The sequence below is a fragment of the Myotis yumanensis genome, unplaced genomic scaffold (genome assembly GCF_028538775.1).
Source record: "Myotis yumanensis isolate MYYU_CA2020_CCGP unplaced genomic scaffold, mMyoYum1.0.hap1 SCAF_6, whole genome shotgun sequence".
In the NCBI taxonomy this organism is placed as follows: Eukaryota; Metazoa; Chordata; class Mammalia; order Chiroptera; family Vespertilionidae; genus Myotis; species Myotis yumanensis.
In genome coordinates this window covers 94524279-94576104 of record NW_027223757.1, presented here as the reverse complement: position 1 = coordinate 94576104, position 51826 = coordinate 94524279, and the positions used below count along the sequence as shown (strand labels likewise).

General features: G+C 44.6%; 1 protein-coding gene across 1 annotated transcript; it reads right to left on the bottom strand.

The window, feature by feature from the left end:
* Positions 1-1593: 1593 nt before the first annotated feature.
* On the bottom strand, positions 1594-10870 carry LOC139012645 (boLa class II histocompatibility antigen, DQB*0101 beta chain-like). Its single transcript, XM_070418811.1, has 5 exons — positions 10689-10870; positions 9167-9436; positions 3583-3864; positions 3047-3157; positions 1594-1941 (listed from the first exon to the last, which is right to left on the bottom strand). Exons 1-5 carry the CDS (start codon positions 10795-10797, stop codon positions 1928-1930), a joined length of 786 nt encoding a protein of 261 aa, XP_070274912.1. The 5' UTR covers positions 10798-10870; the 3' UTR covers positions 1594-1927.
* Between the last annotated feature and the right edge of the window lie 40956 nt (positions 10871-51826).

Below are 51826 nucleotides of genomic sequence, written 5' to 3'. Positions count from 1 at the left end.
AAATCAGCTTAACCCCAGGCTTCCTTGTAACATGAACAAACTAAACTTCAGTTGGATTTCAATCATTTGGAATATTACTTTTATTGCTGGTTATAATTTTCCCAAAATAAAAATGTACAAAGTGGTCCCAGTGATATTTCAGGTACCCACTTGGCACTATACATAGTTAATACAATAATATTGACTATGCTATACTTTACAACCCTGTGACTATTTTGTGACTACCAATCTGTATTTCTTTTTTATTATTATTAAATATATGTTTTTGTTGATTTCAGAGAGAAAGGGAGAGGGAGAGAGAGAAACATCAATGATGAGAGAGAATCATTGATCAGCTGCCTTCTGCTCACCCACTACTGGGGATCGAGCCCACAACCCGGGTATGTGCCATTGGCCGGAATCAAACCCTGGACCTTTCAGTCCACAGGCCAATGCTCTATCAACTGAGCCAAACCAGCCAGGGCCCAATCTGTACTACTTAATCCCTTCACCTTTTTCACCCAGTCCCCCCAACCCCAACTCTCTGGCAATCACCAGCTGGGTCTCTGTATCTATGAGTCTATTTCTATTTTATTTATCCATTTACTTTGTTCTTCAGATCCCACATATAAGTGAAATGATATAGTATTTGTCTTTGTCTGACTTATTTGACTTAGCACAATACCCTCTAGGTCCATCCATGCTGTCACAGATGGTAACATTTCTTTATTTTTTTATGGCCAAGTAATAATCCATTGTTTATATGTACCACAACTTTTTTATCCATTTGTTTATTGATGGGCACTTGGGTGGCTTCCATACCTTGACTATTGTAAATAATGCTGCAATGAACGTGGGGGTGCATATATTCTTTATAATTAGTGCTTTGGATAAGAAAGTGCTATTTTAAATGATTCTTTAAACTACCACTGAAGATAACTACAAGAAATGTACAGGCCTGAAAATATGTTCATTCATTCATCACCAATTTCTAATTGGTTGACTCTGTTTATATATATAAAAGCATAAGCAACTGAAGGACTGCTCGCTATGACACACACTGACCACTCAATTCAGGAGCTGCCCCCTGGTGGTCATGGCTCTACCACAGCCAGCCAACCTGCCACTGTCCCTTCCCTTGCCAGCCTGCCCTGATCACCCAGATAAGGACTGGGGGAGATGGCCCCAATCGGCCCTGATTGCTGGCCAGACCAAGGGACCCCACCCGTGCACGAATTCATGCACCGGGTGTCTAGTCTGCTAATAAAAGAATTTTGTCATCATCAAAAAAAAAAAATTGACGTTGATCAATGTGACTTGCCAAGACATCAGTCTGGTTCTTTGAGACCCAAGGGGCCACTGTACCTGGGCCCAGGTAAGTCCTCCATGCTGACGTACACTCTACCCACCAGGCTGGAAGAGAGGCCTGCATATCCTAAGGCCACTGCACTGAGCATCAATATTAAAGAGCCAGGAAGGGGGATGATTGAATTGTTCCCTCTGCCCACGTTTATCACAGCACCCCAAGATGCTCTAGTCTCCCTCAAGGAGCAAAACATGTTCCTTTCATTCTGCAGTGGCTTCCTGCCTCCACCCAGTTAAGAAGGCTCAGGATACAGGTAACATGTTTAATTATGACAAAAGCTCTGGAGTCAGGTAAAGACAGTGAGGTGGGGTGGGGGGGAGGGGGTGCGCGGAACAAAAGAAAAATGCCTTGGGGGCCTTGAGTTGACTCAGCTGGAGCCCATAGGACAGACTCCAAGGGCACAGCCATAGCCTGAGGCGGGGAGGAGGGGTCTCAGGAGATGCCTGTTTGACTGCATCAGAGTCACTAGGACTCTGACCTCAGAGGGAGCAGGCTCACAGGCAGCTGGGAATTCTGCGCGAGGACAACAAGCAGGCATTTCAGAAGAAACACAGCCGATCCCAGTCAAAGTACAATCAGGAGTCAGCGCAGGAGCCCTGTAGAAGAGAGAGTGATCAGCACCCGGCACCTGGGACGTACCCTGTCCCCTCCTCTCGGGGCCCTGCAGCATCAGGTAAAGCTGAGGTCGCCACATATGGTCATCACATCCGCCAGTATCAGTGTTGGTGTGAAATCAGCTGAAGAGGACACGCACTTCAGCCTCACGCAGACATGCAGGAGGTGGGGGGGAGGACAGCTGACAACTGTTATCCTTGGGGGATATGGGCATTTCAGTCTTTTTAGCAAACTTAATTAAACCAACCCTCTGTCTACCACTAGGAGTCACTTATAAATGCCCACAGGCAGGAGCCACCAGCATGTGGCACAAAATGAGCATCATCCCTGTGCCTACCACCCAAGACGTGACTCTGGCTCCACTTTTCACAGAAAGATCCACCAAAGTTAAATGCTGGTTCTGTATAACAAGCCCAGAGCTTCCTCCCCGAATTCTTGATCCCCTGTCAGGGAATAGGCCAGGAACCGTGACTTTTGTGACCAGGAACACTCATCTTGCCCCTCCCTCTTTTTCCTGTCCTAGCACCACCTCCATCCTCCCCTCCCCAGTAAATCAGAGCAGAGACAGTACCTGGGCGGTGGTCCATGAGATCCTACAAAAGGACTTTACACAGAGAAAGGTCTCACCACGCAAACAGCCAGTCCCTCTCCCGCCCACAGGAAATGAGATAAGCAACTTATTTGGAAATCTATTTCCCCCCTACCCATCAGCCACAAGGCCTTACCCCTAAACTACAATCCCCCATATGAATGGACCTGTCACTAGAAGGAAGGGAAGCCAATGCGCTGACCTTCTTAAAGAAGCAGCTTTTGGAAAGGGGCCAGCGAGACAGTGATGAGCTCTCAGCCCCAGGACACTCGTCACAGTCACGCCTGTGGCAGGGCTGCCTTTCAACCAGTAAAATCCAGTCCGAAGCCTGGCCCAGCTGTCTGTCTCCTCCCACCACCAGCCCGGCTGCCTGCCTTCCAGGTCAGGAGGAGAGTTAGATCTAGAAGCAGAGGCTCCCTCAACAGAGGGCCCCGGGCACAGCCCATCAACAGAGGGTCCCGGGCACAGCCCATCCTCCCGTTTCCCCAGTTGCTTACCCTTCTGTTTCCTGTGACGGATGACAAGGCCCAGGCCCAGGAAGATCAGCCCCAGCACGAAGCCCCCGATGCCACTCAGCATCTTGCTCTGGGCGGATCCAGACTGTGCCCCTGGGGAGCAGAGCCTGGGTGTCAGCTTCTGTCCCAAACCCACAGGGATCCTTTGGAAGCCTCCACCCCAGGGGAGACCAGTCAGCAAACCCTTGGATATTGTGGGTGGTGACAGGGGGAGTGGGTCCTGCTCCTTCACACACATCCTAACCTTGGACCCCGAGCCCTGACACCAGCTGCCACAGTCAGCCCTCAGAGCCCTCAGGCTGGGTTCTGGCTGTGATGTAGAGTGACCTCCCTAGTGTCTGGAAACACCATGAGATCAGGAATCTTTTGATGCTCCTGCCACGGAACAAGAAGGCCTAGCATCTTGTGATGTCCACTCAGCAGTGACATCACGGATAGGGATGCCATGGGACGGCCAGGGGACGCTGTTTGCCCTCTGTCGGTGGGGACCAGGGTGCAGGAAAGAAACGGCCCCTTACGCCACTCCACTGTGATGGGGCTCTGGAGGCTGGGGTGCTCCACGCGGCAGGTGTAGACGTCTCCTCGCTGGGGGGTCATTTCCAGCATCACGAGGATCTGGTAGGTCCAGTCCCCGTTCCTAATCAGGGGGGTGGACACGACACCGGCTGTCTCCTCCTGGTCGTTCCGGAACCAGCGGACTTTGATGTGGGCTGGATAGAAATCCGTCACCGAGCAGACCAGCATGTTGTGGTGGTTCAGGGCCTCTGTCCTGGCCGGGGAGATGGTCACTGTGGGCTCCACTGGGAGGGGAGGGGAAACAGAGAGGAAAAGACGGAGTGAGATGTGGGGGCACAGGCAAGTCTCCCCAGTGGATGCCTAGGAGGTGGAACCAGCAGGAAAGATCCCTGGATTCCGAGCCCAGAATGAGGGCCCGAGCTGGGCCACTTGATTAGCTCAAGTAAACACATGAGTCAGTTAACTTTTCAGAGTCAAGACCTAACCACAATCATTTAATAGGAGTTATTCTATTGATACCAATTTATAAAAATGAAGCCCTTGAAATGTTTAAATTGCTAGGTTATAGAGGCCACTATTCACAATGTTTTTAAATGCAGATGATAAACACGGACTTCTTTCCCCTCCACCTGTTGATGGTGACCCTGGGGATCAGCTCTAGGGACTCACACCAGGGCAGTGACCCTGTTTCCTGTTGGTCCCGCAGCTCCTCACAGTGGAGAAAACACATCAGTTTGAGTCTCCTGGGGGACCATCAGCACTGGTCACGGCTCCATGAACAGTAACACGGACTGAGAATTAGGAACATTACAGACAGTTCTATGTCCAACAGAGCAGGACAGCAGTGACCATCACATCCTCCTCCGAAGCAATGCTCTCAAACTGGCTCTTCCCTACCATTCTCAGCGGGAAACACTGACAGGATTTAAGGATAGGAGCACTTCTCACATGTCATCCATCAACAAACCCCTCTCAGCTGTTAGCCTAACCCAGCCCAGATGCCATTCTGTGGCAAACTCCCATTAAATTGTATATTATTAAATAATAAACCTCATGTCCACATCATCTATGCCACCTATGTTTTTTCCATTTACTGATTCATTTATTCATTCATTCAACAAATATAAATTCCATAAGCACTAGGAATAGAAAGATAACAGAATACGGTCCCTCCTCTTATAGAAATTGCAATTTAGTAAAATAAATGTTATTTTGAAAGTTTATAAAATGTTTGCAGGAAAATAGAACCTTGAAAACAAGTAACACTGATAAGTATCATTCTTGCCCATGTCTCAATTCCTTTACCTTCTCAGATAGCCATCTGTGCTCAAATACTACAGACTCTCCCTCCCTATTTATGCATCTTATCCTTTATCTCTCCAGCCATTTTACTGCATCTCCCTTATAGCGTGAAACTATGTACTACATAGTACATGTGTGCATTTTAAATGTGTTTTCATTGATTTGTTTTAAAGAGAGAGAGAAAGGAATGGAGAAAGAGAGAGAAAGAGAGAAACATTGATCATTGCCTCCTGCATGCACCCTGATCAGGGATCGAACCCACAACCTGAGCCTGTGCTCTGACCAGGAATCAAACCCAAGACCTTCCCGTGCATGGAAAAACACTCAACCACTGAGCCACACCAGCCAGGTTCACTGAGACTCTTCTCCTTCCTGGGGACTAGAAGCATGGTCAGCTAGCTGGATTCATAAAATCTGTCAGTTTGACAGACTGGGAGTCAAAAACCAGGGCATGAGTTCAAAAGAAAAATGTCAGAATAATTTTTATTAAAATAGACCTGAGATAGCAAAAATATAAGCACTTGGTGGCATTAGGATGTGGGTCAGAAGGCGAGAGAGTGTAAAGTCAGCAAAAGTTATGTGAATGTGAACATGTGCAGATAACACTGGGGCCAGACTAGGGATTCACTAGTGAACTCTCCATCCCCACCAACATTGAAAATAGGCAAGAACAGACTCATTTTGCTGCTCCTGGTCATAACTGCTTTCATGAGGCTGTGCTCCCATGATACACATGTAGTACACACCTGCAATACAGAACACAGTGACTGCTGTGTAGTGATCAATGGGCTAATTAATTCAAGTGTTTATCATATACCAATATTAGTTTATTAAAGTGTCATGCTAGCTCCTAGCACACAAGTAGTTGTGAAATTAAATAGCATTAAACAGAGGGTGTTTGGTAAGGTGATTGTCAAGAAATAGATGCTCGTTAAATGGCTATAATTAACATTCACAATATCTGCTCCTGAACTGACGGTGATTCTTGGGGGAGGGAGGCAGGGTCTAAATCAAAAGAAAAACCTGAGCCATGGCTGGTTTGGCTCAGTGGATAGAGCATCGGCCTGTGGACTGAAAGGTCCCAGGTTTGATTCCGGTCAAGGGCATGTACCTGGGTTGCGGGCACATCCCCAGTAGGGAGTGTGCAGGAGGCAGCTGATCGATGTTTCTCTCTCATCAATGTTTCTAACTATCTCTCTCCCTTCCCTCTGTAAAAAATCAATAAAATATATTTTTAAAAAAGGAACCTGAAAAAAAATTTTGTTCAATCATTTAATAGCATCACTTTATTTACTTCAAAACTTCAGCTCTATTGTGCCATTTGCTGAGCTTCCTAAGAGATTAAATTCTGCCTTACCGCCCTAGCCGGTTTGGCTCAGTGGATAAAGCGTCAGCCTGCGGACTGAAGGGTCCCGGGTTCGATTCCGGCCAAGGGCATGTACCTTGGTTGCGGGCACATACCCAGTAGGGGCCGTGCAGGAGGCAGCTGATCAATGTTTCTCTCTCATGGATGTTTCTAACTCTCTATCCCTCTCTCTTGCTCTCTGTGAAAAATAAAATATATATATATTAAAAAAAAATTAAAAAATAAATTCTGCCTTACGAACCACTGAAGCGTTGTTTTTGCTTTTGCAAACACTTTTTTCCTCAGACTTTGTATTCACAAATTCTTAATTAAGATCCGAGTCAAGAAGAGTTTACTGCATTAAGCAAAATAGCACAAAATAATTAATAAAGTCAGTTTTAAAGCTCTACTTGCCCTTCTGTGTTTTTACTGAGCCTCAGTGGGTGGCAGCTGAGAATTTACTCATTAATCTCAGAAAGGCTGAGTGAGCTCACTGCGCCAGGGAATGTGTAGGTAGCAGCCCAGAAACATAACTGACAGTCGCTGCTAAAAGAGGTGCAGGATTAGCGACAGACATTTACAGAACAGAATTGAGATTAATAAAAATTTGACACCAAAGAGGCAAAACAATAAAAAGCTTCTGCACAGCAAAAGAAACCATCAACAAAACAATAAGAAAGCCCACTGCATGGGAGAACATATTTGCCAATGTTATCACCGATAAGGGTTTAATCACCAAAATTTATAGGGACCTCAAACAACTTAACAAAAGGAAGATAAAAAAAATCCAATTTAAAAAATGGGCAACAGACCTAAATAGACACTTTTTGAAAGAGGACAGTCAGAAAGCCAAGAGACATATGAAAACATGCTCAAAGTCACTAATCATCTGAGAGATGCAAATCAAAACAACAATGAGGTACCATCTCATACCTGTCAGAATGGCTATCATCAACAAATCAACAAATGACAAGTGCTGGTGAGGATGCAGAGAAAAAGGAACACTCGTGCAGTGTGGTGGGAATGCAGACTGGTGCAGCCACTACGGAAAACAGTATGGAGTTTCCTCAAAAAACTAAAAATGGAACTCCCATTTGACCCTGTGATCCCACTTCTAGGAATATATCCCAAGAAACCAGAAACACCAATTAGAAAGGATATGTGCACCCATATGTTCATAGCAGCACAATTCACCATAGCTAAGATCTAGAAACAGCCTAAGTGCACATCAGTAGATGAGTGGATTAGAAAACAGTGGTACATCTACACGATGGAATACTATGCTGCTGTAAAAAAGAAGGAACTCTTACCATTTGCAACGGCATGGATGGAACTGGAGAGCATTATGCTAAGTGAAATAAGCCAGTCAATGAAGGAAAAATACCACATGATCTCACTCATTTGTGATTCATAATGAACAACATAAACTGATGAACAAAAATAGCACCAGAGTCATAGAAGCATGGAACAGACTGTCCAACCTATGAGGGAAGGTGGGGGGTGAAGGGGTAAGAGATTAACCAAAGGACTTGTATGCATGCACATGAGCATAACCAATGGACACGTTGGGAGGGGTGTGTGGGGAGACAGTGCTGGGGGTAGGGGCAGCCGAGGAGAGGTCAATGGGGGGGAAAAGGAGACTTAAATAATATTTTAAGCAATAAAGAATTTTTAAAAAAGAGTCAAAATACTCCTTCACGGCTGTGATATATTGCACATGTGTGCAGAGCCTTGGAGCAGTGTGGAGCTCCAAATCCCACAGGTTAAGCTGGAGGTGGTCCAGCTACAAGCTCACAACAGCGTGGAGACAGGAGACGAGGGGCACAGAGACACGGAGCACAGGGACACAGGGCACAGGGACACGGGGACACGGGGCACAGGGACACAGGGCACAGGGACATGGAGCACAGAGACAAGGGGACATGGGGCACAGGGACATGGGACACAGGATGTGAGGACATGGGGCACAGGGGCACAGGGCACAGGGCACGGGGACAAGGGGACACAGAGACATGGGACACAGGATGTGGGGACAGAAAGCACAAGAAGGGGACATGGGGCACAGGGACATGGGGACATGGGGCACAGGGACATGGGGACATGGGACACTGGGTCACAGGGCACAGGGACAGGGAGCACAGGGACATGGGGACATGGTGCACAGGGACATGGGGGTAGTTTCTGCAAAGTGAGGGACAGGGAGGCAAGCACACCTGAGTGTGAGGCAAGAGGTGCAGAATGGGTGGAAGGAGGAGCAGACGCCTGAACCCACTCCACATCCCTACTGGGCTCCTGATGACCTGGGCAGACTGAGGGATCTGTGCTGGTGCCGTGCCCAGTCTGGCCAAGTCCTCCCTGCTCCCCCGCCCATACTCCTGTGTTCCCCCATCATTCCCAAGCTGGGTCCCCTCATTCTCACACTCAGTCCCTCTCTTGCCCCTCTCCCCCTCATTCCCGCACTCCATCCCCCTAACCCCCCTCATTTCCGCCCTCGGTCCCCATCTCCATCCCTCATTTCCGCCCTCCATCCCACTCCACCACTCATTTCCGCCCTCAGCCTCCTCCTTCCCCCTCATTTCTGCCCTTCCTGCCCCTCTCCCCTCTCATTCCTGCCCTTTCTCCCCCTCTCCCCCTCATTCCTGCCTTTTCTCCCCCTCTCCCCCCCCATTCCTGCCCTTTCTCCCCCCTCTCCCCCCCCATTCCTGCCCTTTCTCCCCCTCTCCCCCCTCATTCCTGCCCTTTCTCCCCCTCTCCCCTCATTCCTGCCCTTTCTCCTCCTCTCCCCTCATTCCTGTTCATGGTCTCCCCAGTCCAGACCCCCATCCGCCCTCCTCCGCTGGACCCCCTGTCCCTTCAGTGGCTGGAGCTCGGGCCCCAGAAGCCGCCACTCCCAGGGCAGGAAGACTGGGCCCGGCCGAGGGGGCCGGCGGGGCGCTCACCTCGCAGGTGCAAGGTCATGGCCTCATCCATCGGGTAGTTGTGTCTGCACACCGTGTCCACAGAGGCCCGTGTCTGCTCCAGGAGGTCCTTCTGGCTGTTCCAGTACTCGGCGTCCGGCCGCCCCAGCGGGGTCAGCGCGCGGTACTCCCCCACGTCGCTGTCGAAGCGCACGTCCTCCTCCCGGTTGTAGATGTAGCTCTGCACAGCCCGCACGCGCTGCGTCCCGTTGGTGAAATAGCAGAGGAACTTATACTGGTGCACGAAGTCCCCTGCGGGGAGCCGCCTGTCAGGCCTCGGCCCAGGACCAGGGCCTGACACCTTCCTCAGGGACAGACCTGCAGCCCCACTGGGCCTCGCTTCCTGCCGCCCCCCTCCCAGCCCGCCCCGGCATGGCCGTGGGAACTGCCCGCGTGTAGGGAGGGCACAGAGGAGACAGTCTCCGGGACGACCTGGGCCTGGATCCCGCCTGAGCCTGACACCAGCTGGGTGGGTGGTCGGGGATCTCACATCCAGGCCCCGCCTCAGAGCGGTCAGGACGCCCTCCCCTGAGGTCACATTTCCCAGGGAACCCGGAACCTCAGAGACCAGTGACCACAGGCCAGAGAGTCCAGGGAGCAATGACAGAAAGCCCGGAACCAGCGTCCTCGCCCCACGGGCTCGCTCTCGCCCCTCCTCCTGGCACAGACCTTCCCCCCAACAGTGCTGTCCCAGGGACCCACCTCCCAACCCCAGAAAGGGAGCTCATCATGGAAAGGGCACAGGCTTCCGAGTTAGATCAGCTCCATCCCAGGGGGACTGTGCCAACCGCCAGCTGGGCAGTTGCCCAGAGCACCCATAGCATAAAGGCAATTGTGTAGAAAGACCAGGACGCCTACACTAGGGGTGGTAGGAAGACTGACAGAGTTTACATGAAGACAGAATCCTGTCTGAAATAAATGTCTTCTCAGCATGTCATCCCCTCTTCACTTTCCCTTTCTCCTCAGTTCCCTCCACCATCAACTCAAGACCCATCCCACCCCCTCACTGCGTGACCCCAAGTCCCTGGAAGGAAGCTGAGCCCCTGCCTGTGGCACCAGGTCAGCTGCCCGGATGCCAGGGTTTGCTGCCAGCCCTCCGCTCAGACTCAGGGATGGGGAGCCCTTTCCCCCAAACCTGACACCACAGACCTGCCTCACACGGTTCCCCAACCAGAGCCCCTTAGTCTTTAATCAGACAAGGTTTGGGGTACAAGTCCTGCTGTCTCCTCTTTGGAAACATTCTATCTTCAAAAATAACCATTTTCCTGTCACTGGCAGTGGCCATCTCCGCCCTCCCACTGTGACATCCCCAGGCTGGAGCCCCTGAGATGGCCATGTCCTCGCCTTGTCACCAGAAGGCGGACATGAGAACATAGCAGCTCCCTTTCCCAAAGGGGAAATGCTGATCACAGACTATTCTCAGGTCATAGCCCCCCCACGCCCCAGCCAAGGGTCCCTCAGAGCCCATCCAGGGCTGGCGGTGGGGCAGCTGCCCTGCACTCACGTGGAGAGTCTCTGCCCTCAGCCACTGGGACACTCAGAGCCACCAGCCACACCATCACAGCTGCTGTCCAGGGGCCTCTGGGGGGCCACAGAGCCGGCTTCCCAGACATAATGGAGAACAAAGGAAGAAGTAAGGGAGTGAGCCCGGCTCCACCTGATGGCTGATGCAGACACTTCAGAGAATAGAAACCTGTGAGAGCAGCCACACAAGGTCAGACTGGAGAGTCCCCAGGAAAGGAGCCAATCAGCACTGGAGCTGACCCACCTCATCTGTCTCCGGGCAGATGCTTTCTATGGAGGTTCCTTAGCCAGTGCCTGGATGAACATATGAAGACTTTCTCTCAGTTATAGAAGGTGAATGCCTTAGGGGTTTAAAGAACCAAGAGAGAAAGGTGATTCAAGAGTGGACATCTTTGTGATATTCAGTTAAAACCTATGGTTCTTACACTTGAGATTTTTAGGAGGGGAAATAAGTGGGGATCATGTATCAGGGAGAGAAAATCATTGTCAGGAGATGCTCCCTTCTATTATCTTAAACACTCCAGGAGCCTGAAGCCTTGGTGGGAAGAGCAGAGCCCTGAGAGGAATGGTTTTGAGCTGCAGCTCTACCTCGAATGCACTTTATGAGACAAGTTACTTAACCTCTTGTAGCCTCAGGCTTCTCTTTGGAAAATGTGGATCATGTTTCATGCATTTTACATCTACACCTTCATACACACACACTCACAGCAATATGACTGCTCTAATACTGCAAAGTGTTCTGCTGCGTGTGTAGCTGTTGGGAAAATCACACACAAAATATAGGCACCCCTGCTGGCCAGTGGGTCTTCCTTATGCGAGAATCTACTGCATTTGTGCTCTTTGAATGCAAGTCTTTGAAAGTTGAGATGATTTTTCTTTTTCTTGTTTGTTTGTTTGTTTGATGCAGCCTATTGCAAGCTCTTAAAACTCTCCATGTGAGGATTTTCTCAGCCTGCCATTGGGGCCGGCCACAAGTGCTGGGGTTTAATGGCCGTGGGAGTATCTGAAAGCTAAGGAAAGATGAGAATAAATACCCCTGCTCCCTCACTTCTGCAGGGATATTCTGAGGGGGGTTCTACATTGAGGTTGATTTTTCTCTTCTAATCTCTTCGGCTGCTTCAGTCCTCCCTGGTCCATCTGATGTCTCAAAGGCACAACCACAAACATTCACATCAACAGGACACAGGCACCTGTAGCTCCAGCCAGAGAGCAAAGACGTGGAGAAGCACCCTGGGGCCTGCACCGTGTGACTGAGGGAGCAGGTGTTCACACTCACAGCTCATGCTGTGCAGCCCGTGAGCATCAAACCCCACAGGCAGAACTACTGATGTGGTTTTTAATAAATGTATTATTCCTCAGGCTCCTCTCGCCCAGGCCGAGGGGGAATACTGAATGGTTATAGAGCAATTAAGACGATGCCCGGCAAACATTAATAAACAAGACAATAAGGATCTCTCTCTCTCTCTCTCTCTCTCTCTCTCTCTCTCTCTCTTACATTTTAGGTTCTTTTAAATTTGAGAACAGGATCTGAAAGCAGAACATAAGGAGTTCACCAGGTAAAAGAAGCAGAGAGGAGGCAGTGACAAGAGGTGGCATTAGTGGCATGTGGAGGCTGTGAGCTGGTTCCGATTTCTCTGTTGGGTGCATCTCTCTGGAGCCCCTGAGCCAAGGGATCGGCCCTGGGCTCCAACCAGCAGTGGTGGGTCAGGGTCAGGGTCACTCCAGAGTCAGGGTGGAAGCATAAGGGAGAAACATCCAACTCAGACCTGGAATGGGGCTGGGGGACAAGGAAGAATAGAGACGGAACTTGAAGGTGCCTCAGTGCCCTAAGCCCCCACCTCAGGGTCCCTCAGAATTAACAGAGGCCTCTGACCCATCACCTCCCTCCTGTTGTAGGAGGGAAATTCCATCATTTCTGTTCTGGACCGTGCACTCAGTTCTGCTCTCCTCTAGGCTGTGCAGAGGAGGCTGAGTCAGGCCTGGGGATTCCCAGGTCTCACAGGCCTCTTCACACAGGCTTCTTTGCTAGCAACAGAGTTGTCAGAGTACACTCCTTTTTCTGATTGGCTAAAATCTCACCTGAAAGGTCTGCTTTGGGCCAGAACCGGTTTGGCTCAGTGGATAAAGCGTCCGCCTGCGAACTGAAAGGTCCCAGGTTCGATTCCGGTCAAGGGCATGTACCTGGGTTGCGGGCACATCCCCAGTAGGAGGTGTGCAGGAGGCAGCTGATCGATGTTTCTCTCTCATCGATGTTTCTAACTCTCTATCTCTCTCCCTTCCTCTCTGTAAAAAATCAATAAAAATATATTAAAAAAGAAAGAAAGAAAAAAAGAAAGGTCTGCTTTGGGCTACTGCCAGCTGCTTCCCTGGCCCAGTCAGCATTCTCTACATTTTCTAGATTTCTCTGCATTGTCCCCATCCTGGATACAGTACTCAGGGCAGTTGCTGCTGGCCTGGCCTGGCCTGGCCTGGCCTGGGAGGAAGGCAACATCCCCATTCCAGCACCTCACCTGAACCACCTGGCTGGGCCCCTGTGGAGGCAGGGCCCTTAGAGTGAGGGAGTGTGGGCCACGTGGGTAGATGTTGCAATGAAGGAGTGGCTGTTAATATGACTCCGGGTTATGGGAGGGAGGCTCCCCAAGGACGTCCTCTGTTCCCTCTGGTGGAAGCTTAAGCTTGGGGACTCCCTCCTGGTGGGAATTCAGGGAGAACCTGCCTTCCCTGGAATCCTTGGAATCTGCACTGGTCAGTGGGGTTCACTGTGAACATAGTAACCATCTGTCACCAGAAGCGCCATCCAGGACCCATTCTGCATTCACTGCAGGAACCAAGAAACTGTTGGTTTTAAAGGGTCTGTGGCCTCCTTAATGCAGCAGTCATATGGAAATACTGTCCCCAGAACATTATTTCCCTTTAATAACAATTTACCAAGCATTCATCCCTATATTTTTCTAAATCTTATGGAGCTACTCACATATGACCCCTTATGAACCTTTAGTTAACCAGTTATATGCATTTCCCATGACACATATAAAGTAGGTCCTTTCTCCACACAACCTATCTCTATAAAATCACATTTTACAGGATCTGAAGAGTCAAATTAGTAGCAGAGTGACCATGGATAAACATTTCACCACGAAAGACTCAGGTTTCCCTCATCTGTAGTTGGAACACACACCTCACAGGACAGTCATGAGAGCAGACATACCTGTAAGAGTCCCCACGATCCGTGCTGAGCCACATGCACGTTAGTTTGGACGTAACTTATGGGTTCATCTTTGTTGACATCACGAACAAATACAGAGAAGTCTTCTTGTTATTTCTCATCTCTGTTCACATGTTGGAATTTCTATGATTTTTAATCCCTACCACTTGCCCCATCATTACAGAGAGGAAAGGGGGAGGTGGTGGACCACATTAGCTGCATTTGACCATGAACCCCCTGCTTTTCCCTCTGAAGTGCCAGCACAGAACTGCCATTTAATCACAACTTCAGCTCTCAGAGTCTGGTCCTCCCCTCAGTGGGCTCACAAATGGGGAAACCTGAGTACAAAACACGGAGTCACACACAAATCGATGAGAGAAGAACAAAGTGAGTGCAGCTTTGTGAGCTACATGGCCTAGGAGGACAGACTTCACCCATCTTCACTGGATTTAGAGGAAGAGGGACTGGCCGCTCCTCACTGTAGCTGCTGCCACATGTCGAAGAGCCCTGTCCCGGGTGCAGGCTGAGTGCCCTTCACTTCCCACCCATGGTCAGGGTCCCGGGCAGCTCAGCTCTGACACCTCTATGCAGTCTAATTTCCTGTAGTTCTGTCACCCTTCCCGAAACCCAGCAGATCCCAGACGGTGGGTACTGTACAATATTTTTATACCCCTACAGAGTTAAGGTCCTGGGTTTTGAGGATGAAAATATAAGGATTCTCCCTTCTAGGAGTTCACATGCAGAAGGGGAGACACACGTGGGGAAAATGAAAAGACAAAAGTGTTCAGCAGCCACTAAGGGGAATGGCAGACACACTGACTAAAGACAGTGCTGAAGGTTCGGAACACAAAACTACAAACTGTAATGGTGGCTGTTGGTTCAGTTACTTTCTGTTTTCTCAGAATGGGCTGGCAACATGGGGCCAGAGGATGATGGTTATTTGTGGATTAATTCATGAATGATACTTTTTCAAGATGAGGAGGACAGGGAGTCAATGGTGTAGAGGTCATGACGGGACTAAGACAGGTTTCCAGGTGTGCTTCTCAGAGGAGGTGATGGCTCAGGATTAAGGGCCTTTCCAGGCAAGAACATCCTGCCCCACCCAACGCTGGCCTCTCCCCCCTGTGCTTGCTGCCCACCAGCCCAGATCAGCCCGGGCAGGAGGTTCAGGACGCCTGCCCCCAGCAGCTCGGCTCATGTGCACATGAGCGCTGTCCACAGGCCCGCCATCTTTGTGGGGTTAATTTGCATATAACTCTGATTGGCTGTTGGGTGTGGCTTGAGCTTAGCAGAGGCATGGCTAATTTGCATGTTTCTCTTTTATTGTAACACGAGAGGCCCAGTGCACAAAAATGTGTGCACTCACAGGGGGGCGTCCCTCAGCACAGCCTGTGCCCGCTTGCAGTCTGGGACCCCTCAGGGGATGACCACCTGCTGGCTTAGGCCTGCTCCTCGGGGGATTGGGCCTAAGCTGGCAATCAGACATCCCTCTTGCAGCCTGGGAGCCCTCGGGGGATGTCCACTTGCCAGCAGGGAGCAGACCTAAGCTGCAGTCGGACATCCTCAGCACTGCTGAGGAGGCGGGAGAGGCTCCCACCACCACTGCTGTGCTGGCAGCCATCAGCCTGGCTTGTGGCTGAGCAGAGCTCCCCCTGTGCGAGCGCACTGATCACCAGGGAGCAGTTCCTGCATTGAGCGTTTGCCCCCTGGTGGTCAGTGTGTGTCATAGTGACCAGTCATTCCCAGTCTTTCTGCTGTTAGGGTCAGTTTGCATATTACCCTTTTACTATATAGGATAGAGGCCTAGTGCACAGGTGGGGGCCAGCTGGTTTGCCCTGAAGCATGTCCCGGATCAGGGTTGGGGTCCCGCTTTGGTGCCTGGCCAGCCTCGGTGAGGGGCTGATGGCTGTTTGCAGCTGGTTACACCCCCTTCAGGGTGGGGGTCCCCACTGGGGTGCCTGGCCAGTCTGGGTGAGGGGCTGAGGGCCGTTTTCAGGCTGGCCTGCGACTGAAGCTCCCAGCCTCTCCTTTTTTTCTTTTTCTTTTTTTTATTCTGGGATTTATTTCCCGTCTATAATTGAAACTTTGTTGCCCTCACTGGTGTTCCCAGCTCTGAGGCCACGCCTGGCTGAAAGGAGGTATCTGGGGTTTTTTGGCTTCTATAATTGAAACTTTGTTGACGTCTTGCTCACTCCAGCTCTGAGGCCATGGCCTGCTGAAAGCCGGTATCTGGGATTTGTTTAGCTTCTATAATTGAAACTCTGATGCTTTTGGAGCTCAGAGCCAGACCACAGCAGGCGGGGAATCTTGTCTTCCTCCATCACTGGAGCAAGCAAGCCTCCTGCTTGCTTCAGCTGTCTGGCTGCCGGCCGCAATCTTTGTTGGCAGTTAATTTGCATATCTTGCTGATTAGCCAATGAGAAGCGTAGCAGAGGTATGGTTAATTGCCCTTTTTGTCTTTTATTAGATAGGACTAGAGGCCCGGTGCACAAAATTTGTGCACTCAGCAGTGGGGGGGCGGGGGGAGTCCTTCAGCCCGGCCTGTGCCCTCTCACAGTCTGGGACCCCTCAGGGGATGACCACCTGCTGGCTTAGGCCTGCTTCCCCAGGGATTGGGCCTAAGCTGGCAATCAGACATCCATCTGGCAGCCCGGAAGCCCTCGGGAGATGTCCACTTGCCAGCAGGGAGCAGATCTAAGCTGCAGTCGGACATCCTTAGCACTGCTGAGGAGGCGGGAGAGGCTCCCACCATCACCACTGTACTGGCAGCCATCAGCCTGGCTTGTGGCTGAGCAGAGCTCCCCCTGTGCAAGCGCACTGACCACCAGGGGGCAGTTCCTGCATTGAGCGTCTGCCCCCTGGTGGTCAGTGTGTGTCATAGTGACCAGTCATTCTCAGTCTTTCTGCTGTTAGAGTCAGTTTGCATATTACCCTTTTACTATATAGGATAGAGGCCTGGTGCACGGTTGGCGGCGGCTGGTTTGCCCTGAAGGGTGTCCCGGATCAGGGTGGGGGTCCCACTTGGGTGCCTGGCCAGCCTGGGTGAGGGGCTGATGGCTGTTTGCAGTTGGTCACACCCCCTTCAGAGTTGGGGTTCCCACTGGGGTGCCTAGCCAGTCTGGGTGAGGGGCTGAGGGCCATTTTCAGGCTGGCCTGCGACTGAAGCTCCCAGCCTCTCCTTTTTTTCTTTTTATTTTTAATTCTGGGATTTATTTACCTTCTATAATTGAAACTTTGTTGCCGTCACTGGAGCTGAGAGCTGGACTCTTGCTCACTTCAGCTCTGAGGCCAGGGCTTGCTGAAAGCAGGTATCTGGGGTTGTTTAGTTTCTATAATTGAAACTTTGTTGCCATCACTGGAGGTGAGATCCGGGCTCCTGCTCACTCCAGCTCTGAGGCCGCAGCCTGCTGAAAGCAGGTATCTGGGTGTTTTTTTAGCTTCTATAATTGAAACTTTGTTGCCATTACTGGAGCTAAGAGCCGGGCTCCTGCTCACTCCAGCTCTGTGGCCACAGCCTGCTGAAAGCAGGTATCCAGTGTTTGTTTAGCTTCTATAATTGAAACTTTTTTTGCTTTCGGGTCTCAGAGCCAGGCCACAGCAGGCGGGGAACCTTGGCTTCCTCCATCACTAGAGCAAGCAAGCCTCCTGCTCTCTTCAGCTGCGTGGCTGCTGGCAACCGTCTTGGTTGGGTTAATTTGTATATCTCGCTGATTATTAGCCAATGGGAGGTGTAGCGAAGGTATGGTCAATTACCATATTTGTCTATTATTAGATAGGATAATAGACAAAACGCCCAGGTTTCCTTCCAAAATAGGTTGTCATACCAAGAACCTAGGATATCTCAATTTAAATGCAACAAGATAATGGGAAAATGCTAACTGAGGTGACACAGGTACTGACATTTCTGAAAAAGACTTTAAATCAGCCATCATAAAATTGCTTCAACAAGCAATTCTGATCACCATTGAAAGAAATGAAAACAACAGAAAACCTATAAAATGACAAAGAAGAACCAAAAAGAAATTTTATAACTCAAAAATAAAATAACCAAAAAAAGTTTTTTGTTTTTTTTTTTAAATATATTTTATTGATTTTTTACAGAGAGGAAGGGAGAGAGGTAGAGAGTTAGAAACATCGATGAGAGAGACATCGATCAGCTGCCTCCTGCACATCTCCCACCGGGGATGTGCCCGCAACCCAGGTACATGCCCTTGACCGGAATCGAACCCGGGACTCTTCAGTCCGCAGGCCGACGCTCTATCCACTGAGCCAAACCGGTTTCGGCAACCAAAAAAAGTTTTAACGGATAGACTCACCCCCAGAATGGACAGGACAAAATAGAGAATCAACCAACAACTTCTTGGTTTCATTCCAGCATGTGAGAAGCTATAAATCGCCACCCCACCTAAAAACATGTAAAAATTGAACAAACTGAAAAATCAACACGCTTCTTAGATTCTTAAGAGAAGTGGGTCACATGAAAGACACTGCCCCCAAATTCGAGAGCCCATCCAGCAAATACAGAGACTTCCAGTGATCAAGGCACAAAATTCACAAGCACAGAGCACAAAACTCAGAGTAACCTGCCCAGGGAGAAGCCTGGCCTCTAATTGGCAAGTGGCAGAGGCTCAGCATGGACCATCTGAGAGTTAAACTCCAAGGGGAACCCAGTCACGGGGCCGCCACACCTTTGTGAGCTTTATTTACAGAAGCTCCACTGGATCTCACAGTGAATGTTGGAGAAAAATCCTCTATTGCTTCTGGGAGGGAAAGTTAAAGGGAATCATTTTGAAATGCTCTAGAACATTCTGTGTTTCTTAGCAAGGTCCATTCTCTGAACAAATTATTGACCAGAGCCTTATCTTCGGAGGTTTTATCAGAGCCTAACTGACAAGTGGACAAGACATATTCAACTCCAGCCTCCTCTAGCCTCCGTGTGGGAGAAGGGCAGTATCCAACTCCCGCCACTCTAAGGGGGAGACTGAGAAGCACAGCTGAAGTTCACAGCGCAGGGCACAGGCTCACGAAAAGGCTGAGACCTACTCACAGGCCCACCGACCACTCGCCACACCTCACACCGCATGACCAAAGGCCTCTTTCCCACACTTTCTCTTACCCAGTGCATCCTGTCCAGCTGTTACACAAAGTGCCCTGAGATCTGAGAGAATCTCAGGGGCTTGCTTGCTGATTCCAAAGAAATAACCCAGAGAACGAGCTGGGAAGGACATAGGTTTATTAGGACTTGCCTGCATCCTGGTGGAGGCTGGTGAAGTTTCCCCCAGAGGGCGTTCCCAGCACAGGGTGGTATGAGCACAAAAACAAAGCAAAACAGGGTGGGGGTGGAATGTACTTGCCCACAAGCTGTGCCAGAGCAAAATGCTGGCTGTTTCTGTGCAGTTGTTTACATTCTGGGCTCACATCTAGAAGCAGGTTCTCCTTGGTCTCTCTTAGGCCCAGGAGCTGGCCAAGCTCCCAAGGACTCACATTCCGCTTACTTTGGCTTTCATCCTATTTCACAGGGTGGGGGGGGGGGGGGGGGAGTTGGAGTGTGGAAGGGGACCATGTTCTCACAGACCACACACCAGCTATCAAGTAAAAATTATAAGGTATACTAAAAGCCCGAGCCAATTTGGCTCATTGGATAGAGCATTGGCCTACGTGCTCTCCTCTTTCAAAAAAACCAAAATAAAGAGAATAAATGAAAATAAAGAAAGAAAGAGAAAAAACCCACTTCAAATATGAGATTAAAAGTTTGAAAGTAAAAGGATGAAAAAGATATACCATCAAAATTTAAACAAAAAAAAATAGGAGTGGTTGTATAAATTACACATCAAAGTAAAGAAAATTACTAGGGACAGAAAAGGACATTACTTAATGAGAAAAGAATAAACTCACCAAGAAGACTTAGCAAACCTAGGTTCATATCATCCAAACGTCAGAGCTAAGAAATATATAAAATAAAAACTGATGGAGTTGAAAGGAGAAACAGGGAAATGTACAATTATAGCAGAAGACTTCAACACCCCTCTGTTGACAACTTATAGAACAACTACATGGAAATTAGCAAAATATGAAAGAACTATATGCCCCAACTGTAGGATATAATCAAAATTCATATTCTTCCACCCAAAAACGAAGAAGGAGATACATTATTTTCATTTGCTCATTGAACATATACCAAGATAGACAAGATGCTGGACTATAAAACAAACCTAAAATCATTTCAAAGACTTGGAGCCAAACAGAGTGTGTGTTTGATCACAATGAAATCAAATGAGAAATCAATAGCCTAAAAATGACAGGAAAATCTCTGTACACTTAGAAACTAAACAACACATCTCTATATAATCCATAAATCAAAAAGGAAATCTCAAGATGAATTGAAAATAAACTGAACTGATTGAAAAGGAAAACAATATATCAAAAGGTATTGATTCTGCTAAAGTAGAGGCTGCTATAGCACTAAAAGTGTGTTAGACAGAAGGAAAAGTATCCAATCTACAATCTAAATTCTCATTGAGAAATAGACAATCTTGTCTATATGAAGGAACAAAATAAATCCAAAACAAGCAGTTTGAAGTAAATAAGATAATAGCAGAAATCAATAAAGTTAGAAATGAAAAAGAACATAAATCAATAAAACAGAAACTAATTCTTTGAAATGATTGATAAAATTAACAAGCCTCTAGCAAGACTGACAAAGAGAAAAGAGCAAAATTATCTCTATTAGGACTAAAAGAGATGGTATCGCCATAGACCGTGCTGACATCAAAGGATAATGAGGGAATAACATAAATAATTCTAAATACATAAATTTGAGACCTCAGACAAAATGGGCCAATTCCACAACTTATCCAACGTAAAATAAACAATTTGGAGAGAACCAAGATGGTGGCATAGGTTAACGCCGGAGCTTGCTGCCGTGAACAACCACTTCAAAAATACAACTATAAGACGGAACGGACATCATCCAGAACCACAGGAAGGCTGGCTGAGTGGAAGTTCTACAACTAGGAGGAAAGAGGAAACCATACAGACTCAGAGGAGGCGCAGTGCTGAAGTGAAATACTAAGGTTCGGAGTGCATGTGGAGCAGGGCGGCAGCGGAGGGCACGGTTGTTGTCTTCAATCAGGAGGGAGTTTCAGACTCTGAGCTCCAGATCCGGGTGAGTCTCTAGGGACCCAGATTCAAACAGGAGAAGCGGGAAGGCAGCTTTCTCTCAGAGGTCTGCAGCGGTTGCAGAGCTGGAGACGGAACTGAGAGCAGCCATAACTGCTCGCTCCACCCGCCCTGTAGATCCCCTGGGGACCCGCCCCGCCCAAGCCCTGCACAGAGGCACTTGCCGGAGAGCCTCAGGCAAAGGCTAGATTAGCACCGCCCTAGAGATTCAGCACAGTAGCGCTCTCACTGCAAACACAGCTGACTCTCATAGCCAGTTAGCCTGGAGGTCAATTCACCGCCACCCCCTGTATTGCTAAAAACAATCAAGGCTTAACTACAACAAGACTGCACACAAAGACCACAAGGGGGTGCACCAAGAAAGCATAAAAAATGCGGAGACAAAAAAACATGACAGAAATGGAGGATATAGAGCTAAAAAACGCACTTTTAAGGGCTTTCAATAATTTGCTAGAAACTGCCAATAAACTTGATGAGAGCCTCAAGAAAACTAATGAGACCCTCGATGTTGTGATAAAGAACCGACTAGAAATTAAGCATACACTGACTGAAATAAAGAATATTATACAGACTCCCAACAGCAGACCAGAGGAGCGCAAGAATCAAGTCAAAGATTTGAAATGCGAAGAAGCAAAAAACACCCAACCGGAAAAGCAAAATGAAAAAAGAATCCGAAAACACGAAGATAGTGTAAGGAGCCTCTGGGACAGCTTCAAGCGCACCAATATCAGAATTATAGGGGTGCCAGAAGATGAGAGACAGCAAGATATTGAAAACCTATTTCAAGAAATAATGACAGAAAACTTCCCCCACCTGGTGAAAGAAATAGACTTACAAGTCCAGGAAGCACAGAGAACCCCAAACAAAAGGAATCCAAAGAGGACCACACCAAGACACATCATAATTAAAATGCCAAGAGCAAAAGACAAAGAGAGAATCTTAAAAGCAGCAAGAGAAAGAGACTCAATTACCTACAAGGGAATAGCCATACGACTGTCAGCTGATTTCTCAACAGAAACTTTGCAGGCCAGAAAGGAATGGCAAGAAATATTCAAAGTGCTGAATACCAAGAACCTACAACCAAGATTACTTTATCCAGCAAAGCTATCATTCAGAATTGAAGGTCAGATAAAGAGCTTCACAGATAAGGAAAAGCTAAAGGAGTTCATCACCACCAAACCAGTATTATACGAAATGCTGAAAGGTATCCTTTAAGAAGAGGAAGAAGAAGAAAAAGGTAAAGATACAAATTATGAACAACAAACATGCATTTATCAACAAGTGAATCTAAGAATCAAGTGAATAAATAATCTGATGTACAGAATGAACTGGTGATTATAATGAATCAGGGACATAGAAAGGGAAGGGACTGACTATTCTTGGGGTGGAAAGGGGAGTGGGAGATGAGGGAAGAGACTGGACAAAAATCGTGCACCTATGGATGAGGACAGTGGGTGGGGAGTGAGGGCGGAGGGTGGGGCGGGAACTGAGAGGAGGGGAGTTATGGGGGGAAAAAAAGAGGAACAAATGTAATCTGAACAATAAAGATTTAATTTTAAAAAAATAAAAATAAATTTGAATAGTCCTATAACTATTTAAAAAATTGAATTCATAATTAGAAAAGAAATCTCCAGTCCTGGCCTGTGTGGCTCCAATTGATTGGAGCTTCTCCATATATTGAAAGGTCAAAGGTCCGATTCCTGGTCAGGTCATATACCCAAGTTTTAGGTTCATTCATGGGTCGGGGAGTATGCAGGAAGCAACTGATGGATGTTTTACTCTCATATCAATGTTTCTCTCTCTCCTTTCCTTTCTCTCTAAAATCAATTAAAGCAAAAAACAAATAATAAAATCAATTAAAGCATGTCCTTGAGTGAGGATTAAAAACATAATAATAATAAAATTTAAAAATAAATAAGAAATCTCCATCCCAGGTGGTTTCTCTAAAAAATTCTACCCAAATTGGTGTTAAAGAAGTAACACCAATTTTACATAATTTCCTCTATGAAATACAACAGGAAGGAATACTTCCCAATTCATGTTATGTAGCCTGTTCTATCAAAATAAAACAATGTATAAAACAGAAAAAATGCAGGCGAATATCTCTCAGGAATATAAAATGCAAAAATCCTTAATAAAAATTAGCAAATAGAGTTTATCAATCTATAAAAGAAATATAAATAGAAGGAAAGTTCCTCAACATAATAAAGGCCATCTATGATAAACCCTCAGCTAATATCATACTTAATGGTGAAAAACTGAAAGCTTTTCCCCTAAGATCAGGAATAAGACATAAATGTTCACTCTCATTCTTTTTGCAAAATATATTTTTATTGATTTCAGAAAGGAAGGGAGAGGGAGAGAGAGATAGAAACATCCATGATGAGAGAATCACTGATCAGCTGCCTCCTACACACCCCACACTGGAGATCGAGCCCACAACCCAGACATGTGCCCTGACTGGGAATCAAACCATGACCTTCTGGTTCATAGGTCGATGCTCAAACACTGAGCCACACGGGCCCAGCTGGATAGATAAGTTTTGACAAAAGAGCCAGAAACACACATGGAGTAAGATAGTCTCTTCAATAAATGGTGCTGGGAAAACTGGAAATCCACATACAAAAGAATGAAACTAGATTATAGTTTGTCCCCATGTACAACAATTAATTCAAAATGGATCAAAGACCTAAATATAAGACTTAAAACAATAAGTTACATAGAAGAAAATATATATACCAAACTTATGGACCTTCATCAGAAAGAACATTTTATGAACTTGACCCCAAAGGCAAGAGAAATAAAGGCAAACATAAATGACTGGGACTATATCTAACTAAAGAGCTTCTACACAGCAAAAGAAACTGACAACAAAACAAAGAAGCAGCTAACCATATAGGAGATGATATTTGCAAACAGTAGCTCCAACAAAGGCTTAATTTCCAAAATATATATAAAGAACTCATAAAACTCAACACCGAAGAACCCAATAAAAAAAAATGGGCAGAGGACCTGAAAATACACCTCTCCCAAGAAGACATACAAAGAGCCAATAGGTATATGAAAAGATGTTCCACCTCACTAGCAATTAGGGAAATGCAGTTACCACCTCACACACGTTATATAAAACAAAAGCTACTGAGGTAGTTTTTTATGTTTGGAGATGAGCATGCCTTTCCTCTAGGGCAGGGGTGGGCAACCTTTTTGTGAGTGCGTGCCAAAGCCAGAAAAATCTCTGACTCAAAATTCTTCTGGGTGCCAACCCTAATTTTTTGAGAACATGTTGCATCTACTTGATATCTCTTAAGGTGTACGTATGTGAAGAACCTTGAAGAAATAATAAAATTCATTCGAGCGACAAAAACACAGTATATGATGATGAAAAATACATTTATTTTTTAATGTATACATGTACACTGATAGTCCGACAGAAAACTTTATGACTCTGTTTGATATTATCAGTGGGACTTTTGCTGCTGCATCGCTGATGACAGAGATTTTACATCAGGTTTATATTTCGTGACCTTCAGAGATATGCACGAGCTACTGCTTTCATCTGTCAGGCTACTCCTATTAGGAGACTTAACAAAATTCATCACTGAGATCAAAGATTCACAATTGTAAATGGAAGATTATAAGAAAGGGTTTCGTGTGCCAGCAAAAGTTACTGGCATGCCATGTTTGGCACGCGTGCCAGGGGTTGTCCACCCCTGCTCTAGGGCCTAGAGTCTAGGCCTTTATTGTGGGGATTTTCATTGATCTGGTCATTAACTGACCTGGGTGTGAATTTGCTGTTAGTGGCCAGCCTCTGTGCATTAGTGGCTTCAGATTCCTCCAGAGAACTTGTGTTTGTCTCCCTACCTAACCTCATGTCTTCCTTTTGTGCCTCTTCCCAGGGAAAGTCTGTCTTTTGAGCTCTCCCAGCTACATCCCACTTTTATTCATTGTTTTTAGTCAATTCCTGTTTGTTTGTTTGTTTGTTTGTTTGTTTTAAAAAAGGCTTATTAAATGGTGGTGGGTTGTAGGGTGGTGTCTTTCTCTGATGTCAAATCTCAGGCAGGCACTGTGCACTTGGGTTGTATCACAATGGCCTTCACAAGCCAGGCAGGGCCTCTCCCCATTCCAGCCCCCCCCAGATGCAGCTGGTTCCCACCAGCATCCACGGGCTCTGACTCAATGCCCTTCCCTTGCAGAGGGCATTTGTTACCTACAGGAGATAGGGGAGATGGATCCATCCAGAGAATTTTTATTTCAGAGACTGTTTTCATTTCTAGATGTGTCTTTTATTATTTTTGCTAGAGGCTCAGTGCATGAAATTCATGCACTCGGGGTTGAGGGGGGGCGGTTCCTCAGCCTGCCCTTCACACTCTGGCAGTCTGGGAGCCCCCAGGGGGGAGCGGGCCTAAGCCGTCAGTCAGACATCCTTAGAACTGCCACAGAGGCGGGAGAGGCTCCTACCACCACCATTGCACTGGCCAGCCATGAGCACGGCTTGTGGCTGAGTGGTGCTCCCCCTGTGGGAGTGCACTGACCACCAATGGGCAGCTCCTGCATTGAGCCCCCTGGTGGTCAGTGCACATCATAGTGAGGGGTTGAGCGGCCTTAGCATTCATTAGCATGTTATGCTTTGATTGGTTGAATGGATGACCGGTTGACTGGACACTTAGCATATTAGGCTTTCTTAAATAGGATATTTTCCATTTTATTTATTTGTTATGCCTTTTCCCCTGCCAATCCTTGAGCATATTTATCATGGGTGTTTTAACATCCTTGCCTGCTAAGGCCATATGTTTTCTTCACCATTTTTCCTTTTCCATTGACTTCTTTCTCCCCTCATTATAGTTCAATATTGTTCTCTTTCTGGGTATGTCTGGTAATTTTCACCAGAGGCTGAACATATTTTATTTTATTTTAATTTTTGAGTTTGTTGCACATCTTTAAAGAATGTTAATTTTATGAAAACAGGCAGTTAATTTACTTGCAGACCGTCTTAATCCTTTCAGGTTTCTCTTTAAGCTTTATCATGGGTTAGAGTACTACTAGTCAAGGTCTAGTCACTACTAAAGCGTGGTCTTTCTGGTATCCACTGAATGCCAGGTATTCATTCACAGGAACTCCGCACTCTGGATGTCGAACTCAGATTCCTCCAGTGTGTCCTCTGGGAATGCTTCGGACTAAGCTCCCTGATCCCTTTCCTCATAGAATTCTGATTAACTAACTAATAAAGGCAGAAGAGGGGGGGTGGAATTCAGTTTCCTAAAGGGTTGGATTACACAGTGGCATTATTTGGAAGTTGATGGCTGGTATAGCTTAGCGATGGTTCTCAATGACTTGGTTACCCCTTTGAATGTAGGAGGAGGTGGCCTGAGGTAAAATACTCCCTCCTGGGCAGTGGAGAATATTAGTAAGAGGCCAGTTAAAGCCATGGACACTGTAGCAAATCTCACCAACTCCATGCCTTAGTCGTCTACTCTAGGAGATCACAACTGGCCACTCTTCCTGACCTCTCTTCTTGAGGAATACTGAGGTGTGTTAATCTTCACAGGAAATAAATGAGAGGGACTATATATATTTTTAATATATTTTATTGATTTTTACAGAGAGGAAGGGAGAACGATAGAGATTAGAAACATCAATGAGAGAGAAACATCGATCAGCTGCCTCCTGCATACCCCCTACTGGGGATGTACCCGCAACCAAGGTACATTCCCTTGACCTGAATCAAACCTGGGACCCATCAGTCCACAGGCCAACGCTCTATCCACTGAGCCAAACTGGTTAGGGCGAGAGACACCATATTGAAGTCTGGGAGCCAGGGTCCCCGATTCACCCCGTGGAGGAGAGTCCCTCCCTAAGGCTCACCACCTGCCTGTTGTTATATTAGTGACATAAACTTCTGTGTCTGAGCCAACATACACTCTGGGCCGATTTATTACCACAGTCTGGCCTGATCTAATAATATCAAAAGAAAAAAGTGTGTGGACACAACATTTTCACTTATAAAACGGGAAGAACCCAAGAAGTATGATAATGCACTCTCACACATTGGTGGGAGTTTACATTGATAAGCTTTTATGGAGGGACATTTGGCACTGTCCATCAAATGACAACGCTCAGTCTTTGATCAGCAATTCCATCTCTAACCGTTTATTTTGCTACATCTTGGACATGTGGAAAGTAATGCAAGTATAAGGCTATTTGTTGGTTTATAGGAGCAAAGATGGAAAACTACCTCAATGTCTATCACTATCAGACTGCTATGGAACTATTTTCAAAATGAGCAGATATTTACATTCAGCTATGAAAACACCTCTAAGATACATGGTGGATTGGGAAAAGCAGTGTGTAGAGCAGACTGTGGCTCGCGTTAATAATGGAGAGCTGTTCGGGTGACAGGTGGAGACAGGTGTTGGCTGGTGTGTGTGGAGAGTGTTTATGGAAGGACAGCCAGAGGCTCTAACAGTGATGCCTCCTGAGAGCACACCTGATAGATGTCAGTTCAGCTTGGGGGACAGAGACACTTCCTGCTGTTATACTCCTCTGTGCGGAGGTTTTTGTCAGGAATGTGTGGTAGCTATTTAAAATAAGTTTAATGTAAAACAAACCAAAAAAGGGGGAGGAGGGAATAAATAAGAATGTAACTATTTTAATGGTTTCTCATGGACTAGACTCACACGAAATGACCCTCTTTTCTTTGGGATTGTCAGACAGGATCTCATGAAAACATTTGAGCTGATGATGATGGCAAATTAGCATCTGGGAATGTGTCTGGAATTCAGACCAGATCAAACCTCCCCGCCCACGCCTCACTGCCTCTTTCACAGCCAGGCATTTTCCCCCGGCCTCCCTTCCTCTCAGAGCTAAGTGGGGCATGGAGCTGGCCTTTCATTGACATACTTTCTCCCAAGTCCATATCCATCAAAGTGATTTTGATTTTTTTTTTGAAGCACCTCATAGGAAGACTGCCTTGTTGAAAGCTGTGTTTGAATCTGGCCACTCTGTCCTATACTCATACTGATGTTGCTTCAGAATTATACATGCCCACGTTCCTCACACTTGTATGAAATCATAATATTGTAGATCAGCTTAATGCACTTTGTGAATCAAAACTTAATGTGAGGAGAAATAAACTTCCTTTTATTTTGGTAAGAAAGGCTTTCATTGGAAGTGACCACACAAAGCTAGCAGCTCAAACTCCAGATGTGAGCAGTGAGTAATGACCACAAAGGACATTTGCTGTCATGTGCCCCGGCTCCTGGAGGAGGAGGGGCTGCCTTGGTTGAGGAAGTGGTTACTAGACCAGGAGGAACCAAATATGGAATGTTGCTGCAAAGGGGGATCCACAGACACAGTATTAACCTTAACCCAGGAAATGCTTCCCCTCCAGCCACTAGCAGACCTGAGGCAGCGTCACTTGTCTCCAGCAGACTGAGCCACTTAGTCTGGTCCAGAAAACAATTGGTTAGAAGAGGAACACATACACAGAATATCAGAACAATAACCTCCACCAGCCATGTGTCTAATCCACAGAGAAGAGCAGAGGTTGACTTAAAGACAGAAAGGATTTAAACATAAATAGATACTCCGTCCTTGAACAGGACGGCCTGTGTCAATTTCCTGAACCAGATACATAGATTCGGTGTTGCTTTCATCTAACTATTGATAAGATTGTTTTATAAGTACAATTTTTCTGCTTTATTCCAGAATAATAAATGTACAAAAATAGCTATTAATAAAGAGGGGTTGTTCTAACACATGTTTACAAATTATTATAAAGCTAAACAATTAAAACACATGTATACTGCTAACATAACAAGGGCAACTGTGGAATAAAGCTAACTTCACAGAACAGAACTAATTTATATAAAAATCAATGATATTGAGAAATTACTGTATTTCTAGGAAGCAGTTAATCCCTTGAGAAAATTTGGGGATGGGAGATAGAGATAAATCTAAGAAGCTCTCGTGCTGTAGGTTATATTCTTTGCTTCTCCGAGGCAGGAGGAAGGCAGAAGGGCCCACTTCACTCTTCTGGAGTCCATCAGACTTGGAGGTGACGGGCAGTAGCTCCTGGGGACTGGAGCTCAGTGGGTGTGAGGGTCAGGAGACAAGTGTTTGAGGCTGGGAGATGTGTTGACCATCAGGCCCCTACAGGGAGCGGAAGGAAAAGCGCTCCATGGGGAGGAAGCTGTGGGGAGTGTGAGATATTAGGGAAGAAGACAGTTTAAAAGACTTTTTAATCATATTTCTTGGTGTCAGAAACATAATTCAAATTTGAAATTTTTCAAGAGACTGCAATAAAAGTTTAATTGTTTTTCAATATATGCCAGGCAATTTACTCTTGCTTCTTTAAAAGAATGCCACACTGGCTACCATCAACAAATCAAGAAGTGACAAGTGCTGGCAAGGATGTGGAGAAAGGGAACCACAGTACGCTGCTGGTGGGAATGCAGACTAGTGCAGTCACTGTGGAGAACAGTATGGAGTTTCCTCAAAAAATTATATATGGAACTCCCATTTGACCCAGTGATCCCACTTCTGGGAATATATCCTAAAAAACCCGAAGCACCAATCAGAAAGAATGTATGCACCCCTATGTTCATAGCAGCACAATTTACAATAGCTAAGATCTGGAAACAGCCCAAGTTCCCATCAGTAGATGAGTTGGTAAAAAAAGCTGCGGTACATTTACACCATGGAATACTATGCAGCAGTAAAAAGAAGAATCTGTTACCCTATGAGACAGCATGGACGGACCTGGAGAGTATCACGCTAAGTGAAATAAGCCAGTCAGAGAAAGACAAGTATCACATGATCGCACTCATATGTGGAATCTAAGTAACAAAATAAACTGATGAACGGAGTAGATCTAGAGACATGGAAGCATGGAACAGAGTGGGGAATCTCAGAAGAAAGGTGGGGGAGGGTGGTTGGATAGTAATCAATCAAAGACCTTGTATGCATATATGCAAAATCCAAGGACACAGACAATAGGATGCTAAAGGCCTAAGATGGGTGGGCCTGGAGGGGGCCAAAGGGGGGGGGAGGAGACATATGAAATACTTTCATAGTAAAAAACTATTAAAAAGATAAAAAATAAAAGAATGCCACACTGGGACTATATTCAAGACGGAACAGTTATTGTGCCTTCACATTGAATAAATTAAGGTTGTAGTGCATAATAAAAGTGAAATTTTAATTCAGTGAGTGAGGGAAATTTACTATAAATAACATTGTGTAAATTGGTTAATTACTTGGAAAGTAAAAAAAAAAAAGTCCATATTTAAACACACACATGGATGATACTGAGATCAATGTAAAGTTCAAATACAGTCAGCCAGTGTGGCCAGTGGTCAATTGTCTACCTATGACCCTGGAAGTTATAGTTTGATTCCCAACCAGGCACATGCCCTGGTTGTGGGTTCAATCACTAGTAGGGGGTGTGCACGAGTCAGCTGATCAATGATTCTCTCTCATCATTGATGTTTCTATCTCTCTCTCCGTCTCGCTTCCTCTCTCTGAAATCAATAAAAAAAATTTTTTTAAGTTCAAATGTGAAAGAAGAAACAGCAAGCATAGAAAAAATGTGATATTTATTTCATTAAATTGATGGTGAAATGATTTTAAATAACAAAGTGAAAAGAAAACATAGAGAAAAACATTGTTATACTATATTTTTTTAAGTTTGTATTTAAAAATCATGACAAGTACAACCACAAGTTACATAAAAATCACAAATTAATATGTGAAATGATTCTTTTTTATACATATTTTTATTGATTTCAGGGAGGAAGGGAGAGGGAGAGAGAGAGAGAAACATCCATGATGAGAGAGAAGCATTGATCAACTGCCTCCTGCCCGCCTCATACTGGGGATGGAGCCCACAACCCAGGCATGTGCCCTTTCCTGGAATCAAATCCAGGACCCTTTAGTCCACAGGCTGACACTCTATCCAGTGAGCCAAACTGGCTAGGGCTGAAATGATTCTTAATCATTAAGCATTCCAGCTATAATAAAGGTTCTTAAGATGCAGTATATAAAACTTAAATGAGCTACTCTTCAATTTCTACTCCTGCCATACAAATGAGTATGAACTTGCAGATGACAACACCCTGTATTGTCTCTCTCTCTAGGTCAGAAGTCTAGGCAGGGCTCAGCTGGCTCCCTGCTGATGGTCTCACAAGCAAGTCACAGGCTGAGGCTGTAGTGCTCATCTGAGGCTTGGCGTCCCCTTCCAAGCTTGGCGGCTGGGAGCAGAATTGGTTTCCTTGCCTGTGTCAAGTCCCTGGTTCAGGCTGCTGTCAGCAGGGCGTCACTCCCAGCTCCTAGAGGTCCCTCTCAGATCCTTCCACTGGCCCTCCCATATCCCAGGTCAGTAACAGAGAGCCTGCCTCACAGGAACCTCTCTCAGGAAGAGTTCAGTCCCATTAGGGGCTCAGATAAAATCCAATATCTCATCTAAATCTTGTTAGCTTAAAGTCCAAATTCTCACCACTTCAAACCAAATTACAGGACCTGGAGGTGTGACAGTAGGGAACTTGACAACATCTGGTTTATAGGGCTGATGGAGTCATGAGGTGGTTTATTAACTGATATCTAGGGTGAAAAGGTTAAAAAGGGCTAATCCCAATGTAACCCTGATATTTGGGGGGCTAGCAATCTGAATCCATGCCAGCAAGCTCAGTGTACATTTTTGATAACCTATAATAAGGTCACTATCTCCTTCCCAGAAACTAGTCTTGCAGAACCTGTTACAGAGGCCATAAAACTGTGAACAGTGCAGTGCCCCAGAGGGAGGGTTATTGACACTGGTGCCAGACCAAACCATCAGATATGGCCTGGAGACCCCCAACTCCTGGGGGCCTTCTTGCAAGGCCAGCGAAAAGGACCGGAAACAAACAATCCATATTTGTGGGACAAAGACCACAGGGAGATATAAAAGAGAAGCTCCCTGCATGATTCTTCACTTAGATTTGGAAAGTTATTCCCTGAGTCCATTGGCTTAAATAAACAGTGTCACTCATTTTCTCTAAAGCATTGATTGGTTTCTCTGTGGTCTTCTGCAACAAACCAAGTATGCAATTGTCACTGGATTCCCAGAGGTAGAGATATGGAAGCACATGGATCTGGTGAGACATAGGGATTTAACTAGAAGACCTGGGGGCGATTTTTTTTCAACCAAAACCAACGTCACTGGCAGGAGGCTGAGGAGGTACCTAAGCAGGTACTAACCACGCCTATAGGAGGCCCTCTTCACCAACACGGAGATAACAATGAAAGTACTATTACTGGTGTCATCTGCACTCTACTTATTTATATTTTATATACTTTATATATTTTATACTGGAATACTTTATAAAGCTAATTTCATCTCCAATGAATTTACATTCTACATGTTGAGTTGCTGCCCATCTCTTCCTTTCTTCCTCCCTCTCCTCTGCACTCGCCTCTCCCCATCTAGCTGCCTCCTCCCAGCCTTTCAGCTCCCAAATCTAAACCCCAGTCCTTTGATGGCCATTCAGGTTTATTGCTTTGTGGCCACATCAGGACAACAACAGTCCTCTCAGGGCAGTGTGGTGGGCTTGTGATGGGGAAACTTTTCCCTATCCTCTCATCTCTCTTTATCTGTCAAACACAAGTGTCTGGAAACATTTCCCTCCACCTTCCCTAAAGTCAGGGAAGCTCAAACTCAGCCCCCAGCTAGAAGCAGAAAGTCCGCCTTGACTCTCCTTCCTGCATGGAACATTCTAGTTTCTTTCCCACCTATTTAAATTGGCACTTTTAAAATATAATTGTATTAAATATTTCTTCTGCATACTTTTAGTACCACTTCAAATAGTGTTATAGTTTTACTTCAGCCATCAAACTCATGATATTCCACTGTATTTACAACTATTTCTATCCATTCTGTTGTTCTCTGCTTTCTGAAATCCCAGACCTTCCTCTGTTATCATTGCCTTTCTGTTTGGGGAGCTTCCCTCATTCTTTAAGGGAAGATTTGCTTGGGACAACATTTTCCTCGTTTTTCTTTGTCTAACCTAAGAATGTCCTCACTTTCCTTCATTCCTGAAGAATATAGATACAGAATTCATGGTTGACAATTCTTTCAGCACTTAAAAGCATTGTGCCACTTCTGTCTGGCCACCGTGGTTTCAGGTGAGAAATCTACTGTCACGTAATTTGATGTCCTCTGTAGATGATGTATCACTTCTCTGGCTGCCTTCAAGGTTGTTTGTTTGATTTTGTCTTGGATTTCATAAGTTTAATAATCCATGTGTCTTGGCATAGATTTTATTTGAGTTGATCCAATTTGGCTCTTTCTCAGCTTCTTAAATCTGTAGGATTATGTCTTTTTTTTTTTTATTATGTCTTTATCCAAAATGGGGAAAGTCTTGGCCATTATTCTTTTAATCCTTTTTAGCCCCACACTCTTTTTCCTCTTCTTCTGGGACTCCAATGATGAAGATGTTAGATCTTTTCCAGTCTATTTTCTCACTGTTGTTCAAATTGACTAGATTCTATTTATCTGTCACCAGTTCACTGATTTTACCCTCTGTCATCTCCACTCCACTATCGAGTCCACCTGGCAATTAGTTTACTTATTTTCTATTTCAGTTCTATAATTTCCATTTGATTCTTGTTTATAATTTTTGTTTATTTAGATTTTTTAATTTTCATTTCTTTTGAGGTAATTGATAATTGCTTATCAAAGCATTTTGTGATGGATGCATTAAATTTATTGTCAGATACTTCCAACATCTAATTCATCTTGGTATCGACTGACTGTCTTTTCTCACTCAAGTTATTCTCATCTGATTCTTGGTAAGACAGGACAATAATTTATTGTTCTGGACATTTTGGCTATTGTGGTGGAGACTCTGGGTCCTATTCAAGTCTTTTCTTTTAGCAGGTAGTCACCCTGGGGGCTTAGCACATGTGTCCTGGCCTACTTTTGGGAGCTGCAGTTCTAAAGACAGTTTTGTTTTCAGAGCCCTTATGGTGCTGTCCTCATCTGTTTCATTTACATTGTTACCGCTGGGCTCCTGTTCAGTCCCAGCTTGTGCCATCCCTGGAGGTGGACGGTGGGGGATGGGGTTAGTCAGCCTGGGGAAAGGAAGGAATTTCCTTGATTTGACCCCAGGCTCCCTACAATTGAAAGGTGTCTTGCTTGCTCTTTGTGATGCCACAGAATGGGAAAGATATCCTTTCTGGACTGCATCCCGCTTCTGGCGGGGATAGTCAAGAAATGTTTGGCCTGCATCACCCTCTTTCTCCAGGTGACCATGAGACACTGAGCCTGCTAGTGCAGCTGGGTGAGAGTGGGGAATGGGGTTCCACATGGAGTCTTTGTTATTGCTAGCATAGGCCACCTGCAGCCCCTTTTTTGTTTCTTCCTCCTTTTCTATTTTATCTATGAGAGTTGTGTCTGTGAGTAGATGGATTTATCAAATATTGAAGCCTCAGGACCACTTTGACCAGAGTCTCTTCATTTGTCTCCTTGTGGTTATTCTGTGTTTCATGTTTTGGGGGTTGTACTTATTATTGCCTTCTTATTTTTGTTGGGGCTTTTGTTTTTCTCTTGCCCCTTGTTATAAAAATACCCCCAGCTAATGGTTCTGTTTCTGCTATTACGGTCACAGAAATGTCATGATCCTGGACCAGTTTTCAGGTTAATTTCTTACTTTGGTATTTCTGCAGAAGTAGAAAGTCAAGTCCTTATTGTCTCATTTTTGCCAATGGGTCAAGTAGTTTCGCCTACATTAATAAGTAAGGAAAGTGAAGCCACAAAGAGATGTCAGAACTTCACTCATTTGTCAATGACATTGCCGAATCAGACAATAGTTTTCAAATATTGGAAGGATATTTTCTCCTGTTTTTCTGCTATTCACAATGTATGGCTAAAAACATGATACACTTTGTTCCTAACAAAACTGTATTTAAATTTATTTTTATTGATTTCAGAGAGGAAGGCAGAGGGAGAGAGAGAGATAGAAACATCAATGATGAGAGAGAATTATTGATCAGCTGCCTCCTGCACACCTCACACTGGGGATTTAGCCTGCAACCTGAGTATGTGCCCTGACTGGGAATCAAACCATGACCTCCTGGTTCATAGGTCGACACTCAACCACTGAGCAACACTGGCCCAGCATGATACACTTTTAAGTTTTAGCTACATCACTTTTTAAAGTCTGAACCAGAGTCTGCAAACCACAGACAGTGGGCCTGCCGCCTGTTTTGTGAGTGAGACGTTACTGGGACACATTGCTGGCTTCCTTATATGTTGTCTGTGGCAGCTTTACCACCTCAACAGCAGAGCGGTGTAGCTGTGACAGAAAATATATGGCCTGCAAGCCACAAATATTTTCCATCTGTCTTTGAAAATAAAATTGCTTGCCTAGTAGGGAAAAAATGACAGGTTCAAATTGGTTAATTTGAGATGATTTTAATAGAATCTAAAATTTTTAATAAAAATTTTAAAAGCTCTCATCATCAGAGCATAGACAAATCATAGGGACAGAGGGATATCCTGATCCAGGGAGAGCAGGGGCACTGTTACACCCCTCAAGCTTGAAGGGGTGAGAGGAGAGGGTGATAAAAGGGCTCTAGAGACAGAGAGTACTGTGCAGAGAGGACCAGCAGGTAACACACCTGACCCTTTAGTGAGGAAAACTGCCAGGCTTCCATGACCTGCCCAGAGTGTGGTGGGAAAGGCCAGCCCACTTTCCTCCCTTCCCCTAACCCCCTGAGGACCTCTTCATTGCTCAGAGCAAGCCAGGAGCCAGGAGGTAATTCCATATGAATCAGCTGCTGGGGGCACTGAGCAAGTCAGGGAAGGGTGGGGGGTCAAATGGAGGGGTAAGAGAACAACACGGGGTGGGGACCACGGGAACTGGGAGGAAGAAGGTCACAGATGGGAGGGGGAGAAGGAGGTAAAGCAAATTCAAATCAGTCATTAGAGTGGTTTCTCCGATTTCTCAGAAACTCAGAAACCAGGGTGGTTTGGAAAGAAGCTGGTCAAGCACTGGCTGGATTTCAGGACTATTTCCAGTAAAACAGAAGGCCTGGCTGTTTGTAGAGTCACATGTGTCCCAACCCCCTTTCCTCTCTCCTGCATACACACATGAAGTGCAAAGATGTTGAATGATCTACTACTTGGTTTGTTACTCACTCTCATCTTGAGTCCAAGCATATTTTTGTGTTTGTTTGTTTGCAATAATGTAATAAGCACTGGTGAATCCATCACCAGCACATGTATGAGACCTTGACAGTAACTCCACCACATATCTAAGTCCAGTAGGTCAAGCTCACCGACTCTGTTGGTTAGTCTATATTTCTTCTTTTGCCTCATGACCTATGAAGAATTGAGAGGAGTGTAATAAAATACCCTACTACAATGGCAGCTCTATTATTTTGTACCTGTATTTTGTGCTAATTATGGTTTATATCTTTTATTGTTGTTGTATTAGATACACATATTTTGTACTAGAGGCTCGGTGGACAAGATTTGTGCACTGAACGGGGTTCCCTCAGTCTGGCCTGCGCCCTCTCACAGTCTGGGACCCCTCAGCGGACATACTTAGTGTTGCCACGGAGGCGGGAGAGGCTCCCACTACTGCTGCTGCACTCACCATCGTGAGCCTGGCTTCTGTCTGAGCAGTGCTCCCCTGGTGGGAGCACACTGACCACCAGGGGGCAGCTCCTGCATTGAGAGTCTGCCCCCTGGTGGTCAGTGCATGTAATAGTGACCAGTCATTCCACCATTTGGTTGATTTGCTTATTATCCTTTTATTATATAGGATATGCTATATTTTTCTTGATAAGGTAAATGTTTATCATTAGAAAATGAGTCTTCCTGTGCTACAATGCTCCCTCCTTAAAATTTATTTTTCTTTTTTATTTAAGCATAGTTGGTATGCAATATTACATTAGTTATAATAGTTTCAGGTGTACAATATAGTGATTGGACATTTTTTTAAAACTTTTTTTAAGTACATTTTATTGATTTTTTACAGAGAGGAAGGGAGAGGGATAGAGAGTTAGAAACATCGATGAGAGAGAAACATCGATCAGCTGCCTCCTGCACACCTCCTACTGGGGATGTGCCTGCAACCAAGGTACATGCCCTTGACCGGAATCGAACTCAGGACCCTTCAGTCCACAGGCCGACGCTCTATCCACTGAGCCAAAGCAGTCAGGGCGATTCAACATTTTTATACCTTACATGTGATCACCACACTAATTCTAGTCAATCCGTCACCCTCAAACTTATCACAGTATTATTGACCATATTCTCCTTCACCTTTTCCACCCATCCCCCCACCCCCTCCCTGCTGGGAAGTAATTATGCCTTTGGTCTCTGTTTCTCAGTCTTGTTTTGTTTGTTCATTTGTTTTAGATTTTTAGATCACATGTATAAGAAAGGCCATAAAGTATTTGTCTTTCTCAGCCTGACCTATTTCACTGAGCATAATACACTCCAGATCACCCATGTTGTCACAAATGGCTATTTTTTACCTTAATGTATCCATACCATTTTTATTTAGTTAGAATTTACATGATATACCCATTCTAGCTTTTACATCTCTGAGAATGAGAATACAAACAGTAGATTAGGTAAAAGTAACAAATTTAATGAGGTCCATAGCTCTCCTGTGGTTGTGTAAAAGAACATCCTTTTCTTAGTAAATACACACTGAATTATTTAAGGATAAAAGACTATTATGTTACAATTTCAGAAACAAATAGCCATGTATAGTTAGTATAAATATTCTAATCTTATTCCTACAACTTTCTAAGTTTTACATTTTTACAATTAAAACAGAAAAAAAAATCCAAATGAGGCTATAAAAATATTACCTCCAAAAAATAAAAACAAAATTCTATGAAGAGGGACAATCAGAGGCCTAATGATTCTAAAAGTCATTAAAAATGATGATTGGGCAAACTAACCAACTACATGCATTTCCTCTTGTTACTTTTTAATTCTCTCTCTTTGTTCTATACTGTTGCATTTTTCAAGGAACTTTGGGTTGTTGTTGTTTTCATAGCATTTCAAGTATCTCTGAGAATAACTATTATTTGTTTGTTTTAATTGTTTTGCTGCCCTCCTTACCTCTGAGGTTATATTATTTTCATTTTAGTCTCTTTATCACATTGTTGGTTTTCCAAAAAGTATCTATAGTTTGGTTTTTAGTTCATGTTTTAAAATGAAGCACTTAAGAGCAGTTTGACATAATGTAGCAGTAAAGGGCTTAAAAAAGACGGGTTTGGGGTTTGTTTGGCTAATGTACTGGAAATGTTATAATGTGAAGTCTCTTTCTATAGGTGGCTCATATATTCAAAATTAAAGCTTTCAGTCTTTAACTTGGGTGCAGAGCAAGGTTATGGTAAATAAATGGTGGCCCATGTTCTATAACAGGGGCTGGCGGGGAGTTGAGGACCAACCATTCAATAAAGATACTTTAAATTTCCCTAGCTGGTTTGGCTCAATGGATAGAGTGTCGGCCTGCAGACTAAAAGGTCCCAGGTTCGATTCTGGCCAAGGGCACATGCCTGGGTTGCTGGCTTGGTCCCCTTTGGGGGGTGTGCAGGAGGCAGCCAATCAATGATTCTCACTATTGATGTTTCTATCTCTTCTTCCCTCTCCTTTCCTCTCTAAAATCAATAATATATATATTTTTTTAAAAAGATGCTTTCAATTAACTCCCATAAGTAATCAACATTTTCAAGGACTAAGTGAATTATGGCAAAATTATATATAGTCTTCAAAATAATGTTTTAGAAGAACCTTTTTAAAAATATATATTTTATTGATTTCAGAGAAGAAGAAAGAGGGAGAGAAAAATCAAAACATCAATGATGAGAGAGAATCATTGATTGGGTGCCTCTTACACACCCCTTACTGGGGATCAGGCATGTGCCTTTGGCCGAAATAGAACCTGGGACCCTTCAGTCCGCAGGTCGATGCTCTATCCATTGAGCCAAACGAAACTTTAATGACAAAATAAAATTTTTTATCATATGTTAAATTAAAAAGTAGTTACAAGTAAGCCTATTTTTATGATCTTAAGCCTCTAAACAATTTTCTATGTTTATGTCTGCACTTCTATCTTTGAAGATAGAAGGAATAAAATGTCACTCAAGGACCTAAAATACAGGAAAGCTGATCTCGTTTTCTCCTCCTCCTCTCAGTAGGGACTGGCAGGTCTGCTGTGATTGGCTTTAAAACCCCAGCCATTAAGTGAAGTCTGTGCAGAGCTATCAGTCACCACAACATGTGGAACTGTGACTGAGTAACCACCTGGGCCTAGTCTACAGCTTTGTTCACGCCACCAGGCTTGTGGCGCCCCCTACCCTAAGGCAACTCATTTGCAGTTTTCAATTTCATTTGATTTGCTAAACCCACTTTTCAATCTTTTTACATAGCCTTTGTCATCACTCTCCTTTCCCTCGCATATAATGTAATAATTTAAAACAAAGGTTTATCTCAAATAATGAAAACAGTGACTTAATATTACACTTCACAAAAAAATGAGAAGGGAAGAGACCAAGCTCTCACATTTCCATGCTCTGAACCTTGACCCATAGGCGGGTTTGGGGTGTGAGATGGGACAGCTGAGCAGCACAGGGCATCTCCCATGGAGGAGGGACTTGTCAGGAGCATCCAGCACACCTGCTCAGTGCAGCTCCGCCTCTCTCTGCCTGCAGTGACTACAGTTAACTATCTCAGTGTGAGAAGACAAATCTTAAAAGCCATGAAAGATAGTGGTTCATAAAACATCTACCTAAGATAAAGATAGTTTCAGGTTTCTAATCTGTGCAGATTCTGTACAGGATACACTCATACTGTTATAGGACAATGAAAATTTAGGAAAATTTCAGGACAACTGGAATAGGGAAACTGAGGCAGGAAAATTAAACAAAACCAAAAGCTTTGCAGGCTGCTTGTAGCAGGACCTTATCTTGAGAACAAAGGGTTAAAATCTCTCCTCTCACAAAAGAATGCAAGACAGGAGGCTGGAGGGAGAGAAGAAGGAACCAGAGACCACTTAGTGCAAATCATCCTGAAGCTGTGAGGTTGGGGGGGGAGAGGGGGAGGGGGAGGGGAAGGGGAGGGAGGAGGGAGTGAAGAGGGCAGAAAGGAGGGGCAGGAGGGGAAGCAGGGAGGAGGGGGAAGAGGAAGGCAGTCTATCATATCCCCCTGTTTAAACAGTGAGGCCAGAAGTCTTGGGTTTCTCAAGGTCCAGTTGTCAGGTGCTTCTCATAAATTGTGGAAGGACCATAACAAAGAAGAGGGGGGCCTTCAGAGCTCATCTGCACCAGGATATCTAGCAGAGGGTTTTAAACCTATGACGGGAGGGTCTATAAGGCAGAAGACCCCACCCCAGTTGCTCTTCAGAGGAGCTGAGAGCCCATCTGCACTTCCTAAGCCAGATGCATAGGGTTAGTTGCCTTGCTTCTTTAATAAAGATGCACGCTTTAATTTTTCAAATAACTTCACATTCTTTACTTTTTCAATAAATTAGCTTAAGTAAATTCACAGCACAAATATCTTGAGTCTCTCATTTAAAGTCATTTATATAAGAAGACACCTATGGCTGTGTCCAATAACGAAGGCAGGGTTGAATCGTATTAGGCGTTTACTGAGGCCAGTGAACCAAGAAGACAGGGTGCTTAGAAGCATCAAATCCTGCCTCCCAGCACGGTGCAGGGGACAGGACTATAAAGGGGAAGAGGTTGAGGTGAAGCAGCCCTGGAGTCTGCAGGATCAGCTCTTGTCCTTTAGTCCTCAGGTGATGAGATGATGCTGATGAGATGATGTTTTGACTCCTGATGGGTCTGCCTGACCATGCTTATGGGTTCTGCTTGCTAGAATCACAGCTGAGTCACCTCCCTAATTGCTTTGCACAGGCCTTGAAAAGGAAACTTTAGAGAAACTTAACCCCCTATTCACATAAGTATACTGGTATGTGTTCTAAGATTTAAAATAATATGGTTATCTTTCAGATTAATTTAGGTGGTCTATCTATCAGATTATAAGTGTCCCCTATCAATACCAGGCATTATATTTAGTACTAAGAACACAGACATGGTCACCCAGAAATTGCCCCTTAGGGAACTGACAGAAAAAATCTTATCAACAACCTAACAAATGGCCCTAACCGGTTTGGCTCAGTGGATAGAGCATCAGCCTGCGGACTCAAGGGTCCCAGGTTTGATTCCGGTCAAGGGCATGTACCTTGGTTGTGGGCACATCCCCAGTGGGAGGTATGCAGGAGGCAGCTGATCGATGTTTCTCTCTCATCGATGTTTCTAACTCTCTATCCCTCTCCCTTCTTATCTGTAAAAAATCAATAAAATATATTTTAAAAACAAAAAACAAAAAACAACCTAACAAATGTCCATTTCCTGAGACAGGTCTGGTGCTGGATGTGGGGGAAGTGAGGAAGAGAGGCAACCCACCTCCCTTCATCTCATTAACTGAAGACGCCAGGGGCTGTGGGAGGCAGTGAGCCTGCCCCTCTGGAACCTCACTGCCTGCGCTTGACTTGTGGTTTCACCGTTTACTAACGTGACATCACACAAGGTACTTACCTCCTCTGGACCAGTTTCATCATTTGTAAATGTGAGTTGTGATTATTGTCATGTCTCCTCCTCAAAGGAATAGGAAGGGAGGGGGACTGGACCAGCAGCCGTTTTGTACTAGAGTTCTGCCTTTCCACTACACTCCCTGAGAGAGGAATTCGCTTCCAGGCAGCTGGGGAGACACTGGGGTACATGTTCCAAGTCCAGCCCCATTTCCCTCTTACCTACTACTACTCCCTGGGACCCTTGGTTGGCCTAAGAGCTGTGAGGATCAGCGACTCAGCAATGAGTCTACAGTCATCAAACATGTTCTTGATTAGAGCCAGGACCGGGCACAGCTGGCTTATGAATGATGTTCATTTGACCCCTTGATGTGAGACCTACCTCCTGATGTCCCAAAGGGGAAATGCTGTAGCTGCTGACACTTACATTCACTCACTTCATGTACGGCATTCCTTTCAGGTGATGACAGACCACATGTACCACGGGTCCCAAGGCAATAACAAAGCTGAAAATTTCTTATCATCTAGCAATGCTGAAGGGTTGACCATTGTAGCACAGGGCATTACTCACGTGTTACCAACCTACCACACTGCCAGTCATATAGAGGTGTATCACATTCAATTACCTACGGCACATAACACTTAATAATGATCGTAAGAGACTGCTATGTATTTAGTATACTACAATGTTATTGCTATTTTGGACTGTACTCTTTCTACTTATTAAAAAAAAATGGTGGCTGTGAAACCATATGCTGTGTCAGCTGGCAACAGCCTCATGCATCTTGTGTTTACCATGTTTCTTCATTGTATAATTTTCTCTTGTGCTTGATTATATCTTGTGTTGTTTTGTACAGTCACATGTTGTACAGGTTTGTAGCCTAAAGCAACAGACTAGACCTTACAGCCAGGTGTGTAACAGGCTATCCCACCTCGGTTTGCGTAAGTGCACTCTGTGATGTTCACACAATCACCTAACAACGCTTTTCTCAGAACGTGTGCTCTTTGTTGAGCAGGGCACAATTGTATTCTTGCAATTCCTGCTGGTTTAGGGCCACCCCTGGTTTCAGATCCAGGACCTGGTTGTGACTTGGAGATCTGATGTGGTGTCTGTCCCCTCATCCTGCTGACCTTTGCCTCCCTCTCAGATTAGGGCAGTCTTGTAGAGGCCAGGACAGGGTACCTGGGAAGATGCACACACACACAAAGAGGCTTCCTACAACTATTTCCCTTACGTAAAACTCTGTCATTTAAATCTATTCCAACACTCAAAGACATTGGTGACAAAGAGACATTAGAGAAGCTGTTCTTGAGGACATAATGGTTTCCTCTCCAGCCAATGAGGAGCAGATGTGAGGCAGCATCACTTGTCTCCAGCAGACTGGCTCACTAAGAAGGCCAACAAGAAGCCTAGAGCTGCAACTAGGGGGAAATGGTGCATAAAATACACGTATCAAGAAATGTGTAGAATCATTAAAACATTACAAACATCTGTGAGGTAATATAGAAAAATAGTTAATGGAAAGAAGTCCCATATTCTAACATTTAAAGTAATAATCAAGTCCACTGGACTTTACAGAGCTATGTGAATGCAAACCACTATCTGGAAGGATAGATGAGCAAGAATGGCCAAAAAGGGTATGTTTCTTTGTTACTACATTTATATTTTCATTTTATAATTAACTTTATAACGCACTGTACTTTTTATTTTTCTCTAATTATTCCTTTTATTATAGAACTAGAAGACTGTTGCACAAAGATTCAAGCAATAGGCCTTCCTTCCCCTGGCTGCCGGCACTGGTTTTCCTCTAGCACCCAGGATCCAGGCCTTTGGTCTGGCTGCAGTGAAGCTTGGCTTCTACACTGCGGCCCCAGCAAGGCTTGGCTTCTCCAATGCGGCCACAGTCTTCAGTCTTCAGTTTTCAGTCTTCACTCCACCCAGAGCCTTAGTCTTCACTCAGCGCCTGGTATGCAAATTAACCACCATCTTTGTTGGGTTAATTTGCATAGTTGCTCTGATTTGCTGGTGGGCATAGCGGAGTGACACAAATTTGCATGTTTCTCTTTTATTAGTGTAGATATTTTCTTGTTATGTGGAGGCAATGGTTACACAAACACTTCTGAAGTTTCTAAATACATTGTTTGGAAATATAATAGAGCTATTTTCTAACAACAGGATCCTGACAACAATGGAAAGAGGGTCATTCAAACCCAGTGGATGCCCCTGCCACACTCAACCTCTGGGACACACAGGATCTCCGCAGCCACAACACCGGTGGGAAGAGCTCACCTACAGCCAGGAGCCAGCAGCACATGCCCCTGGGAGGTTATACCACTGAGAAGGCAAGTAAGAAAACACGTATTTGGGGAAACAGGAGAGATGCTGTTTAGGGAACAAGAAATAAGTCCTGGAGACCCAATGCACAGTGCAGTGAATATAGACAACAATATTGGGTTATAGTCATCAAACATGAAAATGCATATATTTGCAGAAAACTTTTTATTCATGATACTAATAAGTAAAATACCAGGAAAGGAAATTAAATACATATGTAAAATCATGAAAAAATAGAAAATCCAATAATAGGTTTCTCATTATACTTTCTCCTTTTTATCGCTTTATTGATATGTAATTGACATACAATAACCTGCTCACATTTTAAGTACAATTTCATGAGTTGTGACATAGATACACACCCACAGGGCCATCACCACACTCAAGATAGTGAACATATCCACCATCCCTAAAACTTCTTTGTTACCCTTTGTAAACCACCCCACCCCCAGTCCCTAAGCAATCATTAAACTATTTTCTGTCAGTTTGTATTTTCTAAAATTTTATTCAAATCATATGAGAAATCTTTTTTCTGTCTTTTTTCATTCTTCATAATTATTTGAAGATTCAACCATGTTGAGTCATATCAATTATTTCTTCCTTTTGATTGTTGAGTGGTATTTCGTCATCTACATCCTAGCGTTGTTTCCAGTTTGAGGCTATTACAAATAAATCTTCTATGGATATTCTGTATAAGTTTTTGTGCATTTATTTTCTCTTCTTTGGGGCAAATACCTAAGAATGGAATGCTTTAAAAAATAGGGCATGTTTTAACTTTTTAAAAATATATTTGTATTTATTTCAGAGGAGAAAGGAGATGGAGAAAGAGATAGAAACATCAATGATGAGAGAGAAGCATTGATCGGCTGCCACCTGCATAATATCCTTGATTTTGCCTCTTAAATAACAAAGCCTAAAATGTTTATTATCGCACCCTTTACCAAAAGAGTGAGCTAATCCCCACATCATAATATCCATTGTTATCTATAATAAAGACAGTTTTATTTTGTTTTGTTTTCCCAATTAGCATGACCTTTATTTAGTCTTCTTGCTTTTTGTACTGGATCTACCTTCTATATTATACTGACTACAAGTGGTGAGAGCAGAAAAGTTTGCCTTGGTCTCAGTCTTAGAGGGAAAGCATTCATTCTTTCACTAAAAAGTTTGATGGTAGCTGGAGGCTTTTCTTAGATCCAATTCTCAGACTGGGTAAGTGTGTTCTATTCCTTGCTTCCTGATTATTTCTGTCATGAATAAGTGTTTCTCAAATATATTTTTTTCATTAATTGAGCCAACTATTTTTTGGTTTTATTTTCATCTGAAAATATGGTGAATTACATTGATTGGATTTTGGATGCTAAAGCAACTTTGCATTCCTTTTACATGCTCCACTTGGTCATGCTGTATCATTCTTTACAAAAACTTGGGTTTAATTTGCTAAAAATTGTGTTAAGAATGTTTGCATCTATGTTTATGGGGGATATTGGTCTATAGTTTTCTCTTCTGTGATTTCTAGTCGTTGATTTGGGTATAAATGATAACCAAAATGGTGAGCTGAGGGTTTTCCCCAGGATCATGCCTCGAGACGCCAGAGAATGAGCTCCACGTCCTAGAAGATTTAAGCAAAAACGTGGAAAGTTTATTACAAGCAGATTCAAAGTCCCCTCACATTGAGGGGGCCCAGTAATGGGCTGCCCATTAAAGCCTGTAGTCCAAGGGTACATGTTTGCCACAAGCCTGCTTCTATGTCTATCCCTGTCATCACCTGATTGATTCCCTCAATTGTTCTTGCCCAGCAATGGTCCTGAAATTTCCCTGTTTCTGTGTTCTTTCTGTTCCTATGCTGAACTTTCCCTGTTTCTATGCGTCATTTGGTCTTATTGTTGCAAGCCCACCCGGCCTTGTTTTCCCATGTTCCCCCTTTGAGCCCAGAAACATCTTATTATTCCTGCGTGGTTGGTCCCTGTGATTAGGCTGCTCAAACTGCTGTGTCTGCCCTGCCTATGTCCCACCCACCTCTGTTTCCTAAGGGACCCTGTCTATCTGCCTGCGTTTCAAGTTAACTTCTCTCATAAGGATAATGAGAATGAGTTGAGATGTGATCCCCTGCCCCTTGTATGTTCTTGGAACAACTCATGTAATGGTGTTACATCTTCATTAAATGCTTGGGAGAGTTTACCAATAAAATCACCTGAGCCTGATGTATGCTTTTCAGGAGTTTTTTAGCTGCAAATCTCCAATTTCTGTGTTAGATACACGGCTGTTGGGGGTCATTCCATTTTCTTTACTGACCTTTGGTCATTTGTATTTTTCAAGGAGTTTTTCCATTCCTCTAAGTGATCCAAATTATAAAGATAAAGTTTTTCATAGAGTATTTTATTATCATCTTAATTTTTGCACAATATGCCATGATGGCTCTTCTCTCATTCTTAATATTTGTGAATTGTGTTTTCTCTCTTCCTGATCAATCTCACTAGAGGTTTGCCAATTCGAGTGACCTTCTCAAAGAATTATATTGTGTTTTATTGGTTTCCTCTATTATTTTTCTGATTTTCATACCATTGATTTCTACTCTATATTTTCTTTCTTCTCCTTAATTTGAGCTTAAGTTTCTATTCAGTTTTCCAGGTTCTTGTTGTTTAATGTTGTTGTTGTTAATCCTCACCAGAGGACATTTTTAATTGATTTTTAGAGAGTGGAAGGGAGAGGTAGAGACAGAAACATCGATGTGAAAAAGACATATCGATTGGTTACCTGGCCAGGGCTGGAGATTGAGCCTGCAACTGAGGTAAGTGCCCTTGACCAGAATCAAACCTGGGAGGACCCTTCAGTCTGCAGGCCAGCGCTCTATCCAGTGAGCAAAACCAGCTGGGGCAAATTTTCCTGGTTCTTAAGGAAGAATCTCAGTCCACTGATTTGAGATTTTTTCCCTCATTTCTAATATAAGCATTTGTGCTATCATTGTCCATTGGAATCCTGCTTCTGATGCATTGCATAAATTGTGATCTATTGTGTTCTCTTTTATTCACCTCAAAATGCTTTCTAAGTTCTCTTCTCCTCTGACCCATGTTTTATTCAGAAGAAGTGTGTTTTTAAGTTTACAAATATTTAGTAATATATTTTTACATTGATTTCTCACTTAATTTCCTTTTGGTCAGTGAACAAACTTTGTGTGATTTTAATCCTTAAAAATTCATTGATGCTTAGATTCTGGCCCCCCCCCCCCCCCAAAAAAAAAATCCAAATTTTTTTGACATAATTCTGAGTCCACTCATGTTAAAATCACCTAATAGAATAGGAATGTATGGATACTTCCTTGATCATACATGTGTGTGTTTCATTGGAGTTAAGGGCTCCTGTTTGGGAAACATAACAAGCTTTCATGTTTTATATTTTATTAAAATATAATTATTCAATTTTTAAACTATATGCATATATTCTTCTGACTGTTTTTAAATAAAGAGTAAAATGTCACTCCGAGGTATGAACAAGGCCCTTTGCCTTGTTCTCTCTCTCACATCTTCTATTTTGTTGTGACAATAGAACCCTTTCCTGAGAATCCCATTGAAAACTGCTCACTAATTCTTCATGGGCCTTAAGAGTGCTCCCTCATCACCTTCACAATAAACACAGTTGAAAATGAAACCGCAGCATTGCCGCAGCTTGTCTTATTCTTTTTGAAGGATCCTAGATGGTGGCAGGGGACCACCAAAGCTCACGGGAAGGACAGTGGCCTGCTCCGGAGTGCAGTCCCGGGAGGTGCTTGGAGCCTGCAGGTTTGTTGTATTAATCTCTCACCTGTTAGAACGTGTAAAAGTCCGAGCTCCTTGGACTCCAGGCAGAAGCAGGCGTTAGGATCTGCTCCATTGCATGTTTCTTTGCTTCTCAAACATCCCTAATGGCTTGTCAGGTTGCATCACATTTTGGAAACAAAGAAGGAACAGTCAGGGAAATAAGAGTTGGATGGGCTGCCTGCCACCCTCTAGGAAGGAATGCTGGCATCTCCCAGTCCAGATGTGAGAGGGAGGGAGAAGGGAAAGTGCAGTGTCGCCACCTGCTGGTGAACGTCACCCAGGTTATACCCTTAGAGCTGCAAAGAGGGATCTTGAACTTCCAGTAGAAGGAATGTGCTTTAGCCTCGTTTTACATTAAAAAAAAAAGACAAAATATAACTCTGAAATTTTTTGAAATATAATTTAGTTCTTCAAGAGTGTACAATTAGAATTTTTCATCATCCACACAGGGATTGCTAGCATCCTCCTTACTGCTCGTGGCTTCTGATGCAATTTTCTCCTCTCCCTTATCTCTCTTCAAACTCCAAACCTCCTCTCCCACACTACCTTTCCAGCAACACCCAGTTTCTTGTGTTCAGTTAGCCACCTTTATATTCCATTTTTTCCCGGCATCTAACATTTCAGATATGAACTCTGTTTCCTGTCTTCTTCCTGTCCTTTTATGTATAATGAACTACTTGGGCTAGCCTTTTTATTTCCTTTCTGGTAGCCTTAAAAGTGAGTTTTATCATTGTTTGCTTTTATTTTGTTTCTGATCTTATAATCAAAAATTTCATCACTACATAGGTAACTACTTGTACATTTCCGTTATTCTCCTTGATGCCTTTAAATTGCATGAATATTATCCACCTAAAAACTAAAGTATTCCCTAAGCTCAGGAAAAAGTCTTCTAGACTCGTTCTATTCACCTTTTCTGGAACACTTCGTATGAAGCAATTGGAGGTTGCTGCATAAAACTTCCTCGATACCTTTTCTCAGTTTCTGTGGCTCATGGCAGCTAGAACAGGGCCCTTTGCCTTGTTCTCTCTCTCACATCTTCTATTTTGTTGTGACAATAGAACCCTTTCCTGAGAATCCCATTGAAAACTGCTCACTAATTCTTCATGGGCCTTAAGAGTGCTCCCTCATCACCTTCACAATAAACACAGTTGAAAATGAAACCGCAGCATTGCCGCAGCTTGTCTTATTCTTTTTGAAGGATCCCCATGTACATGTTTGCCTCCTTTTGCCTGCTGTCTATATCAGTCACTGTGTCACTGTGGCAGACACACCTGGGAAAATCAATCGGGTAGAGAACTCAGTCACCCAAAGGGGCCCTCAGAGACTGAAGGTGCCCCTCACCAGTCCCCTCAGGAGATTGAAGGTGAGGCTCACCGTCCTCTCAGGGGATTGAAGGTGAGGCTCACCGTCCTCTCAGGGGATTGAAGGTGCACATCACTAGTCCTTTAGCTTGAAGGTTCTCCTCACCAGTTTTCTCAGGAGATTGAATGTGTGCCTCACCAATTGGCTCAGGAGATTCAAGGTTTGCCTCATCTCTCCTCTCAGGAGATTCGAGGCGTACCTCACCAATCCAATTAGATATCTTCTCAAGAGATTAAAGGTTTGGAGCACCTGTCCTGTCAGGAGATTGAAGCTGTGCCTCAACAGTTCTCTTAGATTAAATGTATGTCTGATCAGTCCTCTCAGGAGATTGAAGGATTGTCTCACCACTCTTTTCAGATTGTAGGTGTGCCTCATCAGTCCTCTTACTTAGAATTTTTGCCTCACCAGTCCTCTCAGGGGATTGAAAGGGTGCCTCACCCGTTCTCTTAAGATATTGAAGGTGTGCCTCAGCAGTCCTGTCAGGAAATTGAAGGTGTGCCTCAGGACTCTTGCCAGAAGATTGAAGGTGTGCCTCAGGACTCTTGCCAGAAGATTGAATGTGTGCCTGAATAGTCATCTCAGGTGATTGAAAGTGTGGCTTACTAGGCCTTTCAGGAGATTGAAGGTTTGCTCCACTTGTGCAACCCAGAGCAACCAGCCCCAGCTCCACCCCGGGATAAAGGGTAGACTGGAGCAACCTAGCATGTTTCTCACTCAGGGCCACAGGAAAGTGAGGACTGTGCACCCCTAAGCCACCTGCACCCACTCCTCCTCAGCACCTGGGAGAGTCCTGCTGGAGCTACCCAGATCAACCCAGCACGTGCCCCACTCTAGACCACAGGAGAATGCTTTTGGGGCAACCTGGAACAATCTGGTGTGCCCATCCAAGGGCCACAGGACTGCACTGCAAGTGCATTGTCTGAGAGACTTTGGGCATCTCCCTGCCAAGAGTGCCAGGGCTGCTCAGCAATTTTCAACAGTAGACTAGAAAAAGTGGAGAACCAAATCAGCAAGATAGAAAACATGGTAGGAAAAACACCAAATCTGAACAGCAATTGGAAAAAAGAATTAAAAAGCGGGAGGAGAGATTAAGGGAGCTTTGGGACAACATAAAATGAAGCAATAGCTGAATAATAGGGTTGCCAGAGGTCAAGAAGAGGGGGAAAAAAATAGAAAACCTATTTGAAGAGATAATGACAGAAAACTTCCTTGACTTGGGGAAGAAAAAAGTCGCACAAGCACAGAGAGTGCCAAACAAGATGAACCCAAAAAGACCCATACCAAGACACACTGTAATTACAATGGCAAACATTAATGACAAAGAGAGAATCTTAAGGGCTGTGAGAGACAGAACATTACCTACAAGAATCTCCCATTAGATTATCAAATGATTTCTCAATAGAAACACATCAGTCCAGATGGAATTGAATGAAGTATACAAAGTGATACAAAGCAAGGGATTGAATCCAAGAATACTCTATCCAGCAAGGCTATAAATCAAAATTAAAGGTGAACTCAGGAGCTTAGCAGAAAAATAAGGCTAAAAGAGTTTATTACCACCAAACCAGCAATGCAAGAAATGCTAAAGGAACCATTGTGAAAAGAAGAAATAGAAAGGAAAGAAGGAACACAAGCATACAGAATAAAAATGCAACAAACAAGTACCTATCCTACCTAATAGAGTAATATGTAAATTAACTGTCACTCTGCAACAAAGATGGCGGCACCCATAGTGGCTGGGGTGGGATGCTGGTAGCATTGCCCTGGCAATGTGAGCCCAGTGTTCATGCCCCAGCTGTGCAGAGGGAGGGGAGGGGAGGGGCCTCAGGCTGGAAGCAGAAGCCTAGAATGTGGGGAGCACCAGGAATGCTGGGAATTGTAGTTCTGGTGGCAGCCCCTGGACAGAAAGCAGAAGCCGAGAGCACGGGGAGCACTAGGAATGCTGAGAATCATGGTTCTGGTGGCAGACACATTGCGCAATCTCCTAGACCAGTGGTTGGCAAACTGCGGCTCGGCAAACCGCAGCTCACGAGCCACATGTGGCTCTTTGGCCCCTTGAGTGTGCTTCTTTCACAAAATACCAGCTCTTCCACAAAATACCGACTTCTGCACATGGGCCACGAAGTTTCAATCGCACTGTATATGCACGCCCACATGTGGTGTTTTGTGGAAGAGCTACACTCAAGGGGCCAAAGAGCTGCATGTGGCTCGTGAGCCGTGGTTTGCCAGCCATGGTCCTAGACACTAGAGCAAAGTGAGCCTGGAGCAAGTTACTGTTGTGGGTTGGGGATGGAGGGAAAGCAAAGGTGAGAGACATAAGTCAGAGTGTCAAGGAAAAATTAAAAGGAAGGTATCCTGCAACTTCTAGGAAATCTCCACCATTGGAGCAAAGAAAAAAAAAAAAAGAGCTCTATTATTCTGTGAGCATCAAACCAGGCTGGGCTGGGGTCTCACACAATTCACTCATATGGTTGCAAAGACAGACAGAAACTTCACTCTTTCATGTACCCAGGCAGATACAATACACGACATGCATGTTTTCACGGAAGCGGACTTAACAGCACCATTTGCTATACACCCTTTGGTAAGTCACCTTTTTGGTGGCCATCTGTGTTAGTTAATTGCCAAAATCAAGAGTAAAAAAAAAAAATG

Excerpts from the sequence above, each read along its gene's own strand:
- LOC139012645 (XM_070418811.1), bottom strand. The coding sequence starts at position 10,797 with ATGTCTGGGAAGCCGGCTCTGTGGCCCCCCAGAGGCCCCTGGACAGCA. Across the intron at positions 9,437-10,688 it reads TGAGGGCAGAGACTCTCCAC|GGGACTTCGTGCACCAGTAT; the intron begins GTGAGTGCAGGG and ends GGCTCCCCGCAG. Across the intron at positions 3,158-3,582 it reads CCCCATCACAGTGGAGTGGC|GGGCACAGTCTGGATCCGCC; the intron begins GTAAGGGGCCGT and ends TCTGCTCCCCAG.